The 63,171-nt window shown below is 47.7% G+C and overlaps 1 protein-coding gene and 1 long non-coding RNA gene across 2 annotated transcripts; one reads left to right on the top strand and one right to left on the bottom strand.

Moving 5' to 3' along the window:
* Positions 1–5,564: 5,564 nt before the first annotated feature.
* Positions 5,565–23,460, bottom strand: ADRA1D (adrenoceptor alpha 1D). The gene is made up of 2 exons (XM_084776868.1): positions 21,076–23,460; positions 5,565–7,320 (listed from the first exon to the last, which is right to left on the bottom strand). Exons 1-2 carry the CDS (start codon positions 22,166–22,168, stop codon positions 6,728–6,730), a joined length of 1,686 nt encoding a protein of 561 aa, XP_084632994.1. The 5' UTR covers positions 22,169–23,460; the 3' UTR covers positions 5,565–6,727.
* LOC311594829 lies at positions 9,688–34,336 on the top strand. Its single transcript, XR_014778227.1, has 6 exons — positions 9,688–9,742; positions 25,642–25,743; positions 25,847–25,970; positions 26,290–26,445; positions 32,933–33,038; positions 33,448–34,336. It is a non-coding gene; the product is annotated as an uncharacterized lncRNA (long non-coding RNA).
* Positions 34,337–63,171: the final 28,835 nt, after the last annotated feature.

The raw sequence follows: 63,171 nt of genomic DNA, 5'->3' as shown, positions 1-63,171 counted from the left end.
CAACAGATATTCACTCATGTGCCTCATCCCTTGGATCAGAGTGTGCTTTCCTGTCCCATTGACTGTTAGGTTGGCCACGTGGCTTGTTTTGGCTAAAGGAATGTTCACATATTTGATGTGATTTAAGGCATTTTTTTGTTCCTGAGGCAGGCAGCAGAATCGAATGTGTGCACTTGGTATGTGTGTACTTGGTTTGGATTTGTTGTATAGTTACCACTTGCCATAAGACGTGCATGCTCTCCAGCTGATGGTTCAAGGAGAGTATGGAAAAAATAGGAATTAATCTGAACCCATGAACATCTTGAGCCAAACCTGGGGCCTGAAGACAGACATAGAGAAGACAAAGAAATGTTTACAGTGGCCATCCATGAGTGTGGTGGGTTGTTTCACAGCATTACTGGGCAGTCACTCAGGGTTTAAGTGTGGTCCCATCTCAACAAGGGACCTGGAAGGACCAGGACACAGGGTTTGGACCCACAGAGGAGGCATTTCATAGTATAAAGGGTAGGTTGCTGCAGGCCATGTTGTTGCAGCCAATGAACACTCTTAATTCTGTCATACTCCTTCCCAGGGAGATCTACTCTTCTGAAGAACCTCATAGGGCTTGATCCAGCCACGCAGTTCTCCAGCAGATGAAACAGTGGGAAGGGCCCAATTTTACTCCGTTCTTTAATTCCCTTCTGACCCCCAAACCCAGTGAGCATGATGACAAGATAATCCAGGCACCATGAAGTCCTTGTGGGACACAGGAAGTCTCTTACGGGCCTAGAAATAGAAGCGCATAAGATTGCCTTTTGGCTGTTCCACACTGAAATGGACTCATGACATGATGTTGGAGTCACGCACTCAGCAAACTTAAAGGCACAGGACAAGAGGAAAGTGTTGGGAAGGAAATACGAGTCAGTCTCATAAAGGACTTAACATCCCTTTCAGATTGGAGAGGGATGGAGGAGGACACATTATGGGAGACAGAGAGCGAGCATCGAGGAGGATGGAGAGGAAGGGAGCATGTGGGCAGAGGCAGGATGGACTAGGAGGTAGATCGCTGGTGCAGGCCCATAACCACAGTCTCTGCCTTCAAGTTACTAAGTTGCTTTCAGGACACATTCAGGCATCTCATCCGGTTTGTTTACAGTTATGAGAATGTTGCCTTGTGTGATAGTTGGAGTTTACAAACTTCACTTCCCAGTGAGTGCAGTGATGGGAGCTGCTGCCTGCAGCTGTATCACTGAGATCTGGCATCTCGGCATAGGTGGCTGGTCACTTTCCAGCTTTCTCAAGTCTCTTTATAAATCCTACAAATTGTCCAGTCTGAGAAATATCCTTGAGGCAGATACATTGCAGAATACCTCCTTTGTCCCAGGGACTGGGGAGAGGGCTAATTCTTAGTTTATGTTGGCTGAAGATCAAGTAACCGGTCACTATGCACAATGAGTATACACCAAGAAAAAAGATTAAATAACCAAATACAAGTTTGAAATGTGTTGTGGGTGACTCGAGCTGCCTGCCTGATGTTTTCTGAGGCTTCTTGCTGGGCAGAACTCCATTCTGGTCCAGGTAGCAGCATTCCACTAGACAGCAATTAATGAGGTCAGTAGGCTTTTCCTGTAAACATCAAGGCAATAAACTTAGGTTTGTGAAGGAAGAGGCAAGAATTGAACATATTGAATGGGTAATGTTCACAAAACATTATGCCATTAAATGTTATTCTTTTGACTTTCCCCCATTTTTAGTTTGTGAGTGACTGAATCAGGTGGCAGGCTGAATTTGGCTGACAGAATTTTTGGACTCCTTTTCTAAACTAATCACACACCCTTTCCCAGTCTTTCATGCCAAGTCATGTGACCTATGTCTGGCCAATAAGGCCGTGTGTGACATCGGTAGGGGAGGTGTGGCTCTGGGTCAGCTAATGTGGGGTGACCAGAGGCTAACTTTGGAGCCTCTCCATCCTCAACCTTAAGCAACATGCCTTTGGTGACGGCAACAAAGAGGAAAAGCCCTCAGGGAAGACCCTGAAGCAGACAGCACAAGCTTGCAGTTCTAGCAACTGATTTACCCCTTGCCAGGGGGAGAAAAATGCCTTGGAATATGGACGTAATGATCAGCATCCTTAATGATCGCGGTCTCTTTAGCTGTTCCAGTGTGCTGAGAGATGTCGGTACACTCCATCCTGCTCCTCCCACTTTCTGAACACTTCCCTGCTCACATGCTGGTGCGCAGATGGCGTTTGTTCTCAGCGACCTTTCTATTCCCATCTGCCTCACCTGCTGTTAGATTTGACCCCATATTAGCCAATCTGTGAGCTGGCCAGTGACCCATGACTTCTTTAGCTTCACTCAAAGGATGAATGGGAACCAATCTGACTCATTCCCAGGTAAAGGAACTAATGGATGACACGATGGTTCAGTGGGAAAATGAGTTGATTTTGATTTCTGAAGCCCATGTAAGAGATGGAAGGAGAAAACTCCATAAAGTTAACTTCTGAAAGTACACACACACACACACACACACACACACACACACACACACACAGAGAGAGAGAGAGAGAGAGAGAGAGAGAGAGAGAGAGAGAGAGAGAGAGAGAGAGAGAGGCGGGAGGAGAGATCTATTTGGTCAAGGTATGTTATGAAAAGAACAGAAAAGGAGCTAGGATTTTTTCTTTGGTAGGCAGAGTAGGTAGAGTGAATATAAACCCTTGGGTGGAGCCAATGAATGGTGAAAGAAACTGTGCAAACAGGGCAGCTCAAGTGTGGCAGACGATTCCAATGTATGTTTACATCTGGCTCCCTTCTTTGAAAGTCCAGCTTGAGCTGGGGCGGTGGTGGCGTGGTGCACGCCTTTAATCCCAGCACTCAGGAGGCAGAGGCAGGTGGATCGCTGTGAGGCCAGCCTGGTCTACAAAGCAAGTCCAGGACAGCCAACACAGAGAAACCCTGTCTCAAACAAACAAACAAACAAACAAACAAACAACAACAAAACCCGTCCAGCTTGTGTGGCTTCATTTTCTAGACTCTTTGGTAGACCCTGCCCCCTGAAATTGGGGACTGAAGCCTTATGTACGAAAGACAAGCACTCTACCATTGTCATCCCACTGAGCTCCAGGTCTCATGTCTCCATCCCAACTGCATCCTGCAGCTTTCCTGTGGGATCTTTCAGGGCAGTCATTTTAGAATGTGGCACTCTGCCCTGGTCAGCATTCTCTTAGTTTTTTGTTTTTGTTTTTTTTTTTCTTCGTGAAATGAGGTCTGGATGGGGCAGGGATGGGGTGGGGTGGGGTGGGGTGGGGTGGGAGGCAGACAGGAAGCCGAGACCACCCAGAGGGCAGCACTAAGTTCCTTCTCAAAAGACCTACCCCGCTTCCCCCAGTGTCACCTGCCCCAGTGTGGTTCCCTGTGAGCTATTCCAGGCTGAGAGGCTGAAGACGGATTTAGCCTTGTCAAGCATCTGGATCTGTATGCCTCTGGAGCCATAAGAAGCAGGGAGGGAGGGGGGGCCAACTTAAAAAAAAACCCATCTTTCCAAGTGGACAGATGATGACCATGTGGTCCCCTGGGGGTATAAAAGGATGGGAATCATATCAGGACCAAGAGGGCTGTGAGGAGTCAGAACTGTGACACAAAGAAGGATGAGGGAGGTTTCAGACACTTCTCCATGGCCTGTCAGCAACTGGAACAGGAAGGACCTAGGGACTGGTAGACGATTGGAGCCTGAGGTGGGAGGAGATTGGTCGCCTGGAAGGTGGATGGTGTGTTACCATGGAAGTACAGGGCACGTCTACTCTTGGGGAACATAAGGACTCTAGATAGGCCGGGTGTGAGTGACCCGAGAGGCTGCAGTTTACACGGGGCCTTGTTCAGAGCTGGGAATCTGGGAGGGAGCTCCTAGAGAGATGCAAAGCCAAGAAGTTGGAGAGTGGAAGAGGCGGGGCCTGCTCAGGGGCGTTGTAGGAAGTTAGCGCGGAAGAGGCGGGGCCTGCTCAGGGGCGTTGTAGGAAGTTAGCGACCCTGAGGTGTGCCTGGGAGGTTGAACACACATCTGGAGCTCGAGAGAGTCCCTGGGAGTCATTTATGTGCAGCCATTGAGATGTGGAACAGATGAGATTATGTGCCTGGCAAGTTGAGAAGAGGAGTACAACCCCCCCCCCCCCGGAACATTTAAGGGTAGAGAGGGGAGCCTGTGAGGAAAGGAGGAGAAAGAGGAAGGGAGGCATGAAGGGACGCCAGTCAGCTCCAGCAGGCTTTGCACATCCAGAAAGAGGCAGCACCGGACTCGATGTCTTTAACATGGAGAAAGAGCCCAGGGAAACCGGAGGGCCATGGTGAGCTGCAAAAGTGTCCTAGGAAGAGGGTGAGAAGTAAGGAAAGGTGAGTCGTTAGATGGCAGCTAGGATCCTGGGGTGGGACACAAGGATGCGGCTTTCAAGGGACAGGGATTCGGACTCGGGACAAGCAGCAGTGTCCTTTAAAGTTTGTCTCAGTCTTTGTCACATCTCGAAGGACCATCCTTTCCCTAGTCACAGGCACCCTCAGACCTTACTGACCTTTAAGATCATGAGGACAAAGGCCTCCTGCCTTACATGTGCTTCAGGACAGTTTCTAGTCAGAAGTGTAGGATGGGCTGGGGGCTGAAACACCCGAGGACTCAGGAAATGGTGCACGCTCCCAGATTTTCCTGAAGTTGCTTGCAATCTCTCCCCATATCCCCAAGGGCATCACCATCCCAGGCTGTTCCTCTTGGCTGTGAGCCGGTCATAGCCCAGGAGTGAGGTCAGCAACAGCGCTTGAGTAGCTACAAAAACAAGAGCCCTGGAGGCCTCTGCTGAAGATGGCCCCGCTCTGGGCTCTGCAGCCTTCCTAACCTCATTTCACACTCGGGTCCTGGTGTGGGGAGCAGCAGTGTGCCCAGAGGACAGGGCTGATACATGGCCATGAGATGAGTGCCACACTTGGCATAAATACGGAGTGAGCTGTCAACCCTATCCACTCCCACCCCCACTTGGTAGGGACCCCAAAGACTCAAGCTTTTGAAGCAAATCTGCCTTGCTCCTACCCGAGAGGCCAATGCTAAGCCCTCAGCACTGGGGGCTACCTACTCACTGACTTCTGACTTGACCCATGGATCCCTCCTCTGTGAGAAGAGAGTAAAGGCTGTGTCCTAGCTTTAAGGAGGCCCGTAGGACAAAAGGGGCCCTTTGGTGTGTGTGTCTGTGTGTGTGTCTGTGTGTGTGTGTGTGTCTGTGTGTGTGTATCTCATATATGTGTAAATGTATATTCTCAGGACCTGGTGTAACTGCTCCTCTGTCATTGGGTGCTTAGGGGAGGGCAGTTCTGCAAAATCCAGACCCTAGATTTCTTTGTAAACCATTTCCTCCCAATCCCTGCTACCGTTTCCTTTTTGAACCTTGTAAAATTAGCTAGAAAGGCTTTGGACCGTGGTGATGCTTCAGGCCGACTACCCACCCGTGTTGGCGCCTGTAACTGGCTCTTCCATTTCCAGGACGCTGTTTAGCTAGCTGTCCTTCTAAGGGCCCATTGCTCACAGTCATCACTCCCATGCAGGCTGGGTAAGGGTGGCAGGAGCTTTCTTTTTAGAGACTAAATTGCTGATGATCCATGGGATGTATGCCTTTACTCAGAGCTAAGGAACAGGACTCCCAGGTGTGGGTTTTCTCAACATTCACACGCTTGTCTGCCCGGGTGTGTCTATCCTGTCATGTAATGTCTTACCAGTTGCTCTGGTGGACAGTATGTTTCATGAGGCCCCCAGAACATCACAGATGCATCTAGGGGGGTGACAAAAAGAAAGTTTGTGCTTATGTGACTTTCATAAGCCAACAAAACTCCAAAGTCCTTTAGTCTTGCTAAAAGATCCAAGGATGGTAGCGACCCCATGGACGAAGGAGAGGACCACCTCCCCAAATGTTTCTGACCTAGACACAAACCAGCAAGAGAGTCGTAAGACTACCCTGCGGCGGTCTAAGGCTCTCAGAAGGAGGAGGCTCTCTCTGAATTACAGGCCAAAGATGGACAGTTTGCACAGTCTGAACAAAATATAAGAACTCTTACCAATAAATAGGTTTCAAAACGAAAAAATAAGGCTCCCCTTGTCAGTAGCCTGGAATCCCAGTGAGAAGTGATGGGCACAGACAGGCACAGCGAGCTATGTACAGAGTGTAAACAGTAAGACCCCTGGGGGCAAATGGTGAGGGCTGGGTGAAGGGTACATACAGATCAGGGGTGTGGGGAAGGGGGCGGTGGGCCTAGGGTGAAAAACAACAGCTTGGTATGGCAGGCATCCACCAAGGCTCGTTGTCCTATGGTAGGACTTCCTGACTTCCTCCAGATGGCAGTAAGGAGTAGAAAGCGTCCACTGATCTTTTCCTTGGGAGCTGCAAAGCAAGAAGAGTCTGTACCTCTTCTCCCTCAAAGGCTTGTGGCCAAACCTAAAGTATCTTGCCTACGCTTCAGGACCCGCAGACTAAGGAGTTTCTCAGTCTGGATAAGAAGAGCGAATCCATGCAGCCTTTCTCTTCCAGGAAGAGCTCTGGACACCTATGTCCAGCAGTGGGCGCCGTAACCCACCGCCTTCGAAATGCTCCGACCCCAGGTCCAGCTCTGGTTGCTCTAGGGTGAGATAAAGCAGCCACCCCGTCCTGGACTCGAAGGCAGCATCACACAAAACACCTATCCTCGGGCCTCAGCACATTCCCTAGCCTGGGTTTCGGTCCTTAAATGTCAGTCTCCCGGAGGTTGTAATCGGCAGGCTCATAAGCCTGACAGATGACAGCCTCTGCACCACGTTGGGGAACGCTTAGGGACACTGCCTCTACCTCGGTACGCAGGGCGCACGCACCCTCCGCGCGCCGCACGCCCCCAGAGCGGATCTTGTGGGACAGGCTGGACACCTTTGCACGCAGCTGGGTCGTAGGTCTCTGCAGTGGCCCAAGCAGCCTCCACTCTCGGAGGGCGGAGGCTGCCTTTCGACGGCCTGAGACCGGAGCCTGCGCCTCGGGTGCGTCTGCGGAGCCCCGGTCTGGGTGTGCGGTGAGGGCCAAGGGGGCCCCAGGGGGCGCGACGCGAGGGCTGGGGGCGCAGTCGGAACGGGGGTCGCCGGTCGAGGCTCGCCAGTGGTGGCCGTAGACGCGCCAGAGGCGGCGACGGCGGCGGCGACACTGGCAGCGCAGGAGGCGGAGGAAGGCGCGCTTGAACTCGCGACTCGAGCAGGGGTAGATGAGCGGGTTCACACAGCTGTTGAAGTAGCCCAGCCAGAAGATGACCTTGAAGACGCCCTCTGATGGCTTCAGCTGCGGGAACAGAGAACCTGCAGGGAATAGAGACCCGGCTAGTTAACTAATGGTGATGGGAGGGTGGGGTGAGGTTAACAAAGGACTGCTGCCTACCTCAGAAGCTGAGAGTCACGGGGGTGGGGGGTGGGGAGCGGTAGGAGCTCAGGGGTGTGTGAGTGTGTGTCTCTGCGACTATAGATGAGGGGAAAAAAAAAAGAATCATTTTCCTATTTTCTGAGTCCGACCTGATAGAAAGCTATTTGGGCACCCGCAACAAATCCGGACCAGAAAGAGACCAAACCACACGAAACTGCTGTTTCTCTAGGAAACCTACTGTGCTTGTCTTTGCTATGGAGCCCAGTAACTGCCGACTGTGTGGAGGTCTTTTTAAGTTCCCCAGCTCTTTAGAGGGCAGTTTCTAGAAGACACCAGCTGGTCTTGTTCTATACGGCGATGTGGAAGCACAATTCTGCAACAATACCTTTTTTCAACAAAATGAGTTCATTTGCAACCTGTTGTACAGTGTTCTGTGGCACACAGTCTCTGCAGCGTCCCCTACTGCCTAAGCACAGAAAGAGCAAGAAGCCTGAGTTAAGGGGTGACCAAAGTTTATCCACTTCTGGGTACTCTGGAGGAGTCATGCTGGCTCTGGGTGACTGCCACTGAAGCACTGGGTTAAGGGCATGCGCAGTGATGGCTTCCAACCATCTCAGACGGGTTAGAAGCCCTGGGTCATTTTAAGCTGGTGAGAGAATATAGTCTAGAATTAAGCTTCAAAAGCACAATGCCCACGGCTGTCAAAACGCAGGCGGGCAGGGCTGTCCCAGGGAAATGGTGAGAAAGTTTCTGGGATGGCTTCGAGTCCAGGGACAGAACACCAGGCAGGTGGGCAGGCGCTAAGACCCGGTTTCCCACAAACCTCTCCTTTAGTATCCCCAGCAGGACTCTGAGGGAGCCACTCTCAGGGAAAGGGGACTGAATGCAGACACTCAGCCCAGAGGCCGCTTTCTCACCTGCCTTATCCTCCGCAGAAGCTGGGGGCCCAGATGCTTTATTCTAGCATGAGCCAGAGAGGGCCAGGAGTGGGATTCCTTGACAAATTACGGCCTTTTCTCTCAGCCGTTGATTTCCCCAAATAAGGGCAGTGTACCCCACTCCCTGGGGTAGAGAGGGGGAATTGGTGGGGGGTGGGGAGCAGAGACACTATGCTGCACGTGTTAACTGCCTTGCATATCACCTGCTACCCATGTGGAGAAACAGTTCCTGGTGCTTAGAGATGGTGGAAGGAGGAGAGGGCAGCACCCACCACTCAGCCCAGGCTTTTACAATCTTGCTCATGCTGCCCTCCCCTCTGCAAGCTACTGTGAAATGGAGACGACAGTGCTTCTCTGGATGGGATCTCATGCAGAGTCACCAATTTCGGGGCTCAGTGCTTAGCAGGATTTTAATCTAAACAGGTTGGGCTGAGAGTATAGATCAGTGCTAGAGAACTCATACTGCATTCCAGGGCCCTCGGTTCAATTCCCAGGACAGAAAGCAAACCAACCAACCATCCCTCACCTCTCCCCCCCTCCCCCCCCTCCACTCACCCCCCCTACCCCTGGTATCTACTCATCCCTTCCCTGGCTTTTCAGAGAGGGTACCACAGCCCTGGGAAGGGACCTACTGTTTATTTCTAGAGAGTGGTCAGAAACGGTAGCTGAAATACAGTGGGTTTGTGGGTACTGGGGCTCAGTAGGGCTGATTTCTCCCAGGAGACGGGTTAGGCAGTCCTTGCAAAATGCCAGAAGGACCTTGCCCTGCAGGAAGATAGCCCCCAAGAATAGCATCCCTCAACTGCAGGCGAAGTCAAGCCAAACGCTGGAAATAACACTCTGACTCAGACTACGGTCTTTTCTATTTAGCTGTGGGTGACAACATCAGTGGACTATGCTTCCCAGAGGTTCTTGCCAGCCTGGTTTTTATTCCGATTTGTGGACAACATGACATGTTTTAGTACTGCCCCAGGCTTACTGCAAACACTGATACTTTAATTTATGCACAACCGACCAACATGCGCAGAGTCTTCCTGGAACGGGGAATTCCTCACACACGAAGGGGCTGGGATTCAAAGGCAGCCTTCCAGCCCCAACAGTTACCTTCTGCTTCCCTTGAGGTCTGACTTACGTTGAGTTCTCCCAGAAGGCAGCTCTGGGACAGGGTTCAAGGGCAAGCCTTAAGCCTGGGGAGAAACACCATAGGTAGGTACAGACACAGGGACACAGGGGAGGGATGCCAGTAAATCAGATGCTAATGAGGGAGCCTGAAGCTTAGTCCCAGCAGCGGGGAGGGGTGTGGATATCTATCACTCTTCTCCACCATCTCCAGCTGCTTTCTTCAGCTATTGATCCCCCCCCCCCATTTTCCGCTTGCTTCATGGATGGACTGCAAGGGCGAGTATGTTAAGGACGCCCCTGGGTAAGTGATGCAAGCAGGCACGTTAGGAGTGGGGCCTGTGCAAGCTGAAGGTCTGAGAGACAAGGACCAGTCCCGCTGCCTTTGCTACAACTGGTTGTTACTCTTTTGCTGACCACAGTGTGTGCAGACCTATTGCTTAGAAAATCCGGGCATCTTTGCTGCAGGTTGCATTTCACGGCAAGTAGGTCCCAGGAGACAGATTCTGTGTGGTCTCAGAAGGCAGATGAGGACTTTGTGCTGCTTCTGCCTGGAGTGCTCCAGCCTCCCCCTCCCTCCCCCTCCCTCCCCTCCCTCTCCCTTCCCCCTCTGCTTGCCTACTCTCCATTACTTTCTCTGCAGCTCACACACCTTGCAAGCATCTCTGGGGTCTGAGGTGATGTTGGCACATCCCTCCAGTGTGCGATGGAGAACTGTTCCAAGACCCTTGCAGATGGGCACTTGCTGGGACAGTGCTGCAGGGGTATCGGTGGCGGCGGACAAATCCTTCTCAGCCAGTGCCATCCCCCTCTGGTCGGCCAGAGACAGCTGGTGGACCCACCAGCTGCTTTGCTTTCTCGTCCCTCCTCAGAGCAGCAGTTCCGTCACAGGTGCGGTGGAAGCTTGATCCGCAAATGTGTAACACGTGGGGCCCAATGGAAGGTAGGTCGGTTGTGGTGGCTCCGCTCTCGTGGATGGATTAACGCTGTCTGGTGGGAGTGGGCCAGGTCTTGTGAGGCTAGAATAGGTTCTCACAGCAGTGGGATATAAGCAAGACCACCTCGCGTACCTGTTCCTTCTATACACGGCCGTCCCTTCTTGCTTCTCTTCCTGGAGACACTGTGATGCTTCCATGAGCCTTTCCCAGACACTGATGCTGATGTGGTCTGGGCTTCCCAGCTACTAGAACCGTGAGGCAACTAAAGCTCCTTTTCTTTATAAGGCAACTATCCTCAGTTGTTTTGTTATAGTTACACAGTACAGATTAAGACTGGGAAAGTCTCAATGGGTGTGTGGGAGTCTTGGAGCCAAGGCTACTCTCGACACTAGGGTACCCTTCTCCTGGACTATAGTGGGCTTCCTCTCCCATCCTCAATATTATCCTCTGATTTCTTGCAGGCACCAAATCCCACAGGGTAAACTTACTTTAGAAGTTTTGTTTTGTTTTTCCTCCAAGGAGGCGACTGTGGGCTGTTCTGCTTTAGTCTCTGCCTTTCTCTTGTGCCCACCCCCTCCCCCCCCCCAATGCCACAGCCCTGCTCTAGCATTCTCTATCTGATGTGTGTTTTTGCATGGGCCCATGTGGCCACTCTGCCCTGCGGCTTCCTTCTCTTGCTTTGCTGTTATGCATAGCTGTCCCAGAATGCTCTTCCTACACCTTCCTACGTAGTGCCTTCCGCCCGTTCACATTTAGCCACAAGCAGGTCCTCCTACTTGGGTCCTCCCTCTAGCTCCTCCTCCCCACTGCTGCTCAGTTTCTATACAGCTGGTTTTGTTGCTCCCACCTGCCTTCCTGCAAATTCTGTTTGAGGGTTGTTAGCTTCAGGAAGACCCACGAGCTGAAGGTGTGTCCCTAGTCCACGCAGCTTCTGGGAGATGGTGGAACCTCTAGGGAGCAGGATTTTAGGTCACTGGGAGTCTGGCTCCTCTTCTGCTTCCCAGCCACTTGCTGCCGCCATGACGTGCTGCCTCACCACCTGCCCCCAAACAACGGGCCAACCAATCACAAACTACATCCTCCCAAACAGTGACCCAAAAGGAAGCTCTCTCTCTCCTTTTTCAGTTAACTGTCTCAGGATTTGTCACCAAGACTGCAATGCTAATGCTGGTTAATACTGATGCGGTGTAAGAGGTCTAGCTTAGTGTCCTGCAACTTTCACATTGCTGGTCAGAAAAGCACCTGCCTGGTCAGCAGGCAAAATATGTGCTGGCTGGCCCAGCCTGGCACACACTGGGGAAATGAAGGCAGGAGCTCCTTGCAGCCTGGTTTATGCCAGGTCAGTTCTGTCTCCCAAGGAGCAGAAAGGCAGGTTGAGGAGGAGCTGCTGGGATTTGGGGCAAGGCCGAGAGGGAGAAGAGCAAATAGGCCAAGCCTTGGAGATCGTGGGTATCTCTGAGGGCGAAGGGCAGGCTCTGTGATTAACAGCCTCTTCTGGCATCCCCAGAAAGGAACGTGTCCTTGGCAGGTTGTCAGAATTCACAGCCAGCCCCGAGCATAAGTTGTAGCTGGCCATGAGATAGCAAACTGTGTACCCCACCCCCTGCTTTTTTTTTTCCTTCCTCCACTAGTGATCTCTGTGGACAGCATGCTATTCCTCTGATTGAGAGATATAAGGAGGTAAAAATGCGCCATCTTCTGATAGTCATGTCTCTTCTCCCTAGTAGGATAGGGAGAGAAGAAATGCAAACCCCAGATGCCCTCTATCTCCTAGCTCCTGAGCTGGCCATTTGGTGGCTCTTACACACTGGTACACACAGTCCTTCCTCCTCAGGAGATTCTGGGCCTCTGTCCCTTATAGTCTGACAAACCTCTCTGATAGACTACTTGAACTGAGGACCTGTAAGGAGGACCTTATAAGGAGGGAGTTAGACATTCACCGTGGGAAATTTTAGGTAAAGGTATGAGCAGAGATCCTGAGGCAGCAAGAATACCTCACAGTTTGGAGAAACCGTCCAGGAAGTTCAGATGACTGCAGATGAGAGGGAAGGGAGGGAGAGAGTGAAAACCAAAACCAAACAGAACCAAACAAGTCCACTTAGAATTAGAAATAATCATGGAACTGCACGTGGGTGGTGCACGCCTTTAATTCCAGGACTTGGGTGGCAGAGGCAGGTGGATCGCTGTGAGTTCGAGGCCAGCCTGGTCTACAAAGTGAGTCCAGGACAGCCAGAGTGACACAGAGAAACCCCGTCTCAAAGAACAAACAACAAACAAACAAAAAACAAAGAGAAAGAAGTAATCATGGAAGGCTGTCAGGAGGAGGCGCCCTAAGTAAGAACCAGACCCCATACAGATTAAGAGGACATGGAGGGACACATTGAGGGCACTGCCAGTTTCCCATGGTGAAGGGTCACGTGACAAGAATCTTGTTTGAGATGGATCAGGAGTGGGTCAGATGTTTTTCTGGGCCACAGGATTGCCTGTTTCAGGACTGCCTGGGCTTCCTGGAGCTGGCAGAGACACTTGGCCTTGGCCTTCATTATGGGCTGAGGGACATAAGACGCGGTAGATCGGCCCTCAGAGTTCAGCAATGCTCCTCAGTCCTCTTCCTGTCTCTTTACTCTCCCATTCTCTTCCCTTTCTTCCCCCCTGTGTCACTTCCTTACTCATCTCCCCTGCTCCAATCTGTGGCCTCATAAAAGTTGTGTGGTAGGGGCTGCAAGTCTGTCCAGTGGCCCCTACTCAGCTAGGCTGGACTTAACTCCCAGTAGGACCCTCTTTGGACCACATTGGCAGTGCTCTTGGGTCTGTGCAGCATAGAAACTTCTACCTAGGACAGAAGGTTCCCCCTGGAAGTGGTCCCCATGGGTGGGAAGTCCCAGCACTGAGCAACCTGGACACTGACCAATCACAGCGTCAACATCTCTTCTAGTTCATCATGGGCAAACTGGGGAAGGCAAATCTTCCACTCACCCAGGGCTTAACTCAAGGACTATGGGGTTTCAGCTTTAGCCTGTCAGAGCCCAGGCCACTCAGGAAGAAGCCATGTCCTATGGCCATGCTCAGGTCTTCCTCATGACCAGCAGCGCAGTGCAGAAGGACATCTGGTCAATTTGTGCAGAGGGTTTCAGGGGCTGGGTGATGTTTAGTGCTGAAAATAGGCCTACAGACTGACAAGCAATAACAGGGACACTGGGGACAAAGTGCCTTGGTTCCAATGCTAGACCTTACACCAAGTGACCTGGGAACTTTTTTTCCCCCCAAGACAGGGTTTTTCTGTGTAGCCTTGGTTGGCCTGGCCTCGCTTTGTAGACCAGGCTGGCTTTGAGTGAGCTGGGAACTTTGGCCACATTATTCACCCTTCCTGTGTCAATTCTCTCTCTCATGTACAACAGAGATGCTGATAGCACTGGGCTGGTGGCAGTCAGGAGGGTCAGCTCCTGTGAGGAAGGTGACAGTAGCCAGCATAGGGAACATGTGTTATGCATTGGCTGATTTGCTTAGGCAGGGCATTAGGAATGAGGAAATGAGACAGGCTGAAGAGAGAGATGCTCAATAGGCTGAGTGGCTGGCTGGGGGGGTGGGGTGGGGGTGGGGTGAGGCTGATGCTCAGGCTGTGGGCACCAGAGGATACAGAGATGCCACTTGCCATGTGGGACAAAGGTTAAGTAGCTGGCTCAGGGGAGTGGAATGGCGAGCCCCAGAATGGAAGGTAGTGAGTGTTTCAGGGTGTTGGGGTGCAGCAGATGGAAGGAGGGCCCCCAGGATGTCCAGGCCTTCCATGGTGGATTTAGTTAAGTCATATTGGTACAAGGGTCCCCAGTCAGACGGCAGTGTGACGGTGGACACTACAGAACGTCATTCTTGCACAGAGGAGGGAACAAAGATGTCTCAGAGGTGGAGAAGGTCAGCAAACATCTTCCCCCTAGGTCCCCTAGGGAGACAGCCCTGCCAGGACCTTGATTTGAGGACTTTTGACCTTCCACCCCTGAAGATGACTCGTTTTAAGCCACTAAATCAATGATCATTCGTTACAGCAAGACAGGAAATTAATGCGCTCTGAGAGTCTGTACTATGGACCTGAACTTTAAGGGGGGTTAGAAGGGGGAAGAAAGGCCTCTGAGGAGGCTGCGGGTACCACCAGAGGAGTGTCCATGCAGGGTAAGGTCAGAGGGATGGCAAGAGTCCAAGATGGAAGGCTGACATACAAGAGGGGATAAAAGCGCCTGAGAGCACCCTGGAGTGTGCCTATTGCCTTGCCACTGGTGACAGTGCCAAAGGCAGATGTATGTGCCTTGGGGGAGAGAGGGCTATATGGCAAGAGTTACCCGGAGTGGGCTGAGGCATTGCTGGCCAATACCAGAATATTCTTTAAGAAGTAAGTGACAAGGGATGTTTCACAAATAGCTATCAGGGAGGAAACATAGAAGTGATGTGGTAGCATGAGTTAGGATAGGGCCAAGGAGGCCATCGTACTGAGGGGGGACATCTTAAGACGTCTCTAGGTAGGTCTTTGTGTAGGGCATATGAAGGAAGATGGAGGATAGCGAAGGCTGGCAATAACTGGTCGAAACAAATCCACCAGAAAGGAAAGAACTTAGAAGAATTAGAGCTAAAGGGAAGGTAGAAGAGCCCCCTAGGACACCCGAGGCTGCCCCTGGGCAGACGCCTATGTAGAGTTTGATATCTCTTTGGTATGCTCAGCCAAATGGCTTGTATTCGCGCTTGAGAGCTTAATTGTTCCATTTGCAGGAGTTTTATAAACGGAGTGGCTGTGTTTCTCAATGACATGACAATTGACTATGATGAGAATATTTACACCACAGGAATGGGCATCTGCCCACTTGTAGCATCTGTTACAAATCAGTCTCATCCCAGAGCCAATGAGAATGCATTTATCAACATACCACTGAACCGCATGGGAGAACGGTGGGCCCAGTTCTGGATTTGAGAGTCACAGGATTAAGAGACAGGAGGGAGTTAAGGTTCTCAGCGTGGTGCCTCACCTTTGACCATGTCCCCTGGAGGGGGAGACCTGGTGGCACTCAGAGGAAGGACAGCAGGTTACCAAGAAGAGACTTGATACCCTATGAACATATACAGGGGGCGGTAATCCCCCTCAGGAACAGTCATAGGGGAGGGGAATAAGGGGAAAATGGGAAGGAGGGGAGAATGGGAGGATACAAGGGATGGGATAACCATTGAGATGTAACAAGAATAAATTAATAAAGGAAAAAAAAAAGAATAGGAAAAAAAAATAAAAGGTTAAATCATGGGATTGGCTGCCTTGCAGGAATGGGAGGCAGATTTAGAGACAGGGAGGGAGGTTAGAACTAGATTGAGGCTGAGCTCAACATAATGGGAGCCAAGGATGGAAGACAGAACAGATGGGCTCAGACACATCCATCTGCTGAGACTGGACGGGGAGGGTCAAAGTGGGCGCAGGGGCTCAACCATGGCCCTAACGGGACAGAGGAGAAGGGATGTCAATCTAGTCTGGAGGGTGAGGTGCCACCATAGGCCTCGGTACAATGGTGACTAGACCAGGAGTGAAAGTGGGGGAGGCAGCTTGTGACCCTAACACTTAGGTGTAAGTATTTTAGGGTTCCCTAAAATTATTGAATTTCTTTGTCCTGAACTTGAACCTGAACCGGAGCTGATGACGAATTAGAAGACAGTGTTAGTCAGCAGCTGAGAGCTTGCAGTGCGGTCTGCTCACTGCCATCTCCCAATAAAACAGAAATAGTGAATGCCAGGCCTGGGGCTGCAAAAGTACAAGCTGAGCCTGACACTCTCAGTAGAGTAGAGAGTAAGGACACACTCGAATCCTGAAGGCTTCTCAGAGGTTTCTGAAGACAATTTGCGGTCAGGCACAAAACCTGTGAGGCATCACACAACAGCACAGATGCCTAAAAACTGTGGCATTATCACGGCACTAGAATGCTTCCAGAGAATGGATGTCCCTTTTGGGTCCTCAGTTTCCCAAACGGAGCTGTTAAAGCTTCAGCCTGGTAAGGTGATGACAAGTACTCAGGACCAGCTGGGCCACACTGTCCCTATAGTTAATAATGTGGGCACATCTACAATTTTAGTATAAAATAAATGACAAATGTCATAATGCTCCGATAAAATAAAACCCAGGACTGTTCTGTGCCACCCAGACCCTTGGCATACAGAGCTGCAAAGACATGGGCTCTGTCACTTTCCTGAGCTGCACGTTTGTTGGGCATCTACTCTGCATAAGGCCACAAAGCCACAGACCAAATTTTGGACTTGTATACACTAACGTAAGTGTGTGAGCCTTAAGTATATAACAAGATGCCGACATTTGCATCTGTCCCTGAGCAAGACACGGAACATCTTTAGCATCACAGAAAGTTCTAGCACTTGCTTCCAGTTGGCACTCATTGTCCCCACTCTTCCATGCACACAAGGGCAACCACTATTCTGATAAAACCACAAACAAACAAACATGGATTGGATTTGCCTATTTTTGAATGTGCACATATAAGCACATGAAACACTCTTTATGTTCCTGATCTGGTTTACTCTGCCTAGTAGACTGTTATTTTTCCTTGCTGTATAGTAGTCTAGTCTATGAATTAGTGGTTTATTTCTCTGTTCTCCCCATTGGGCTTCCTCCCTGGACCTGTTTTCTCATAGAACTACCCATTCCATGTCTGTCAAGGCTGGGTACCCCACCAACACAGCTACTCCTCTGTGCATCCGTGGTAAGACTCCTCAGCCCTCCCACTGTGACACACAAGGAATGCTGACAGCATAATGCATTGGAACAATCTATGAACTAAGTGTGAGGGTCAGACATATTCTCTTTACCACAGAGGCAGGCCAGCACTCTGAAAGAGACCCAGTTATGGCTCCTAGATGGCTGGAGTGGGGTGATGGGGGTTGGATAGATTGTGTGAACTTCTGTCACAGCCTCTTGAGACTGTTCTGGGTGGTGGTGGCATTCAGAGATCAGTGATGGGGCCCCGGGGTATAATTCAGTGGTGGAGGTGGAGGATATGGCTTGGACTTAGTTCTTATCACAGAAAAAAAAAAAAAAAAGAAAAAAAAAGTATGAGAGGTGTGTGTGAGGGCACTGTGGGCTGCTTAGTGGTACCCAGATAGTGGCTATATGGCTGTTTTCATTTCTATAGCCATGCCTTTGTGGATGCATATCAATCCTTCCCAGTGCATCTGTGTCTGCTGCTGGTCACAGCTGGTACACTCAAGTGCCCCTGGAGGCTTCCCACCTGGGTAGCTGTACCCTGTCTTCTTGCAGCTGCCTTTCTTGATGATGTCCTTTTGGTCCTCTCTAATCAGGTGCTGCCCTGGCTCCCATCCTTCTGATGTCTTCCTGGGAGACTACACCCCGCACTCCTGCAAGCATCCTCACCCAAAACCTCCCTGCCCAAATCCTCTATATATAGCCTTTATCCTAGCACCTCCGAGATAAGACACACTGGCCCCCTGAAGGCCAGCTCAGGATGTTTGTTCAAGGGCGCCTCTTTCCTCACAAGCCTCTGGAGTGTCGGTGACTCCTGGCCTCTTTCCTGACTCCACAGCCTCCCGGCTCTCGCTCCCACAGCAGCCTCTGCCCTCCTCTTTGCCCTCCAAACTACGCAGGGCAGAGTGGAATATTCTGTTTCCTTGCTTGGCATCTGTCCTGTTTGCTTATTATTGCCAACTCCTCAGGATTAAGCTCTGCCAGGAGTTTGAGCTGGCATGCACATCCTAAAACACACAACTTAATAGCGTTGCATATTCATACACCCATGCAATCCCTTCTCGGAGCCAGATATAGATACCTCTAAGGCTCCCATACCATGTGGGAGGAGCGGAAGAGATACAGGGACAGAGAAAGCAGTGCATGCCAACAAGGGGCAAGGGTCATGGACATTTGGGGATGATTTCCTGGAAGATGGGAACATGTGATCTGGACCTCAGTTCACAGTAGCAGTCTTTTGCTATGTTGATTTTAACCAGGGGGAAAAAAAAAGTGAGAAAAACCTAACATTCAGTAGGAGCCCAGATCAACACACCACACAGCGTTCTCAAATGCACTAATAATGGCCCTGCGCTGCCTGAATCTCAAGGACATTAATGTTGGATGAAAAAAATGCAGACTGAAGAATGATGTGCACAGCGGACAGCACTGGTACAGATTCTGAAGACGCACAGAACAACGCTGTGCTTCAATATAAATGCAGATGTGCACAGCGGGCAGCACTGGTACAGATTCTGAAGATGCACAGAACAAGGCTGTGCTTCCATGTGAATGCAGATGTTTGTGGTAAGGGTGTCAACAGATACATGGGGCATCCATCACCTCTGGGGTGGTGGAAGAGGAAGTGGGGCATTGAGTTCAGCAGGAGGAGGGATAGATGGCAGATATATCCAGGTCAGCATATGCTCATTGTGGGTGATCACAGGCCCTGGGTGCTTAGTAGATTAGTTTCCCTTCATAAAAAAGAAAAAAAGTAAAGAAAAGTAGAGAAAATGTAAAAAGGGAGGTAGCATTTCCTACCCAGGCTGAGCATTCCCTGTGGTGACTGAGGTGAGCTAAGACACACACACTGGTAGGAGAATGGGGTGCCTTTGAACAGGTTCCATAGGCAACACCAGAGCAGGGATGTAGTGGAAGGGCCTTGGACAGAGGCAGGGTGGGGTAGGGGCAGGGAGAGAGAGTTCGTACAATCGCAAAGGCCGGCACATCATCTTTCTCCTGGCTATTTGCCCCCTTCTCCAACTTTGTTGCTTTCACATTCCCCAATCCCAAAGCAGACTCTGGCTGGATGATTTTTTCAAGTGGGGCATATATTGCCCCCCTCCCCCACAGGTCAGTGTATGACGTTCACATATGCTTCAGTCACATTCATGCACAACACGCCACTGCCTCTCACAACACTTGCCGAGGTCAGAGTTATCACCCCATCACCATCCTCACTTAAAGATGAAGAAAGGAGGCCCAGAGGCTACAGAGTTAGTGAGGGGGCAGGGTTGGGATTTGAACTCAAGCTGCCTGACACCAGAGCCTGTGCCCCCCAATGAAGAGTATCGCTCCTTATATGCCAGGCACCGTTCTGGGTGCGACGGGTTCCTTAATGGTGCAGTGGAAAGGAAAAGCTGGAGAGCCAGTGAGGAGGTGAAACCCCAAGCCGAGGGGGGCACTTAAGCAGAGACCCACAGGCTGGGAGTTAGATAAGAGAGGTTGTGTGTGTGTCGGGGGGGGGGGGCAGTGCAGACTGAGGGAAGATCAAATGAGAAGACACAGGCTTGGCATGGAAGTAGCTCACTGAGAGGGTCAGGGCAGGACAAAGAGAGGCAGCCCTTCCTGGAACAGGCCCTTTCAGATGGGGACAGCATCTGTTGGGGATGCCTGCAGTTCGTGCCTGGGGTTCTTCTGTAAACAGTAATAGTGACCTGTTTTTGGTATGGGCAATTAATAAACTTGAAGGCTACCCTTCGTAGGCTAAGGATTTTGGTCCCAAGTAATCTAAAACACCCAGAAGAGTGACACAGCTGCGTTGTGCTATAGCAAAGTCACTGTGGCTGCTGTGTGGTTGACGATTTGCAGGGGAGCAGGAGGGAGGCCCTTGTTTCTTCCTGAGTGAGTCTCAAGAGAGCAGTCAGTCAGGTGGGGGAGGGGGCGGGGGAAGGGACGTGAGGCCTTGCTCCTGCCTGTCTGCCTGCGGAGGTTGCAGCTATGGGCAATGTGACTCAGAGCAAAGAGCCTTCGACATGCTAGTCCTTTCTCTTCTCTGTGCTGCTGCAGCAATAGCTGCTGGTGGGGGCTTAGACCCTTCTTCAGGGCCTTCAGAGAGGCTCAAGGGGTTGGAGAAATCCCCTGAGAACAGTTGTTACCCCCTACCCTCCCTCTCCCCACCCCCCACTGCAGGGCCCTTGTGAGGGAACTAGTTCACAGTAAATGACTATAAACAATAGTAACTGTCCACTTAACAGACTTCTCATCCTGTCCTCCCCACCCCACCCCCGGAAGTCCCCTCCTGCAACCCCTTCAAGAGGATTTTTCAGAAGGGAAAGCCCACAGGGCTCTCACAGATGCCAGTGGGGTGGACCGAAGGGATGCCTAGTCTGGTGCCTGCTGAGAATCAAGGTGGCTGGCCTGGGTTTGCTGCGAGTCAATGAATGGATGTTTGTGGGCTCACCCACTATGTATCTATTTCCAGAGTCGGGAGGGGGGGGCGCGGGGGCAAAGGTCACCTTCCTTGCTGACCACATACTACAGGGAGATGTTCGCCCAGATTTCCAAGGATCTAAAGTAAGGGCCAGGTTTGTTTGTTTGTTTGTTTGTTTGTTTAATTTTTTATTTTCTTGTGCATTGGTGTTTTGCCTGGACATACGTTTCTGTGAGGGTGTCAGGTCCCTTGAAACTGAGGTTACAGACAGCTGTGAGCCGCCATGTGGTTGCTGGGAATTGAACTCAGGTCTTCTGGAAGAGCAGGCAGTGCTCTTAACTGCTGAGCCATCTCTCCAGCCCCAAGGCCCACGTTTGTAATGACTACAAATGATAGGAGCCCGTAAAAGGAAACCTGAAAGTATCAAGACTCCCTTGCTCTCACCCAACAACAGCAAGCAACCAGGGAGTTCTAAACTTCCTTAGTCAGTCATCTAAGCCTTCCAAGGACTTGCCAAAAAGGAAGGAAGGGTCTAATGTGAGGGGACCACTCACCCAGTGGCAGGACGAAGAAGAAAGGGAACCAACACAGGACGAAGACACCCACGACGATGGCCAGCGTCTTGGCAGCCTTTTTCTCGCGGGAAAACTTAAGAAGCCTCACAGAGAGTGAGCTGCGCAAGGTGTGGCCCTTGCTACTCTGTGTCCCCTGGGTTCCTTTGGCGCTCGTGGCTGCACCGCGACAGTGGATCCTCAGAACCACCTCGGAGGCTTTGCCGGGCTCCCGCTTGATGCCTGCCTCGAGGCTCCGAGTGGTGCTGCGCGCTACCACGTACACGCGGCAGTACATGACCACAATCACTGCCATGGGCAGGTAGAAGGAGCACAAGGAAGAGAAGACTGCATAGCCCACCTCCTCAGTGATGCCGCAGAAACGCTCATCCGGGGGCACTGGCTCCTTCCAGCCTAGTAGCGGTCCCACGGACACCACCAGGGCCACCGCCCAAAGCAGAGCCAGAATGGCAGCGGCCTTGCGCTCTGTCATGATGGCTGGGTACTTGAGCGAGTGGCGCACGCCCACGTAACGGTCCACAGAGATGGTGCAGAGGCTAAGGATGGATGCGGTGCAGCATAGCACATCCACCGCGGCCCATACGTCGCAGAAGGTCCGTCCGAAGGCCCAGAAGCCAAGAACCTCCATAGTGGCCGAGAAAGGCAGCACAGCTGCACTCAATAGTAGGTCAGCCACCGCCAGGTTCACGATGAAATAGTTGGTGACCGTCTGCAGGTGGCGGTTGCAGGCTACCGAGAGGATAACCAGCAGGTTGCCCGCTACAGCCGTGAGTATGAAGGCGGCTAGGAAGACGCCCACTCCCACGCCCTGCGCACTCACCACCAGTCCCCCGACGGCCGCTGAGCCATTCACCTCGCCGCTGCTTGTGGCCCCCGGTTCTCCCGTGGAGCTCTGGTTATCTTCGCCGCTGCCGGTTCCCACCACAGCGCCGCCGCCAGTTGCCCCCGGCACGCTGCCTACCGCTGGACCCTCGGGGCTGGCCGTGCTAGCTCCACCGCCCGCGCCAGAGCCCCCAGTGCTACTGCTCGAGCGGGGTCCTTCGAAAGTGACGCTCAGGATGTCGCGGAAAGTCATCTCACGGCGTTGCCGTCGGGGCCCGAGACCAAGCGCAGGGCGAGCAAGTGCCTGGGAGGGAGCCCGCAGGCATCGCCGCAGCGCCGGAGCCAGCCGGGCGCGCTAGTCTGGTCTGTCCTGCCCAAGTTCCGGACGCAGAGGGGGCTGCAGGGGAGTGGTGCTGCAGGACGAGCCGGGCGGAGGCCACCGGGCCGTGAAGGTCCCAACCGGAGCCTTGATGAGAGGGAACCGGCTCTAGCGGTGACTGCGGAGTCGGGGGCGGGGTGAGGGCAAGGCTCCTTGATCCCTTCTCCAAGCGTGTCCGGGCGAGCAGAGGCTTCGGGAGCAGCGGTGCTGCCGGCGCCCTCTGCAGCGCTAGGAACTCTGCGCGGGGGCGGGACGGAGGAGGGGCGGCCAGGAGGGAGGAGGGGGCGGTCGGCGTTAGCTGAGGCTGTTGTCCAAGGCCAGAGAAGGGGCTCTGCGCGTCCAGTGGCTGCAGGGATTCCCGCCGGTGCTCATGACCGCCCTCTGCCCTAGCTGTCCCCTTGTCCTCCTTTCCTCCGTTTGCCTTCCCCCGGCTCTTTGCCCCAGCCGCGTCTCGCTGCCTCCCTTCCTCTCTCTAGACTTGCGGTCACTCTCTGCATGCCCTTTTGCTAGCGGAGCATACAAGGTGCCATCCGTGGGGGCTCCGGAGTCCGGGCTTCTGCCGCCAGAGAGCAGCAAGAGCCCGGGTTCTGTAGGTTCAGGGCTGCATGGTGAAACTGCCTCTTGAGATCGCCTGGATGTGTCTGATGTCCCTCCTCTTTTCTCTGTGGCTGCTGGCCAGCTCAGGATCTCAACAATCCCTATGGTGCGATGGCGGCCCTGAAGGGGTCAAGAGGTTGACGGTTGAGGTTGGGCGTGACTGATGTAGGACCAGATGGTGAGGCTACAGCCCTTAGGACCTTGCCTACAGGCTGAAAATACTTGTTACTTTACTCTGCATCAGAGGTCGGAATAAATCTTCCTGCTGCTACTCGAAGTACTCGGGACTCCCTCTGGGCAGAGAAGGTCAAGTTCTGGAGGGTGGGAAAGGTTACTGCAGGATAGTTAAGGGGTGGGGGAAAGAGTAGTCTGCCTCTGCTATCCAGGCCCCTCCCTTATTAGCTTTTGGTTCGCTTTGTGCCTCAGTTCTCCATGTGTGAAAATGAGAGAGTCCCTTACCTGTGTTAGCGCCACCTAAACAGTGCTCACACTTCTCAGAGGAGAGGAGATAGTAGAGCCACATCTGAACACGGAGAAGAGAGGGCAGAGGGGATGTGTCACAGCTGGGAAACAGGGGTGCAAGGGGAGGGGAGGGGATTGGAGGGGAGGAGGAGCTCCTATTGACTACCAGGACCAACAGGGAGAGGCAGAAGATCATTTCATGGTGCTGTGGGGGCTGTACCTGTGCACATGCCCCCCACATATATTTGAAGGGCTGAAGAGCCAGGATCTTGCACATGCTAGGCAAGCACTTTATCCTGGAGCTACATCTTCCGCCAAGCAAGTTAAAGCTCCCTGCAGGAAGCATCTAAAGATGATTAGAGCGGGCCAATCAGAAATCTATCTGGGATGTTTCTGAAGTCTGAGTCCCTGGACCAGGGGTTTTGGTGAGGGAATGCTCTAACCATTTTGGGGAGAGCGCGTTGCTCTGGACAGTGTCTACTCGGGTGCAAGACTGAAACACAAATATAATGTGAGTCATTTCGGGCACTCTGACATTTGTGTGTAACACAGGTAAACCTCAGGGCCATGTGTGTGGCCCAGACTCAGAGAAGCACCACGTTTAAAAAACAAGCACCTCATTATGTTTCCTGAAGTCACTTCCCAAACCAACTACTGGGACTACCACCATTATTGCCACTGCAATTATCTATCTATCTATCTATCTGTCTGTCTATATCTATCTATAGATATATCTATGTAGATAGATATAGACAGAGAGAGAGAGAGAGAGAGAGAGAGAGAGAGAGAGAGAGAAGAGAAGAGAAGAGAAGAGAAAAGCTACATGTCCAAGTGTGCTAGGGACTTACCCCCAAAGCAGAATCATACGTAGAGAGGCTAACATGATTGACAGGCAGGAGACATTACTGGGATGGAAATGAAGATTGGAGTGAGAGACGATCGGGGCCTGATCTCAGGTAGGTTTATAAACCCAAATCAGCAAAAATCATTCACAGAACTGGCTGGATTCGTAGGAGGGAGTTGGCCAGGAGAGGAACTTAGGATTCCAGCTATGGAAACTGGAAGGATGATGTTTTTGTATTCATAAGGAATCCATAAGGGTTGGGAATGTTGAGTTTAGAACACTAAAGTTGAAATGCCCGTGAGTGATCCAAGCAAAGATGTGGGTGTGAATGGCATGGCTGGGCTTTATCCCAGCCCCTCCACTGCTGTGACCTCCTTTCTGAGAGAGATGAGTCCTTTCTCTCTGCCCCTGCCACCCCTGCCCCTGCCTGGATTTGAGCATCAGGTAAGCTAGTACAGAAACCTGACAACTTTTTTTTTTTGGAGATGGGGTTTCTCTGTGTAACAGCTCTGGCTGTCCTGGAACTTGTTCTGTAGTCCAGGCTGGCCTTGAACTCATGGAGATCTGCCTACCTCTGCCTCCTAAGTGCTGGGATTAAAGGTGTGCGCCACCACCTGTCCTTCCTGTTCTTTTCCTCAAAGCTCTGGAACCTCCAGAACTCTTTTCGCGGATCAAGGCTGAAGGGGGAATGAGGCTGAGGTTCTTTGCTGCCTACTGGGGGGGGGGGGGCAGTGATGGTGGCCGGAGGGGGGAAGGGAGGTTGGGTGTGGGAGGGGTGGGAGGTGAGGGGGTGGGGGGTAGGGGCAGCTCTTATTTTCCTGCTATGACTTGAGCTACCTTTATCCTTCACCTAAGCAGTGGCTTCTGCTCCTTGCAGTCTCACCTTCCTGTCACCCCCTAGCGTCCAGAGTGATCTCTGCTCTTCCAGAGCACCCAGGTTCACTTCCCAGCACCTACTCCCAAGTGGCACTTGATCACATATAATTCCAGCTCCAGGGGATCTGATGTCTTCTTCTGGCCTCCTCAGGCAACACGTGGTGCACGTAAGCGCATGCAGGCACACAATATGGTATGCTTACAGGAGTGCAAGGTGCAAATCTTCAGAAAGATGTCCTTCATTCTTCAACAGTTCTCCCTTACTTGGCCTGTGGAAGCGAGACCATAGAAATGCTAGAGGATTTCATGAAAATGCCATGTGTATGGATGACCTCAGCACCCTGTTGCAGATGATGGAATAAGAACGGGCAGTAGCAATGCTAGCCTTAGTTGTGATGCTGTGACATGAACTTTCCTCCCATCCTGTCAATCATTCCTTGGGCTCTACCTATTAGAGCTGAGCCCTTGGCAGGGAAAGTGTGACTTATATATGCCCATCCTTCCTAGGGCAGTGGTTCTGACAGGAACTCCTCCTACCTGGGAAGCAAATACTGGACTTTTCTTACAGTATGATCTTCAGAGATTCTCTGGGACCATCGGCTTCTTTATAGCAACAGGGCAAATGGAATCAGACCAGAGGAGAGTAGAGCAATGGCATTCTGGTTTCAAGGTAAGGCTCTCCAGAAAACCAGCACAGATAAGTGCATGTTAGAAACGTGTTGGCTGGACTGGGGCAAAATCCTAAGTCTGATCCTCTGGTCCCCTCTTCCAAGCCTCCCCACTGGCTCTCAAAGCACCGTGAGCTCCAGGAGGCTTGTGGGCAAAGTGCTGGCTCTGTGAACCCTGGAGATCCCACTTTGTGGTTCAGCAGAATAGTGCCTCCTTTAAGACGGAAGAGTAAGTGCATGTTATGTCGGAAACAGATGTGCTTGTTGGATAATCAGTAAAATTACAAGCTATGGCATCCTAATTGATTGCAATTTGACAAACAATGCTGATTTTGCTTGATACCTGGCCATTGCCAGTCACTGGGTTACCCTGCCTCTCTCTTGGTGTATGTGCACATATGGGTGCATGTATAAGGATACTGGAGGTTGACATTGGAATAACTTTATTAGTAGCTTATTTTATTTATTTTAAAATATTTGTTTAATTAAGTTATTTTTATGTAAATGGATTTTTATATGTACATATGTATATTTTGTTATGCACTCAGTGTCCAGAGAAATCAGAAGAGGGTATTGGATGCACTGGAATTGGCGTTACTGATGGTTGTGGGGCAACATGTGGGGCTGAAAGTCAAACCTGGTCCTCTGAAGAGCAGCCAGGGCTCCTAACCACACACCCATCTCTCCAGCTTCTAATTTTCGAGGTAGGGATTCTCACTGCCCCTGGAGTCTTCTGATTGTCCAGACTAGCTGACAAGCTCTAAAATCTGCCAGTCGCTGTTGCTCCATGGTTAGGGTCTCAGGACAGACCACTACTTCCGCTATTATGAAGGCACTAGAGATCCGAAGCCAGCACCTTGTATTTGCACAGAACGCACTTTACCCACTGAACTATTTCCCCAGCCCCCAGCCACTGTTTCCTTTAGTCCAATCTTAATTATTAATATTCATTCTCAGATCGTGTTATTTTGCATTTTATATAATCGTGCTACTGAATGTCTATGAAAGGGTTAATTGAAGAGGCATCAGAGTTCAGAGAAGCTGTCCTGAAGTTGGAGGCAGAGAGCCTCTACAGCTGGAAGAGAAAAGTGTGTGGAGAAGCAGAAAAGAAGCCTTACAGGTGCAGGCACAGAGTGTACACTTCCGGTCCAATGGAAGCTTGCTGGCTGAATCTCAGGGGCAGGAGAAAGTTCTCTGGAGCTGAAGCCCAAGGTCAGAGGTGAGAGTGTGACAGGGTGACTAGTCAGCATGCTTGCTTCATTTCAGTCTTAGGGCATGCTTTCTTTTTTAGTTCCAGGTGAGAGAGTTATGTCTAATGTGATGGATAGGCTTGTGTGTCTGGGTTTCTGATATGCTTTGATATATTTTCAGGTGTCATTATTTATTAACATCAACAAATTGTTCTTTTGTGCCTCCAGGTATGTTGGCAGGTGGCTGTTGCCTCCTTGTGTAAACAAGACCTGGAGTCATTGCTAGTCATGCACAGTCAAAATGGGGTAACTCAGGCCAAGACTGTCCTGTTAATTCAAGGCTAAGCAGAACTAGAAAGCTGTTACTCCATGCACCATGCTGTTCCCCCAGAGCACACACACACTGCTCTCCTGAATCAGTAGTCATCTTTTTCTCTATTTTTAGATACCTTTAGAGTGATAGAAAACAAAAGGGAATGGCTAGATTCACCTTGGTATTACCATCAAAGTTGACAAATTTTGCACTCAGGTCCTCACTGAACAGACTTGAAAGAACTCTATAAGAAGTCACGTGGAGTGTGAGGTGTTATGGACCAGTGCCTCTCCTGTGAGGATGGCATAGATTGGTTGGCACTCTCAGAGTCACAGTGACAATGGCAGCAGTGTTGATAAAGAAGGCACCATTTGGTCAACCTCCATCATCAGCTCCAGGCTCCATTAGTTAATTCATTCAAGACTGGTTAACAGAGCATCAGTAACATGTTAAGCTCTGTCCTGAGCACTAGGGATACAATGTTGAGCAGAGCTGTGACGCTTAATCTTGGTTGTCGGGTCAATGGATCTGGAATCAACCAAAACCCCTGTATGCTCATTCCTGTAAGGGATTTTCTTATTAGATAATTTGAACCGAAAGACATATCCAGGATGGGGTGGTACCTTCTGGTGGCAGCCCAGATAGAAGCACGTGGAAAATGGAAACCTCACATTTTGCCTGCTTGCTCTAGGTCTCTTCTGCAAATTCATCTGTCCTGTTGCTGTGGCATCTGCCCATCAGTATTAGAATCAGCTTTTCTGGGATTTCTGCAAAGGCAGAATCCCAGCAGCTCTTTAGAAATCCTGTAGACATAAGCTTCAGATTGAGACTGCTGAGATGTCCAGCACTCTAGGGAGCATAAGTACTGGAAGCAGCCATTGTTGATCTACCTGGACCATGTCCTATAAGCCAACCTAATAAATCACACATGCAAACACATGCCACACACGCACACACAGACACACGAATTCACATATACACAGACACACACATGCACACACACACATACATGCATGCACATACACACACACAGAGACACACACATATGCACACATGCATGCCCCCCCCATCCTCTTCCTTTAGAGAACCTTGAGTCAAGATAAGAGTCAAACCCCTGCTACCCTGGAGCTTACACGCTAATAGCAGAACACGCTCCCAGGAATCAACCGGTGAGGCCAGGCAGGCTGGAATAACTCCATCCCTAATTATGGAGGATGAGAAAGCATCAGCTGAGGCATAAACACTCCAGTTAAGGAATGAGATGGCCTGAAACCATTTTCCATTTCCTTTTTTCCCTGAGCCAAGATTCAGTCTCTGGAGAAGTCAGTGAAGGAAGGAGGGCTTCCCTTGGTAATTATTCCTTGGAGAAAAGGAAGGATAAAGGGAGGGGGAAAAAAAACCCACCAAACCTCCAACTTCTTCAGGAAAAAAAAAAAGGGAGATAATAGTGGCTTGCACTGTGGATTAGTCAAATGTTTGCTTTGATGTTGCACGTACTCATTGTAAAATCACAATAAAATCCTGCTCAACAGTGGCATTGGAGCCAGGCGGTGGTGGCTCCACCATAATCCCAGGCAGGTGCATCTGAGGACAGCCTGATCTACAAAGTGAGTCCAGGACAGCCAAGACTAAACAAAGAAATCCTGTCTCAAAAAACAAAAACAAAAACAAAAACAAAAACAAAAAACAAAAAACCCAAACAAACAAAAAACCAAACAATCAAAACTAGTGGCATTGAGAATTTGAAAATCCCATTTGCCCCTCACCTCTTTGTGTTTCCATTATCTTTATTTATCTGTAAAATAATGCCTTGTGATTTAATTGTTTACCTGCCCTATCTAGAGATACTGGACTACGGCTTTTTTTTTTTTCTGGATTGTGACTTTTTTTTTTTTTTTTTGACACATTTGTCTTTTAACACTCTTGAATGTGCTTTGTCAGTGTCAGTTGCATCCATTGATGAAAACACAAGTCAACAAGTGAATTAACCATCTGAAAGTGGGAAGGTGTTCAGAGGTACACAAAGTCCCTCTGAGTGTCACTGAAGTGAACTGTATGTCCATGCTCCAGGAGGTCAGGCCTTCTGGAAGAGATGCCTGAGGAGAACCTGTGCAATCAGGAGCCTGATCTGCCTGTGACAGGGAAAACACTATTCTCCTAGTAAGAGCTCTCGGAGAGGTATGGACAGGGAGTTAGAACAGAGATTGCTTTATGTCCCTGACTCTAACCTGGGAGTGACTTCTTGAGGAAGCCATTTCTTGGAGGAAGGCCCCACCTCTATGTAGGTAGATCTGTCTGGGTATAGTGACAACACATACCATTGGAAGAAGCCCTGGAGCTCAATTAGCAGGCTCACTCAGGCCTCATGAGGGCTCCTAGACACAACCCATGGGCTGGATTCTATGTAGCAAACTGCATGTCTGCTTCAAGGAGAACAGGGCAGCATTTTGTCTAAGCAGTTATGAGAGGGGAAAGATTTGTCTGCATGCCTGTGAAGATTGAATTATTGGTCAGCAAGCTTCACTGACATTGTGGCAGGATGAGTAAATGCCTCTGCCTCTTGTCATTGTTTTGGCTCATGGGATGTTAGCAGAGTGATGCAAACAGAGGGTTGATATGTGCTTGTGTGGTTTGTGCCCTGGTCCTTTCACTATCACCAAGAGAGCCGCGCATTGAAGTGGTTGTTGTGTCTTTGCTCTAGGCGCCAGAACGGGACACCTGGCGTGAAACTATACTCACCAACCAGTAGAGATGCCAGAGTGAGAAGTAAATATTTCTCTCTTACATGCCATCGAGACTTTTGTGGTAGCTTGTTGTATAGTGGGAACTGACTGACACAGGAGAAGCGGGCCATTCTGATTTCAGGATTGTTGATATTGGCGCTTGGGGGAAATTATTCTCTGCAAAGCAACCCACGGCACAACACTTACTATGTACATAGCATGCGACCTAGAAATGCAGGCTCCTTTTCCAGCGCACGTGCACCAAATGGTCACAGTAGCTCCATTTGTAATATCGGAAGCTGGAAAAGAACTCAAATGATCTTCACCTTGATGCAGGCGGTTGAGAATAGCTTGCGAATGAGAACGTAGACTGGGATTTGTTGGGGGGATAAAAGATACGGAAAGAACAGCATCTGTAAGCAATTGGAGGGTGGTGATGGGGGGGGAGGGGGGGAGGGGCTGGACCAGGGTTGAATGTTTTATAAGCCTGAGGAGGGACAGTGGCAGGAGACAGAAGCGGGAAGCTCAGGAGTAGCATGCCAGGCTCTGCATAGTCAGCAGGAACAGGGATTCAAAGCTGTAAGAATTTTCTCCCTGGAGAATGTCTGTCCCCAAAGCAATGTCTGTCCCCTATTAAGGTCCGAGGGACAAACCAAAGTTTCACTCCACCAACGTCTGCCTTGGGCATTGATGAATTTATTGGGCTTACTTACAGATCATGTGCGGTGATCCTGAAGGAGCCACACTAGGTCTGGCCTCTGTGTAGATGGTGGATTTCACTGTGGCTGTGCAGGTGGAGCCCTCCTATCCCAGGCTTCTCCAGGCTATACATACTAGCTCCTCCCCAGCACCCCCAGACCATATGCAATCAGTCATATGAGGGTCCAGGAGAGGAGAAAAACTGGAGAAACTACTGCTTTCTAAGATCTAGAAGCTTCCATATGGGATTCAAGAAATGGAAAGATTGGTCTGTTCTGTGGCTGGGGCTTTATGGTGTAGGGAAGATCGGGGGGCCAGGAATTTTGTGGGAGAGATGCACAGCTGGGCAACGTGCCTCCCCTTTCTGTGTAGTATTAGAGAAAAGAATATATATCGTAAACATTCAGTTGTTAATAAGCACCTACTGAAGTCTTGCTGCTGCCGGGCACTGTCACAGCTTACAACTTTCACAACAACACAATGAGTCAAGTTGTACTAAGTTTTGCTCTTTGCTCCTGCCTGCTTTGGCTGAATCTTTCCTCTGATCTTGGGAGAAGCAAATGCCTGGAAATCTACCTTAAGAAATGGTCGACACAGGTGTCTGGTTAGGCATCAAAACACTGTTTCCTAAAGCAAGAACATCCTAACGGCTCCCAGCAATGCCCATGCCTGCAGACACGCTCCGACTGCAGTGGACACTTCCTGTCTGTGGTCACAGGTCCCAGAGAACACCCTCAGACTGCCGGAGAGTTCAAGAGTTCAACACAGTTGCTCAGACTATTATCACTGTAAGAAGCTACAGGAAGGGGCTGGTCTTGGCAGAGAGCGTCAGCTCAGTGCACTGCCTGCTAAGGCTGCACGAATAAAGCTGAGTTCTCCAACTCTACGAATACTTCATGGTTTCTCAAAATCTGGATTTCCAGAACACTCCAAGGATATGGATGCCTTCAAATCTTGTGGCTTGCAGTTGCCCACTCATGACTTACGGCCCAGATGACCCAACATAAAACCATAAATTTACTTAAAACATGATTTTTGATAGGATTCTTTTTTTGTACCTCGATTACATAGTTCTTGACTGTGAACCCGTCAGATGACAAAGCCATGTTGCAGAAGGTTGGACACAATTTTAAAAAAGATTTATTTATTATGTATACAGATTTTGTTATAGATGGTTGTGAGCCAACATGTGGTTGCTGGGAATTGAACTCATGACCTTTGGAAGAGCAGTCAGTGCTTTTACCCTCTGAGCTATCTCTCCAGCCCCATTGGACACATTTTTGAGGGTCTGAGAAGTCACATAAGGAAGGTAGGTGAGGCCATGGAGGCCTCCTTGCTTTGCTCCAGAAGAGCAGCTCAACTATTAATCTTTTTAAGTAAACCAAATTTCCCCACCAAAAAAATCAGTTTATCAAAACATAATTCACACACAATTAAGCTACTAAATGAAAGTGTGAAATTTGACTAGTTTCAGTTTATCAAGGGCAAGTTTTTGTGTATATACCTGTGAAGCTATTAACACACTTATGATAACCAGCATATATACATTACTCTCTGAATCACCCTCCATTTTCCTTTGTAATCTTTTATCCATCTGCTTCTTTTTTTTTTTTACTATGAACAAATTTTTATTTTTAAAAAAAATTTTGTACAAATGAGATTATGTAGTATGCATGCAGTCCTTTAATTTACAGCTTCATTCAGCATCAGTCTTGTTCCTGCATCGAAAATTCATCTTTTGTTCTGGAGTGTATCACGATGTATGTGTGTGTGTGCATGCACGCATGTGTGTGTGTATGTGTGTGCTACAACATGTGTACTCATTTTGTTATATAAGTATGAGCACATGATCTCATGTCTTTTCACTGGATAAATATCTAGGACCAGATGATTGGGTCATCAGTGGTATTTGCTTAATATCTGAAGAACATGTCATACTGTTTCCCGAATGGCTTATTTTTATTGGTTAAATTATTTATTTACTTTATATCCTGATCACAGCTTTTCCTCCCTCCTCTCCTCCCAGTCCCTCCCCTTTTCCTAAAAAAAAAAAAAAAAAAAGGAGGTCTCCAGTGGATATCAACCAACCTTGACATGTCAAGTTGTAGTAAGACTAGGCACATCTTCTGTTGAGACTAGACAAGGCAGCCCAGTTAGGGGAAAGGGGCCCAAAGGCAGGCAATGTAGTCAGAGACAGCCCCTGCTCCCAGGCCATAAGAGGGATCCCACCTCTGACACTAATAATGATACTCTGCTGTACTTGCAGACAGGTACCTAGCATAATTGTCATCAGTGAGGCTTCACCCAGCAACTGATGGAAACCAATGCAGAGACCCACAGCCAGACATTAAGAGGAGTCTGAGAATCCTGTGGTGAGGGGCAGGGGCAAGGACTGAAGGAGCCAGAGGGGTCAAGGGCATCACACACACACACACACACAAAAAAACCTATAACATCAACTAACCTGGGTCCATAGGGGCTCATAGAGACTGAACTGGGAACCAGAGAGCATGTATGGGACAGACATAGGCCTCCGCACATATAAACAGTTATGCAGCCATGTCTCCATGTGCATGTGGGATTCCAAATGGCTTTTTTTTTTAAGCATCTAAGATTTTTAATGAAGATCTGCTTAACAGAAGGGAATTCGTGTCTGGTGCTGTAAACCTAGCCAGGTCCCTGTGGCTGCTGAGGTCACGGACCCTAGAGGAGAGCCTAGTGCTCCACTTTGCTAAGTGTAATTTCTTACTGCATCCTAAATAGTTATCCTTATACCCACAGAGGGAGTGGTTCTCACTCTGCACGAAAGAAACTTCTTTCTTCAGACAGAAATCCATAAGTGGTCAAAATACAGAGAAGAACTGACTGTGGGGGTGTTCGGCCTCAGCTGACACATCTACAGCAGAGTCCTACAAAGGCTCAGGAAACATCATGGAAGAGGGGGCAGAGAGATTATAGGAGCCACTGACTGCCTTGAGATTGTGTCCACCATACAGGATGGGAATGCTGCGCCCAAGGGATCTCTGCACAATGTTAACACTGGTTAGCACATCAACACGGATGGGGAAACATCACCATGCCTCATCAAGGGATGAAGAGCTACAGGCAATTAATGGCCACAGAAAGGGTGACTCAGTCTTCTCCAGGGAAGTGCTCCCTGATAGGTTGTCCAATCTCAAGTGGTCAGCCCTAACCACATAAAAGCAACCCAACTGAGTAGACTAGGCAGAATAACATATCTACACATAAGTAATAGTTAAAGAAGAAGTCGTGACCCTGGACCTTGCCAGCTGCTGTCCCGGGTGAGCTAGCCAGGGCAGTGCTGGAGAGCTTGCCCTGGTGGTGCTGGCTCAGGAGAGCTGGCAGGCTGACCAGCTCAGCTACCCCTCAGACCCAGATTCAGGGCTTTGAGTTGGCCCACCTCAACATCTACTCCATGTGTGATCTACTAGAGCATGTGAAAGGGCTGGTCCTGCAGATCCAAAGCTGCAGGGTCTCCTCGACACAGGGCAATGACAACAGGCTATCTGAGAGGAGTCCCCGTGAGGATCATGTATTGATAGTGTTCATTGCAATGAATGTTGGCAAATAAAGATATTTGTTTCCACTGTTAGTTATCTTGTCTGTTTCATTTTGGATAGTTCTCATTCATATTTATTCCTGTTACTAATCTCCCTTTCCCTAATACCTAATCTGTGGCTAATCCCCTCTATCTGATGTTATATAAGGAAAAAAAAAAACCCCTTGGATATTTTAGTTTTCCTTTCTGTAAGTGATTCAAGTCTGTGCTGAGACTTTTAAATATTTCCTGTGTGTTTATTTAGCTTTTTGAATAGATAGGCCACAATGATAATAGTTTTTTTTTGAGGCAGGGTTTCTCTGTGTAGCCTGGGCTATCCTGGACTCACTTTGTAGACCATCTCAAACTCACAGCAATCCTCCTGCCTCTGCTTCCCCAAGTGCTGGGATTAAAGGTGTGTGCCACCACGCCTGGCTGATAATAACAACTTTGAGGTATTGGCTTTATCTCTTATTAAGGACTATATTTCTCTACTTCTTGAAATGCATGTAAGTTATATTTGGACACCAGAGATTATGCCTTTTATTTTTACAATGCTAGTTAGTTTTGTATAATAATAGTGTAAACTTTGTCCTGAGATTCAGTGAAGTTACATGAAAACAGTTTGATCATTTTGTTTTGGTCTGTTTTGTTACCCATGTTTTGTGAAGTAGGAGCAGGGAAAATGCTTTTCCAGGGTTGATTTTTGACTGGCTGCTAAGCCAAGGTCACTGTAAGCATTTCATCTAGTGTCCAGTCTGGTGGATGCAACGGGTAGCATTCAGGGTGTGGGTGAGGGTCAGAAGCGTGCATTGCATCCTCCTCAGTATGATATTTGCTTTTGCTTTGCACGCATCCTGCATGCCTTCTAGATGAGAGTTCTGCACATTTACAGAGCTGTCCCTTCTTGCTTTCTCATGTTGGAGACTCAGCAGGATTGCTTGCGTCAGAGGTCGTGCCCTGATGGGAATGAGTCTTACCTTAGCCATCCAGCCTCCTTGGGTCCTGTGTGTCTTGTCTCTGGAAACCCAACTAGGGGCTGCAAGGGAATGAAGAGACAACAGGCACACATACAGAAAATCTGGGCTCAGGTGGGCTCTACATGCCTTGATAGAGCTGGAATTACTACCACAGCAACCAGGAATCTTAGTGCATTTATTATGTACTGAACAGGGGGAGGCGTTAGTCTCCAGGGGAGTCTCTGTTGGGGAGCAGCAGTCTTAGGCTATAAACATCCAGAAGGAAGAAGCTGCAGTTGCCAGTTTTTACACACACTAGTCAAAACACTCATATGTATATGCACTGTGCGCATTCCTAGTACTCAGTGCCCACTGCCGCAAAAGTCGTTAACTATAACTTTTGGCCAGTTTTTTGTTGCTTACCATGGGAGATAAAGGTCTGGGTCTGATTAAGGCGGAGAGTAGAATTCTACTAATACTGACCTGAAGAAAAGCTTCTGTTTATCCTGAGCTCCTGGAGGCAGATCCTAAGAGGAGGACCCCTGCACAGAAGAAACTTTTGTCTCTAGAAAGATCAGCATCTGAATTTTGGACAAACCTCCTAAAAGATGTCCCTGGCATCAGAGAACGCAAGTCAGCATCGCTGGCGGTGAGGCTAAGGAGTCGCTTTCAGAGCCTCACAGGTGCACAGGGGATCCTTGACTTCAGTAGAAAACAGTTTTAGGGGGCTGGAGAGATGGCTCATGGGAAAAAGAACACCCATTAACTCTCGCTCTAAATCTTCAGGACTCTACAGGTGCAGGTGCACACACATGCGCAGACGCGCAGATGTACACATGCACACACATACACATCATTAAAAAAAGCAATTTAGGGAAAAGCAAATAAAGCAGGGTCTCAGTGCACTGTTTGGGAGCAAAGACAGACATCTGAGGAGAGCTGAGCCGGGCGAGCACACCTGGCTGCTCAGCAGCACCTGAGCAATCCACCCGGGAGCTCCACAGGCACACCGTTTGAAGGAGGTGATTAAAACTGAGGATGGGGGAGAGAAGAAAAATGTGCCCGTCTCCCCATTTTTTTAATAAGTGAAAGTTTGCGTGGTTTCTTATTATGGAATTGGTCAGGCTTGCAAATGAGGAAGGAACGTAATAATGTAACTAATAAAAATTAGGGATAAAACTTTTATGAATTGAGGTCATTTTGCTATACTTGGTCACAAAGAGTTGTCAAGACACATGCTTTTGTCCTGACCATGGCTCATTGGCCACCTTAATAGACATACTTGTGATATTTTGAAGAAAGGAGTTTAATTTTTAGATTTTTTGAGAATTCTCCACTCTGATTTCCAAGGTGGCTGCAGCAGTTCCCAATCCAGCAACGGAAACAATGAATCCTGTGCAGTGGAAGCCCACGGAGTGGTAAGTAATCTTTGCCAGCTGCACATGTGACAGACGATTAATATCCAGGGCTCAAACTGCAGAACTAAAAAAACCCAATGATCTAATTAACGCATGGTCTATGGATCTGAACAGAGTTGTCAAAAGAAAGGAGTAAAAATAGCTAAGAAATGTCTCAAAAAATTCTCAAAGTCCTTAGCCATTAGGGAAATGTAAATTAAAACTACTTTGATTTTTTTTTAAAAATCTTATTCTAGTTGGAATGGTGAAGAAAACAGCTGATAACAAATTTTGGTGAGTACGTTAGGAAAGGGACCTTCATTCACTGTTGGGATCAGAAACTGCTGCAGCCACCCTGGAAATCAGAGTGGAGAATTCTCAAAAATCTAAAAATTAAACTCCCATATAGCTCAGCTGTATCATTCCCTGGTGTATGCCCAAAGGACTCATCGTACTTTGTAAATACTTGCTCAGCCATGCTCAGTGCTGCTCTATTCACAATAGCTAGGGTACGGAAACAAGCTAAATGTCTTTCAGCTGATGAGTGGACATTGAAAACGTGGCACATATACATTATGGAACACTACTCAGCTGTAGCGGGAAACAAAATCATGAGGTTTGCAGGAGAAGTGATGGAACTGGATGGTACTATATTGAGTGAGGTAACTCAGACCAAGAAAGATAAATGCTCTATGTTCTCTCCTATGTTTTAGCTCTGAATGTTTAGGTTGAATATATAGCCCAGAGTAACTGCTTAAAACAGAAATGAAATGAGGACTGGGGTTGGGGTGGGGGTTGGGGGTGGAGGTGGTAGAAAAAAAAAGCTGTAGAGAGATAGTAGGCCACAGGTGAAGGGGGAAATGAAAAAATGGTGGGGGGGGCTCTAGCTGGGGAGATAGAGGGAGGAAGGAGGGATAGTTAATACTAAGGATGCTTGAAAAACCATAGGGAAACATAAATTATCTTATATTTACCTTATTATATTATATATGTGTGTGTTTGCATGCATACATACATATTTACATACGATTTCAATGAAGTTATACCAGTAGGACTAACAATCCTCCCTCCAAATATAGACTGTATAACAAAACCCTAGTCCCAGGCATGAGAAATCTCATTGTTGGTCAGGGAAATCCAAGGGTCTGCCACCCAGCTATTGGTGCTGACCTTGGTTGCTCCCCCAGAATTTGGAGGTGAATCCCTATTGATGAAACCTGGTAGAGACAATATATACATGAATAAATATTTTAAATGAAAAAACATATATGATTAACATAAATTTCTTTTATAAAACACTTCCAAGTCACCATAAGAACACATAGAAATCTATGTGTTGGACCCAGTACTTAAAGGAATTGAGGTGGAACTGACCTGGAAGACCCGGAAGACTCCTCTATGAATGCAAAGTGCTATGCAAACTGCCGAGGGAGAAAATCAATAGTCCTACCAGCTCTAAGACCCATGAGCCATGATAGTCAGTAAGGCAAGATATTCCCATGAGCACAATAATGCCACTTACAGCTTTGGGTAACCAACAGCTGTCTAATTGGACTTAAACCCTGCTCAACAGGAGGGAATCCACGCCTGGTACTGGAAACCCAGCCAACTATCTGTATCTGTTGAGGCTATGTGACCTATAAGAAAAGCTTTTCTAGCCAGGCGTGGTGGCGCATGCCTTTAATCCCAGCACTCGGGAGGCAGAGGCAGGCGGATCGATGTGAGTTCGAGGCTAGCCTGGTCTACAAAGTGAGTCCAGGACAGACAACGCTACACAGGGAAACCCTGTCTCGAAAAACCAAGAAAGAAAGAAAAGCTTTTCTAAACCAGCATAATTTCCTAACATCACATCAAAAAAATCTTTTTTTTTTTTAAACAGAAGATGGAGACAATTACAGAAAACTGGTAAAATTACTGGTCAAAATGTAGAAAGTAACTGATTGTGGGGTGTTCAGACCCAGTTGATATAACTACAACACAACCCCTACACTTAAGGTTCAAGGTTATGGACATGAAGAGACTGAAGGAGCCAGAAAAGATCAGGATGTCTGCTGAGAAGCTGTGTCTTCTATACAGGACAGGGAAGCAGCATCTGTGAAGTGTCAACAATACGGCTGTCCAAACAAAACTGGTACAGTGATGACTCCAGGAGACATGCCAGTGAGGATGGGAGAAAGAAAGTCACAAGGCCTCACCCCTAGATGAAGAGCTACAAGCGATTAATGACTGCTGTGAAGAGCCCCTTAATTGGTTATTCAATACCAAGCCCTAAAAACTTATACATGTGAGCAACACTAAGTGGATCTATCCAGTTGTATTTATATGTATATGTAAATGTTGCAATATAATTAAAGTAAAAAGAAAACAGTAGAGATAATGCATGAAAGAAGAATGAAGCCTTGGAGGTAGAAGAAGGTGAACAGATGAAGATGGAGTAAGGTATGGTAATGGGATATTAAAGATGATCAAATATTTTATAGACATGCATTTATGCACATGTATAAAATGCCATCATGAAACTCACTGTTTTGTACAGTTAACGATTAATAATGCTAATAAAAAAACCCCCTGGGCTCAGCAGAAATGTAAGTCATCTCCAAGAGGGTGAACAACTCTTCACCTCTCCCATGTCCTCCAACCTTTCCCTATATTTCTGTCTGGTCTTATGATGAGATATTGATGTCCTGCTCTAGAAAGTTCCCATTCTGGAAAAAGGAAACGAGAAGTACATGCAAGGACAGGACTGCTTGTGACTGGGACTAAGGGTTTAGCCATGGGTGGAGTGAGGTTTAGGCTGTACTTAGATGAAACGTTGGACCTCATGGCAGTGAGTGGTCGGAGGGGGTTGACCAGAAGGCTCTTTCTGAACTGAGCCTTCAATGTAGGGCTGACTCTTTGATACTGGCTCAATCAGGCCCACTTCCAACGAGCTCTGATTTAAGGTCATAATCTTCCCACTTTTCAAACATTCTCTTTGGTATTGACTCTTGCCCTAGCTTTACCTGGTCCCTTGCTGGTGTACGTTAGGCCTATTTTAAGTTATAGGGAGGATGTGGCATGACTTTAATAACTGGGATCCAGAGTGAAATTATATCTCGTAGGTTCTCCCTGCTGTGTGATAAGAGCGTCATCCCACCCGCACAGGAAGACATGCTGAGCTTCGCTTCCTCCAACAGGCCAGAACCGCCTCTTGGCATTGTATTAAGAAACAAGATGTTACAGTGTCACAGACCTCCCAGGTAGTCAGAGGTGTGAGAAGGGGGCAATAATGACCAGGTCTTTGCTCTTTCCATTGTGTTGTGGAGTGTATGTCCTTCTCCATGGAAGGTTGACTGTAGAAGTAGCTGCAGTCCATAATTTCTTTTTTTTTATTCTTTCATTTTATTTTATTTTATTTTTTATTACATTTTTATTAATTTATTCATATTACATCTAGATTGTTAGCCCTTCCCCTGTTTCCTCCCATTCTTCCCTCCCTCCCACTTCCCCCCTTCTCCCCTCCCCTATGTCTGTGATTAAGGGAAATGGACAAATTTCTTGACCGATTCCATTTGCCAAAACTGAACCAAGACCAGATAAACAAATTAAATAGCCCTATTTCGCCTATAGAAAGAGAAGCAACCATTGATAGTCTCCCAACCAAAAAAAAAAAAAAAAAAAAAAAAAAAAAGCCCAGGGCCAGATGGTTTCAGCGCAGAATTCTATCAGTCCTTCAAAGAGGAGCTAATACCCATACTATTCAGTCTGTAATTTCCAGTCACTCCGGGCCTACCCTCTCTGCTTAAGGGGAGGAGGTGAACACAGCAAGGGAGTTGCCTTTCTTATGGTTACTGGAAGCAAATAGACATGATAAATGAGATGGAAAAACCCACACTGGGCTCATGCGCTGTAGAAGCAGCTTCTCTAGATGCATAGTTAGGTCAATGAGTTGAGAGGACGCACAATGGGACCAGCCGTGCGTTAGTGAACGGCTGTGGTACTGGGTTACTCATTTGGATTTGGCACGGTCTTCTGGTTCATCCTTTATACATTACCACAGATGTTTATTGTAGCTATGAACTGTGTCTTGAATCCTGGTCAGTGGGGGCTGAAAGGCTGAGTAGGAGAAGCCTTGATTTTCATGGATCTTCTTGTCTGGAGACGGATGGTGAGATAAACCTGGTGCAACCAGGAGCACACCCAGGAACTAGGGCAACATAGTGGAGGCCACCGCGGAATTTAGGTGAACTCGTGAGGGAACACCTTCTTACAACAGCGACATTAGCTGAGTGAGAGTCTGAGGAAACGTGTGGGAAGAGTAGACAAGCACACATCAGGCACAAGGAAATTGTGTAGGAGAGTCTTGGCATTCCGGGTGGCAAACAAAGGCTGGCAGCAGGGAGTGTGAGGCCTTGAGGTGTAGCTCTCGGGGGAATAAAGATCATGTGGAAAGGTGTCTTTTGAATTCCAAATATATAGTAAGAGGGCCGTGAATGAAATTTTGATGGCAATATTATACGATGATGATATTTAAATTCAAAGCTCATAGAGATTTAAGTTGGATATTTATTCTTGAAGTACTTTTGTTTTCTAAAAAGGTAATTACTTTTGTCTTTATAAAAATGATCCTTGTCAAAGCTATGGAGATAGCTCAGTTTGTATAGAGCTTGCTGTGCCCTCGGTTTGAGGCCCAGAACCCAGGTTAAAACCAAACCAAACCAAACCAAAACAAAACAAAAACCAATATGGTTGTACATACTTTTTTTAAAATTTAAATTAATTTAAAAAAATTTATTCACGTTACATCCCAATCATAGCCCCCTCCCTCATTTCCTTCCAGTCCTACCCCCCCTTCCTCTTCCCCCTCCCCTCCCCTAGTCCTTAGAAAGGGGGAACACTTCTTCCCTACCAACTGACCCCAGCCTATCAAGTCTCGTCAGGACTGCCTGTATCCACTTCTTCTGTGGCCTGGCAAGGCCACCCTGCCATGGAAAGTGATCTAAGAGCAAGCAACAGAGTCCATGCGGAGACAGCCCCTGCTCTCCTTCCTAAGAGACTCACATGGAGACTGAGCTGCCTATTGGTTACACCTGAGCCAGGGCCTACATCCTTTCCATACATGGTCCTTGGATGGTGCGTCAATCTCCGAAGGCCCTTTTGGGCCCAGATTTGTTGACTCTGTTGATCTCCTTGTGGAGATTTTGTCCCCTCAGGGGCCTTCTATCTCTCCAGTCTTCCCTAAGACTCCCTGTGCTCTGCCCAAACTTTGGCTGAGAGTCTCAGCATCTGCTTCAATCCCCTGCTGGATGGAGTCTTTCAGAGGACACTATGGTAGGCTCCTGTCCTCTTCCCTCTATTCGACTGCTTCCAATGTCTACTCTATTTGCCTTTCTGAATGAGAATTAAACATCCACCCTAGGGTCTTCCTTGTTACTTATCTTCTTTAGGTCTGTGGATTGTAGTGTAGTTATCCTGTATTATGTGGCTAATATCTGCTTATAAGTGAGTACATACCATGTGTGTCTTTCTGGGTCTGGGTTACCTCACTGAGGATGGTCGTTAATAGTTCCATCCATCTGCCTGCAAATTTCTAGATTTCTTTGTTTTTAATGGCTGAGTAGTATTCCATTGTGTAAACGTACCACAGTTTCTTTATCCATTCTTCGGATGAGGGACATCTGGGTTGTTTCCAGTTTCTGACTATTATGAATAACACCACTCTGAACATAATTGAGTAAATGTCCTTGCTGTATGGTGGAGCATCTTTTGCACAGGAGTGGTATAGCTGGGTCCTAAGGTAGAGGCTGTTCCCAATTTTCTGAGAAAGCACCAGGTTGATTTTCGCCATGGTTGTGCCAAGTTTGCACTCACACCAATGGAGGAGTGTTCCCCTTTCTCCATCCTCACCAGCATGTGTTGTCACTTGAGTTTTTGATCTTAGCCATTCTGATGGGTGTAACATGGAATCTCAGAGTCATTTTGATTTGCATTTCCCTGATGACTAAGGACGTTGAGCATTTCTTTAAGTGCTTTTTGGCCATTTGATATTCCTGTGTTGATAATTCTCTGTTTATCTCTGTACCTCATTTTAAATTGGATTATTTAGTTTGTTGGTGTTTGATTTCTTGAATATATATTGGAAATTTGCCCTCTATCAGATGTAGGGTTGGTGTATATCTTTTCCCCCTCTGTAGGCTGTGTTTTGCTCTATTTAGAGTGTCCTTTGCCTTACAGAAGCTTTTCAATTTCATGAGGTTTTATTTATTAATTGTTGATCTTAGTGCCTGGGCTGTTGGTGTTCTGTTCAGGAAGTTGTCTCCTGTGCCAATGAATTCAAGGCTCTTCTCCACTTTTTCTCATAATAGATTCAGTGTGTCTGGTTTTATGAAAGATCTAATCCCAACACTGGAATGGAAACAGATGAATGCTTGGGGCTTGCTAGCCAGCCAGAATATCCTGTTTAAGTAGCTCTAGGTCAGTCACAGTTGTTGTCTCAAAATAATAAGGTGGACATCTCTGGGGAAGACTGCCAAGGTTGATTTCTGTCCTCTACATACAAGCACATGTGCACACCTGCACACACACATGTAGTCACACAAACACATACTATCCCATAGATACACACAAAATAATATTAACAATGTCAATAATCACGAATGATCCTTCTTCAGTCTGTGTGTTTCATACATTAGGAAACAGCATCCATAGAGGAGGATGCACATGTTGATACCTTATTTTGACCCATTACTTTGGGTCTGGCTGAGAATGGCAAGGCCAAAGGTAGAAACATACTCATTAGTCAGTGTCTTAAGATTTCTATTGCTGTGAAGAGATTCCTTGACCTCAGCAACTCTTATAAAGAAAAAGCATTTAATTGGGGCTGGCTTACAGGTTCAGAGGTTTAGTTCATTATTGTCATGGCAGGGAGCATGGGGGCACACAAGCAGGCATGGTGCTGGAGAAATAGCTGAGAACTCTACACCTGGCTCAGAGGGCAGCTGAAAGAGAGAGGGACACTGGGCCTGGCTTGAGCACCTAAAACCTCAAAGCCTATCTCCTGTGGCACACTTCCTCCAACAAAGCCATACCTCCTCCATCAAGGCCACACCTAACTAGTGCCAGTCCCTATGAGCCTAGGGGGGACATTTCATTTAAACCACCACAATCATTAAGCAAAATATCTGTGAAACACCCACTATGTTACACTCCTCTCACCTGTGTAAGGATGTGGCAGCAGCATAGGGCTAGGAAAGAGAGGCATAAAGATTAACATATGGAACAAACAAACAAAAGGCTGGATCTTTTCTCTAACCAGGGACCACAGGTAAGTGTCAGAGCAGCTGGAGAAAAGCCCCATCTACAAACATGGAAGGAGGTGGGTGCTATTTAAGTGACCCACAGAGGGCCACCACTTCTGTGGCCTGGGGCCTTTGAGCTTCTAATCTTCCCTAGCAAACTGCCTACTTCTATTCTCAGAAGTGGTCTCTTAAACTATGTCAATTTCTGCTATAGTCTGTATATCACTGAGCCAATTCTTTGTTATGGGACATGAGCACCTGGAAATCCCAGCTGATGTCCTCTAGATTCGGATCCATGTATGCCTCGTTGCATTGTGGTAGGCAACAGAGGAATGGACATAGCAGAGAAGGTTCCAGTGTTTATGGACAGATGAATAAGTAAGTGAGCAAAACTGTTTAGCTAATGATGAGTCAGAAGACCACCCCCACCCCACCCCAGGCCAAGGTATCATGGAGACACCTTCTTGAGATTTATAGATAGAAAGTGGGGACAAAAAGGAGGCAAGAAAAGCAAAGGTTGTGAAGCCAGGGCTCTCATGGCTGCTGGAAAGGGAGAAAAACCATGGTTAAGAGTCTGAGATATGATGGCAAAATCAAGGCAAAGCTGTGCACATCCAGACAGGAGCTGCTAGCAACTTTGAGAGGCAGACAAGCATGTACGTTTGAACATGTTTTTTTAGAGACAATCTGAGGAGGCTCCTACGTTTAACGTGGAAGGGATTTTGGGTGGCAGGGATGGATCACAAGTTTCTGAGTTGTAAAACTGGCCGGTGGGTGTAGTTTAGTGACATGGGGTGAGGAGTAGTATCTTGGATGCAGCAGGTTGGACATGATCGGAGAAGTCCAGGAAGAGGTGCTGAGGAGGGAGGCACTTTGATATCCAGGTTGGAGTCCTGAGAAGGAGAGTGAGGACATTAGCCTGGGTAAAGATAACACCCAGAGGATGGAGACAAGAAATGCCATCAAGTCACAAGACTAAGGAGGATCTGGCAAGGCCACGGGAGAGGGGTTGCTGGGGAGGGGCTGGGACTGGCGAGTGCTTTGGTTGTTTAGTTGTTTTTTATTGTTCCCTGGGTTGAACCAAGGCCAGTACAAACAGACTTGCAGGAAGATCTTCTCTAGAGTTGCCAGACAGGAGAGACAGCTGGGTTCCTTAGGCCTGAGGGTTAGGTTCCTTTCCTTGTGGGGATTGCAGCTGTTCCTTTTGCCTGCGGGCACAGAGACTGTCGAAGCCTGGAGAGGCAGATGACGGGGGCGGGGGTGGGGGAGGGAAACACCACAGAACTCAATGTTCTTGATGACATTCACTCCCGTTCTTGAATAAATACTATATGATTAATATAAACTCTGGGTAAATTTCAGAGTCCTGAAAAAGTTGCCAATTTCCTCATTATTGTTATGTGTGAGAATTTTCAGAGGTCTGTTTGTACTCTGTGGCTTTGCTAATGCACCTCCTTTTTGTTATTTTTAGTTTTGATTGCTTTTCTTATTTTTTTTTTAAATTTTTTTTGTGGTGCTAGGGATTGAATCTGTGGCTTCACACACCAATAAGTCCCCCCCCCCCCGGAGCTGCAGCTGTGGGGGAGGAGAGTGAGTAAAGTCTGAAATGGGTGAATGTGCAGTATTGACATGGGCACAGCCATGTCAAGGACCCCAGTGCCTTACACCCATCAGAGATGGCAAAGCCTTTCTTTTGATCCATGTGTAGTTTTTGACAGTATGTGGGGGGTGGGGGGGGAAACCCACACAAACTAAAAAACCTAGTAACTGCAGCTTCCCTGCTAGGATTCTGCTACAGAGACCTCATGCCAAAACTAGCCAAGATGCCTCCTTGTGCTGTACATGATAAGTTATGAGTTTCCAGGTTGCCTAGTATCCTCCACCACAGCAAGCACAGCCTTCCGGATCCCCGCTTTTCTGTATGTGTGCCTGCCACTTCTTCAGTGTCTCTTGCATCTTCTTTCCAGTGTCACCTAAGGAGGGCTTCCAGGACCACACTCTGTTGGATGTAGCCCTATGGTGACATAAAACTAGCCAGGACATATATGTAAAGAGATAGGTGTGTGTGTGTGTGTGTGTGTGTGTGTGTGTGTGTGTGTGTGTGTGAGCAAGTGTAGATACTGTACACACTGAACTTCTAGAAAGGGCCCAGGAAACTGGTGATCCTGGGGAGAAATAGTCCAGGGGCAGGACTGCAGGTCAGAACTGCTTGAATTTTTTTCTTGTTTGAGTTTTTCCCTCTTGAACTTTGCATCTTGCACACACGATTTATTCAAACATAAATGCAATATCAGAGTTAAATACATGTTGGAAAGGAGAGGCAAAGATAAGGATGTTTCCTACGATGCAATGGGGTCACAGTGGAGAGCGAGGACTCCTGAAGAGACAGGACACTGCTGAGAACTCAGCAGTGTGCAGAAGCTTTCATAGTTCGGTACAAGGAAAGAGACCAGCTGGTGTAGTGGCCCATGTCTTTAATCCCAGCACTTGGGAGGCCGAGGCAGGTGGATTGCTGTGAGTTTGAGGTCAGCCTAGTCTACAAAGCGAGTCTAGGACAGCCAAGATAACACAGAGAAACCCTGTCTCAAAAAAGAAGAAGAAGAAGAAGAAGAAGAAGAAGAAGAAGAAGGAAGAAAGAAAAAGAAGAAGAAGAAAAAAAAGAAGAAGAAAGAAAAAGAGGAAGAAGAAAGAAGGAAGAAGAAGAAGAAGAAGAAGAAGAAGAAGAAGAAGAAGAAGAAGAAGAAGAAGAAGAAGAAGAAGAAGAAAGAAACCAGTTTGTGATCCCGGCACTTGGAAGGCTGAGACAGAGGATGTCAAGTTTAAGGCCAATCTGAGGTACACAGTGCAACCTTGTCTGAAAGAGCGGAAGGGCCAGTGCTGTCTTGGCTGGCTCCCTGATTGGGAAGGTGGGGTAATTGCTGGTACAACACCTTTAAGCAGATTAGCACACAACGTTAGTTTGGGAGAGTGTAAAAGACAGACTCCAAACCAAAGAGTTCCTGATCAAATGTGGAAGTGCTGCAGACTCCGCACTTGCTTTGGAGATCTATAAAGCCCATCAGTTTAGTTTGTGTTACAGTATTTTGTATCCTTAGGCCTACAAAGTAAATAACTGACCCAGGGACACAGAAATGTACTTTAAAGCTGCCAGCACTTTGCTTGGCAGAGTCTGAACTGATTCTAATCTACTCATAAACGAAACAAACTACTCTAAACCTTATAACATACATATATTTCAAGCACTTGCCACTATGAAGTCCCCACCGACCTTCTCCAACCTTCAAAAAAACCAGTCTCCCTCCAACCATCCAACTTTCTCTCCCCTTTCCAGGAAGTCCCGCCCCCCTCTTCCTGTTCTTCTGCCCAGATGATTGGCTGACCAGCGCTTTATTGACAGTTGATACATTCACTCAGCATTCTTCCACAAGTTTGTAAAAGTTTACCTTCATGTACTGGCTAGTGTATGTCAACCTGACACAAGTTAAAAGTCCTTTATGAGGAGGAAATCTCAGTTAAGAAAATGACTCCATAAGATCTGCTGTAGACAGTCCTATGGGGGCATTTTCTTAATTAGCGATTGAGGGGGGGTGGGGGAGGGCCCAGCCCATTGTGGGTAGTACTACCCCTGGGCTGGTGGTTCCAGGTTCTATAAGAAATCAGGCTGAGCAAGTGACGGGAAACGAGCCAGTAAGCCACACCATTAAATGGCCTCTGCACCAGCTCCTGCCTCCAGGTTCCTGCCGTGTTTGAGTTCCTGCCCTCAGTGGCTTTGATGATTAACTGTTCTATGTAAACTGTGACTGAAGTAAACCCTTTTCTCCTCAGCTTACTTTGGTCATGGTCTTTTCTTACAGCAATAGCAACCCTAACTAAGACACTTTGTTACTTATGTTTTTCAACAACAAAGGTTATGCCTGTATTAATTTTCATAGGCGGGTTTTCAAGTTACTGGAGAGTAAGCGGCAGAACTCCACACTTCTGACCTAATGCTAGGTGGCTCTAGGTAACAGGAGTGTACAGCTTGGCATACAAATCTTAGAGGATGTATTAGCTCCTTCAGTAATGTTGGCTTGTGGTCTTAGTGCTAATTTAGTTTGTGGGGGATTATTTAGTGAGGGAACGAGTGAAGGCAGAGCACTGCCCTAGGACCCAGCAACTCCTGGTGGGCTCTTTAATAGTTATATGAGCTTTAGTTGTCTAATTTTTGGTGTTTCAGTTCCACCATGTGAAACAGGAAAATAATGTCTGCTCTCGTAGCCTCAAACCATAAGAAGTGACCCTCAAAGGGGATAATAAAAATAAATGTTTTGCCCCAATTTGCATTTTCTAAGAAGCAGACCCTTGAGATGAAGGTTTAAATACACGCGGTTTATTTGCATGTGGTTGCATGACTTAAGAACAGGAGGGAGAGACAAGGGGAGGGGTGGAGGCGGTTAACAAAAGTATTTCCAAAGCGGTTGCCTTATGGAGGCTGCGGTTAAGCCCCTGGAGGATTCTGGGATTTGGTAGAGAGTATACACCTCAGGGTTTCCTTCCTGTTGGGTGAGGAGGGTGGGGTATATCCACACCATTGCTGTCAGTCATAACTGCACTGCTGTGGTGGGCGTGAATCTCCTGTCCTTGTTAGTCTCACTTTCTCATTCATAGACGGTTCCAGTAGCCTGATGGAGCAATCCCAGGGACGTAGCGGCAGGTGCCGGAGACAAGAAGCGTGAAAAAGGATGGTCCTGTGGGTGCATGGAGGTGGATGCAGTCCTCACGCACTCACCCTTCCAGGCTCAGCACAATCATCTTCATGGTGGTTATCACCAAAATTAATGTTTGGATACAGAGGCTTTTGGTACTTAACACGGTCTCTTTTCTAATCACTATCTCAGAGTCTGGATAGCTCCAGCCCACCCTCCACTCTGGGTGCTCATGGCTGAGTTGTTGGTCTCAACTCTTCTCCACCTGCCACTGTTCCATTGAAGAGCTAGGGAACACATCCATGCCTGGGGAAGGGGTTAAATTCAGGATGAGGCATGGGTTACTTCTCATATGCATCTGTATTTGGATCTAGAAGTTTCATTTCAGAGCCAGACTCATTCTGAGGAGAGTGATGTGTGAGGGAGGCCTGTGGAAATAAAACCCTCTTAAAGATTAGGACCCATTTTCTTTCCTCCAGCAAAATGCTTAATGGGACTATCCATATGGAGAAAATTTAACTGGCTTTCACAGCAACTTTAGAGCAACTGTCTTGGGACAGTATGGTTTTTTTGCAAGGACCCTCTTAGAACCTTTCTCCCCAGATTCCAGCCCCTCTAGCATGGTCCCACCTTGTGGATGCTGCCCCGTGTGGTGGGCAGGGCTCCTGTAGCACTTGCTGGTTTTGCACACGGAGACCTGCCAAAGCGGCTTCTTAGCTGGCCAGATGGACTTCCCATTGGAAGAGAGACCCTGGCCTAAACTAGCTGTGAGTGAGGATCAAGAGAGATGGGCAGTCCCGTAAGAATTTCTGTCTTCCATTCCTGCCTCTAAGTCTGGTGTGTTGAGGTGGTACTTGCTCCTGGGAAACAACTAAGGCCCTTGATTATTTTCCCCATTGTTACCATTTTCTGGTTCACAGGAGGTGAAAGCCCTCAGAAAAGTCAAAACAGTGCCTGGAACAGCCCATTGCCTGATCTCAAAAACACCAGGGAATCTGCCCTTGGCTTTATTTTTTTGATAATATAAAAGTGCTTTCTGCATTTTTCCCACTCTTTGAGTGACTTTTTGATGGATTTGACTGGTTGTTTTGGCATCACATAGGCACAAACTTGAGCTGGGGCTCCACAGAGGCGGCAAAATCAGACATGAATAATAATCACAATAAACCTTCCCAACACTGAAGTTCCCAAAGAACGTTTTTTAGAGTCACCTTGTGTTGCCCTAATGTAACCCATGGCAGCGAAGGCACCGTGGCTCTCTTTGTTCTAATGGAGGGTGGAGAGGCCCTGGGAGGGTATTGGCTCGTCACGGGCTCTGACCCTGATCAAACCTAGGATTCTTATCCAGAAACACAGACACAGACACACACACACACACACACACACTCATACACACACAACCCACAACCACAAAACAGATACACACTAACACATAAACACACACACATTCACACACACACACACACACACACACACACACACACACACAGAAACCCACACAGGAACATGCACACAAACAAACACACAGTTTGTCCTAGATAGTTTATGTCAACTTGACACAAGCTAAAGTCATCTGAGAGGAGGAAACCTCAATTAAGAAAACGACTCCGTAAGATAAGCCTGGTGGTGGCTCATGCCTGTAATTCCAGCACTTGGGAGGCAGAGGCAGGCAGGTCTCGGGGTTTGAGGCCAGTCTGATCTATAGAGTGAGTTCTAGGACAGCCAGGCTACACAGAGAAACCCTGTCTTGAAACATGCTTTCTCCCTCCCAAGAAAGATTGGGTTGTAGGTAGGGCCTTTTCTTAACCAGTGATTTCTGGGGGAGTGGGAGGGTCTAGCCGGTTATGGTACCATCTGTGGGCAGGTGGTCCTGGGTTCTATAAGAAAGCACGCCGAGCAAGCCATGGAGAAGCCAGTAAGCAGCACTCCTCCATTGCATCAACTCTTGCCTCCAGGTTCCTGTCCTGTTTGAGTTTCTGTTCTGACTTCCTTCCATGATGAACAGTGATATGGAAGCATCAGCCAAATACCAAATAAACCCTTTCCTCCCCAACTTGCTTTTTTGTCCTGGTGTTTCATCACAGCAATAGAAACCCTACACACACACACACACACACACACACACACACACACACATATGACAGTGTAAACTATGGCTGACTACATTAATGACACAGTTACCATTTTGATGGTCGAAGTAGAAACTACAAGTGACCACCAGAGTGACCACTTAGAGTGATCAGTATGGCTGACAATAACAATGACCACCACAGTGACCACTATGACTGAGCATCACAGTGAACACTATAACTGATCACCACAGTGACTGTGACAGTGACCACTATGGCTGACCAAATCAATGAAAACCACAATGACCACTTTGACTGACAATCACAGAGAACACTAGAGTGAACATGATAGTGACCAATATAGTTGACAACATCATTGACTTCCATAGTGACCACTATGACTGACCATCACAGTGAACACTACATTGATCACTGCAGTAACAACTAAGGTGACCACTATGGCTCACCAGCCAATGACAACCACATTGGCCACTGTGGCTGACAACCACAGTGAACCTTATGAACCCACAGTGAATACTACAAATGACCTTTAGAGTGGCCACTATGGATGACCACATCAATGACCACTACAGTGACCACTAGGGATGACCAGCACAGTGAGCACTACAACTGACTACCAAAGTGCCCATGACAGTGACCACTATGATTGGACACATCACTAACCACCACAGTGACCACTATGACTGACCATCACAGTGGGCACTGTAACTGAACATCATAGTGAACACTGCAACTGCCAACCACAGTGACTGCCGACTGACAATCACAGTGACCACAACTGACCACCAGAGTGAATATGGCAGTAACCACTATGGTTTTTCACACTAATGACCACCACAGTGACCACCATGACTGCCAGCACAGTGTACACTAAAACTGACCATGACACTGAACATGATGATTGACCACACCACCATGGTGGACTCTACTACCAACCATGAAAGTGACCACAATGCCTGACCATCACAGTGTATGCTACAACTAACCAACTCAGTGGCCACTAGAGTGACAAATATGGCAGACCACATTAATGATGACCACAGTGACCATTACTACTGACCATCAAAGAAGATGTTACCACTGACCACCACCATGGCCACAATGGCTGACTGTCAGAGTGGACACTACAACTGAATACAATTGTGACTGTGGCTAATCACATTGATGACCACCACAGTGGCCATCACTGACCATCAGAGTGTACACTAAAACTGACCACCACAATGATGACTACAGTTGACCACATCAATGACCACCACAGTGTCCACTATGACTGGCCAGCACAGTGAACACTAAAAGTGACCACAATACTGACCACTATGACTGATCATTATAGTGGAAACTACAACTGATGATGAAAGTCACTCTACTATTGGTCATTGTGGTGGTTATTGGTGTGGTCAGTCATAGTGAACATTTTTGTTGGTATTGTGGTGGTCAGTTGCAGTGTCCATTGTGATAGTTAGTCATAGTGGTCACCACTGTGATGGTTAGTCATAGTGGTCACTATGGTGGTCATTGATGTGGTCAGCCTTGGTGGCCACTGTGGTAGTAATTGACTAGGTCAGCCATTATAATCATATTGTGTTCACTCTGGTGGTCAGTTGTAGTGACCACTGTTATGGTCAGCCATAGTGGTCACAGTCATGGTCAGTGTTGTGGTCACTTTTAATTTTTGCTGATTGTCAGTCATACTGGTCACTGTGATGTTCACTTTTAGTGTCACTCTGATGCTCAGGTATGTAGTAAACCCTACTGGTCACTTTCATGGTCATGTTGGTAGTCAGTATAGTGTCTACTCTGATGGTCAGTATAGTTGTCTCCATGGTGGATAGTTGTAGCATACATTCTGATGGTCAGTCATAGTGGTCACTGTAGTAGTCAGTTATAGCGCTTACTGTGATAATCAGTTATAATGGTCTCTGTGATGGTCATTGAAGTGGTCAGCTGTACTGATCATTCTAGTGGTCACTGGTGGTGAGTTGCAGTATACACTGTGATGGTCAATCATAGTGGCCACTGTGTTGGTCAGGTGCTGTGTCCACTTAGATGGTCAGCTATAGTGGTCACTGTCATAGTCACTATGGTGTTCAGTCATAGTGGCCGCTGTGGTGGTCAGTTGAGTGTCAACTCTGATGGCCAATCATAGTGCTCACTGTGATGATTATTGATGTAGTCAGCAATAGTGATCACTTTTGTAGTTACTGTGGTAGTCAATTGTAGTGGCCACTGTGATGGTGGTTAGCTATAGTAGTCATTGTCACGTTCATGCTGGTGGTCAGTTGTGGTGTCCACTTTGATGGCCAGTTATAATGTTCACTGTGGTATTCATTGATGTAGTCTAGTAATAGGGGTTACTTTAGCTATCTCTATAGTGGTCAGTTGTACTGTATACTGTGATGGTCAGTCGTAGCGGTCACTGTGTTTGCCAGTTGTTGTGTCCACTTAGATGGTCATACATAGTGGTCACTGTAGTGATAACTTTCGTAGTCAGTATTATTCACTGTTATGATCACTCATAACTGTGGTGATCAATTGTAGTGCCCGATCAGATGAGCAGTTAGTTGTGTTGGTCATTGTTGTGGTAATTGATGTGGTCAGCCATAGTGGTCACTGTAATGATCATTTTGGTGGTCAGTTATATTGTTCACTGTGATGGTCAGGCATAGTGGTCACTGTGATGGTCAGCCATTGTCTTCACTGTTGTGGCCACTGTAGTGGTAATTGTAGTGTTTCTACTCTGATTGTTAGTCACAGAGGTCTTTGTGGAGGTCAGTTACAGTGTCCACTGTAATGTTCTGTTACAGTGGTCACTTTGGTGGTCAGCCATAGTGGTCACTCTAATGTTCACTCTGTTAGTCAGTTGTAGTCTTCACTGTGATGGGTCAATCACTGTGGCAACTCATGTACACACACACACACACACATACACACACACACACACACTTACATACAACCATACACACACAAGCACATACACAGCCATACACAGAAGAACACACAAACACACAGAGAAACACATGTAGATAAACACATACACACACTCACACACAATCATATAAAAATAAGCACACACATAAGCAAACCCACACACCCATACACAGAACCACACAAACACACAGAGAAACACTTGTAGACAAACACACACACAGAAATGCTCACACATGAACACATTTACACAAGCACATAGGCACATAGAACCCTTCCACAAACACAAAACACACACACAAACACATACATACAAAGACACATACAGAACCTCCCCACAAAGACACACACAAACACATTCACACAAAGACGTGTACATAAAGAACCCCCCCCCCACAAACACACACAAATATACACACAAACACACAGACACGGGATAGAGTGAGAGCGAGAGCGGGAGAGATTGAGCCATCCTGGTAAGGAGGACTCCATGCTGTAGGTCCTGGATAAATGGACTGAGGGCCGGCCAGCAGGGGTTCTTCTAAGGAGAGTGCCCCAGTCAGTGAGTGGAGGCCACAGAGAGATTCCCAATCCACTGTGCCACGCCACCCTCAGGGACTTCCCCCTCTCTCCTTGGTTTGCTTTATGCTGTCGTGATGAAACACCGTGACCAAAAGCAACTTGGGTTTATTTAGCTTACGCATGTCCATTTAACCCACTGTGAAGTCAGGGTATAAACTAAAGGCAGGAATCTGCAGGCAGAAATTGAAGCTGAGACCATGGAGGGTGCTGCCTACTGGCTTGCTCTCTATGGCTTGCTCAGCCTGCTTTCTTATAGAATCCAGGACCATGTGTCCAAGGGTGGCATCACCCACCATGACCTGGGCCATCCTATATCAGCTGTTAATCAAGAAAGTGTCCCACAGACTTGCCTAAAGGCCAAGCTGATGGTGGCATTTTCTCAAGTAAGCTGAAGTCAAGTTGCCTAAGCACCTCACCGGGACACTCTCCGTTCTTCTGCCCTCTTCTTCAGAGGAAATGCGAAGTTATTCACCATCTGCCAACAAGGCGCTCACATAGTTTTACTTCATGATAGAGGATCAGAATTATTCAGTTGACCAAATGACTGTTTCCCCAAACATAATCACAAAAATCTCTGTGACTTGTCTCTGTCACCATTATCTTGTATGCTAGTTCACTCACAAGTTGTATTCAAGTGAGGCCTCTCTGGATTTCCCTCTCCTATACCAGCCTTGCCAGGCTGCTGGAGACAATTACACATTTGTAGGGATTTCTCCACCAGAAATATCTGGACCCGAGCTCTTGGGGTTTTTGTTTTTTTATTTTTATTTTTTTGTTTTTCAAGACAGGGTTTCTATGTATAGCCTTGGCTGCCCTGGACTCACATTGTAGATCAGGCTGGCCTCGAACTCACAAAGATCTGCTTGCCTCTGCCTCCTGAGTGTTGGGATTAAAAGTGTGTGCCACCACTGCCCAGCAGGATCAAGCTCTTTTAGCACCTTCTATTTCTTTGGTGCTTTTTCCCCTCTCCCCTTGCCTACATGTGCTGATCACATGGTCATTGTGGATCTCCAGGGTCTTCATGGTCTCCACTGTTCTTATCCCGAACCTAGGCAGCTGATACACATCTCTTTCTCTAGAGTCTCCTGGGGGAATGGGATGGGATGGGGTGCTCATGGAGGGTCCTTGTCCTCTGGGGAAGATTTTGGTGAAGTGGTAAGTCTATCTGGAAGCTTCTGAAGTTACCCAGAAGAGAGAAGGGCCAGGGTTTGGGATATTTGCACTGCACTGACTACCTTTATATTTATATTTTAATTAATTAACTAATTATATTTCTACAGATCTTGTCTCTGATCCCTATATAATCACATCAGACAAAGAGTTCCCACCTTCTCAGAGAGTGTGGTGGTGTGAATAATGCCCTCCGTAGGCTATTATATTTGAATGCTTAGTCACCAGGGAGTGGCACTATTTGAAAGGATTAGGAGGTGTGGCCTTGTTGGAGGATGTGTGTCACTTTGAGTTTTCAAAAGCCCACCCCAGGCTCAGTATCCTTCTCTCTGTGTGCTTAGTATGTAGAACTCTCAGCTACTTCTTCAGCACCATGCCCCACCCCCACCCCGTATGCTACCGTGATGATAACAGACTAATCCCTAAAACTGCAAGCAAGCCCCACTCCCCTTGATGAAATATTTACTTTTATAAGAGTTGCCTTGGCTGTTGTGTCTCTTCACAGCAATAGAACAGTTACTAAGACAGGGGACCATCACACTGATGGGATGCTGTGCACTCTGGCGTGCAGTACAGACGGAGCAGATGAGGCAGAGTGCAGCTGTTGCTGCTGCTGGTGCCACCTTCCCAGATGGCAGACATCCTTCATGCCTTGGCCTCAGCTCCCAAGCTTCAGGAGATACAAGCAGCTAGCATGGGGTTGACCCTGAACAGCTACTAGTGCTGGCTACTGTACTCGATGTAGGGCATAGGCTCTAGGTTGCCCCAGGATGTGATCTTGTTCCTCTGGGGACCATTGGGGCACCCCCACCCTTCTCTAGTTACCATTTGAAGGGCCCCTGTCCCTGCTCCACTGTGGCAAATGTGAATCACATTTCATTTTATGGCATTTTCTTTCAGTGAAAAACACATAGTTTGCCTCTTTTAGACTAAGCCCCTGACTGAACTGCAAGTGACTGGAAAGGACGTCCTGTCCCTAAGGGTGTCTGCCCCTCTTGCTCCTGTTTTCTTTTCCTTGGTCACGGTTCAGATTTAGAGGGAGTGAATTGTGGCCACTCTGGGCTCTGGATGACTGTTGGAATCCAGATCCCAGCAGTCCAGATCAGGCCTGAGAGATAAAGGAAAGAAAGAAACCCCCTTCATCTGCTGGAGTGGGCTGGGTCCACTGGACTCAGAGGAGTCTTGCGGTAGTGCCAGAAAGAAGGGCCTGGTGTGGAAAGATAGGGCGGAGTGGGCACGAGGGACCGGGGGCGCCTCGGACTCTGGACCTGCCTCAGGCCCATGCTAAGCCTGGTGGGATGAAGAGCTATGGATGCAAGCAAGGAATGTCAGGACAGTTGCTCCAGGCAGTCACTGGGCGGAGGGGGAGGGGCGTGTGTGTGTGACACACACACACACACACACAGGAGAAGACAAGCTAGGTGTGACAATGCAGTGAAGACAGCAGATGGGTTTCTATGGAAGTCACTCTGGGGACTTCAGAATCTTTGAGCAGGGACAGGACGTCCTGTGTGAGCAGAGGGTAAGCACCAGAAGCGTGTGCATTCTTACTGCCAAGGGGACCCTGCTTTCACCCCCCACCCCCCCCACCCCCCAAGGCTTGGAAGATTGGGAGAAAGTGAGCTGTAGGAGAGCGGCAGAAAGGAATTCAGGTGCGTTTGGGAGACATCTGTGTACCTGGCATGGTTTCAGGCCGTTCCTACATGCCTCATTCCATTTTACTGAGAGCCCATTTGCCTATTTGTGTACTTGATTTGTCAACAAACATTACTAAGCAAAAGAGCTGGAGCATGCCTGTAATCTCAGCACTTGGGAGGCTGAGGCAGGAGGATGGAGAGTTTGAAGCCAGCCTGGGCTGCTATAATGAAACTCTGTCTCAAGGAGACACAAACCTAAGTACACATTTCTTAAGAGCCTCTTGTTTACGTGACATGTTTCTAGGTTCCAGGGTTAGAAGTCAAATGACTAATGTTTCTCTTCCAAGAGTTTACAGTCCAGAGGGGGGGCACACATGGGCCCTGTGGGCTGGCTGCTCACAAGTGCCTTCTGGAAGAGGAAGCCTCTAAGTTGTGTTTGAGGCATGGCCTAAAACCTTTTATGAGGCCTCACCTTGTACAGGTTCTGCCATGTTCTAGTAGTGCCATGGCCTGAGAATCAGGCCTGTGACGTAGACTCTTTTGGGGAAACTTCAAGAGCCAAACTGTAACAGCTTCCCTAAAGCAGAGAGAGTCCAGAAAACGTGAAAACCTAAGAATTCACGACATGCCTGCCCAGCCTTGTGTGGGATGACAATGTCCTTGGTGCTACTCAGTTGCTTAGGGATGACAGAACTCCCTCTGAGCCTGTCAGCACTGTGAACAAAGTCACATAGCTGGCCCCTAAAGGATGGTTCCTGGCCTCCTTAATGAAAAAGACCTGGTCCAAGTTAAGAAAAACAAAAAAACAACAAATTTTAAAAACATAAAATAGATTATTGATATATTTCTGGCCCCATTTGGCCTGACTTTGGGAATGATCTGGGAGCTTGAAGCAGACACTGTCCCCAGCTTCTCTCATGACAGATTCACTAAATTGTCCTGTCTGGAGTTACCAACCTGATTCACCACTTTCATTAGCTCTCAATAAAGCTGCCAGATGGCTAGAGCTCTAGGCTGCTTGATGAGTTCAGCCTTTCATCTGAAACACTGTTACAAGGCTCAAATTAATTTACTGATACTCTAACAAAAGATGGGGTATATAACACCCAGAAAATTCCCAGCTGAGAAGTTTGTTTAGCACGGCAATGTGTAGCCTCTGACCCCAGACCATGATAGTATAGCTAGTGTTGTGTTTTCTAGAAATCCTCGCAACTAGATGATGGTCACGTGACACAATTCTGGCTAGTGAGATGTAAGAGACAAGATGGGAAGAAGGCTCTCTGGCGTTAAACATTCTGTCTTCTTCCTGTCTTGAGTGTGGATGTGGTGCCTAGCACAGGAAGTGTCTGCCCAGTTCTTTACTTTTAGCAAGCACATTGCATTACATGATGGCAGACACACCTCAGTTTCCTGCCTGCTTCCATATTGGTGGAAGATGAGATTGCTTTTAGTGGTTATTTTAGTTACCTTCTGTTGCTACGCCAAAACACCAAGGCACCTTGTAAGAGAAAACATTCAATTTAGGCTCCTAGTTGCAGAAGGTTGGACTATGGTCATCATGGCAAGGACTGTGGCGGCAGCAGGCAGGCATGGTACTGGAGCAGTAGCTGAGCACCCACATCTGGAGACACAACCATTAGGTAGAAAAAGCTAACTGGGAATGGTGTGGGTTTTAAAAACATCAAAGCCCACACCCAGTGACATACCTCCTCCAACAAGACCACACCTCCCAATCCTTCCCAAACAGTTCCACCAACTGGGGACCAAGCATTCAAACATATCCTTAGGAGTCCATCAACGCACACTCACTAGCAAAGTACAAACATCTGTTTCCTCAACAGAGCCTCCATGCTCCTCCTGACAGTACAGTCAGTTTCAAAGACACCTTAGCATTCAAATTTGCATTTGTTTATTGTTCAAGTGGTACATTTTCTCTTATCTATACGAGGCATTTACAATTTTTCCATAAAATGTTTTCATTATATTTTCCATTTTTTCCCTATGGGGCTACTAGGCCCTTTTTGATTCTTGTGGGCACACATGTGTGTTTGGATACTTTGGCATACATTTTCACTACATTATCTGTAGCTTATCTTTTTTTTTTTTAAATGTGGTGTTTCATCCTTAAATGCTTTTGATTTGGAAGTACTTGTGTGCATGAGTCATCTCTTTTGTGGATTTTGGGTTTTTAACTTATTAGAGGAGGCTTTAAACTCTAGGATTACTTACACATTTACCATTTTTTCCCTTCTAATACTTTCAATATTTTGCTATAAGGAATAATATACAGATTAACTTTTTCCAACCAGGGCTCTGTGCTGCTGAGAGTAGCCTCGAATGTGAGGCCTGGATAACTCATGATTGTCTTGCCATTTCTGTCCCTCGGTGTGAAGATACCAGGCAGTGTTGCTACACAAGAAAATGATACCAGGGAGGCTGTAGCACACGGCAGGTGGGACAGCGAGGAGTGGGGTGGGAGCATAACGGGAATCTATTTTGATGCACTTAAGAGTCCTGGGGCTTAGGTTGGAAGATCTCTGAGGATTTTCTTCTCACCAGGGTGGAGCTGTTAACCAGAAAACACCAGGCAACCTCTAGGGGCTTTTCCAGCCTTTCTGGGGGGCAGGTGGCAGATGGCCAGCCACCACCTGCCTTTGCTTCTGTTGTCCTGTAGTAAGTTATCCACTAGTCCTGAGGCTTCCCAGGGCCCTTTGCAGGACCAGTCCAACTTGATTTCAGCATCATCAAAGGTGTGGAGTAACAGACCTCAGGTACTTCCTGTGGGCTCACATGGTTACTTTTTACAAGCACACTGGAGGAAAGATCTATTATGTCTGTAGATCTATACCTTAGGGTGTATGCAACAACGTCACTCTTTGGAATATATATATGAATGATAGAATTTGTGCCCTTAGAAAATATATAGTATATAGTGGAGAGAGTATATTGGACGTGTTGGTTGTGGTTTCAGAACTCAGGAGCTGAGGCAGGAGGATCACAAGTTGAAAGTGAGCTGGAGTTACATAATAAGTTTGAGAGAAGTTTGGGCTATATAGCAAGGCCCTGTTTCAAAGCCACCCAACCCTCCCTTACCAAACAACCAACAAAACAAGCAAAAAGAAAAGGAAAAGAGCAACTTAAAAATGTTATGCCCTGGCGATGTTGAGAGCAGTAGTATTTGCACTAATGGAAACCAGTCAAGTGCCTTATCAATAAGAGAAAGAACAAGTCTGTGTAGAGTGGAATACGACACAGCAATAAAAAAGAATAAGCTGGACTTGGTGATGGTGTTGCCTCCCCTGGGTCTTGAGTTGCAGAAGGCAGGAACCATTTGTTACTTCATTCATAGTTAAGAGCACTGGTTTCTCTCCCAGAGGATTTCGGTTCGGTTCCCAGCACTCACATGGCGGCTCACAATTGTCTACAACTCCAGTTCCAGGGAATCCCAACACCTTCTTCTGACCTCCACAGGCACCAGGCATGTATATGGTGGTGTACATACATATATGCAGGCAAAACACTAATACACATTTAATAAAACAAAACAAACAAACAAACAAACAAACAAACAAAAAACCCCCAAATGAAACAAAAGACTCCATGACTGCTTAGTGGCAAATCAACATGCCAGCACATAGCACATAGGTAAGCGCACACACATGTAGTGAATAAGTAAATCTTTGTGAAAATCACTGGTTGAGCCACACATAGGGGTGTAATTCCAGGACTTGGGGTATAGAGGCAGGAAGGTCAAGGCCAGCCTTAGCTATACAGCCCACGGGATGCAAGGCTAGGCTGTGCGCAACCCTGTTTCAAAAAAGCAAAGCAACGACAAATCAGCAGAAAAAGAGTAGTTTGTTTTGTATGTCTGGATCAAACAGTCCACTTGAATTCAGATGAATGTAAACAAATAAAAATGGGGGGGGGGAGGCCAAGGGGAGAGCCAATTGACATTATGTATCTATTACAGGATGAGCTGTGGCCTCCTCCTTCCAATTCATATGCCAGTGCCATCAGAACATGACTACGTAGAAATATGGTCTTCAAGGAGACAATAGCAGAGGTAGTCTCTACTCTCCACATTAAGGGACCCACAAAGAGACTGTGCTGCCTAGCTACTACATCAGAGCAGAGGGTCTAGGTCCTCACCAGGCATGGCCCTTGGTTGATGCATCAGTCTCTGCAACAACCCCCTCCTCTACCCGGATGTGTTGCTTCCACTGGTCTCCTTGTGGAGCTCCTGTACCCTCCGGGTCCTTCTATGCCTGAACTCTTCCACAAGACTCCCTGAACCCCAACCCCAAGTTTGGCTGTGAGTCTCAGCATCTGCTTTGATCCCCCGCTGGGTGGAATCTTTCAGAGGACATCTATGGTCCTGCTCCTTCTCTTCAACTGCTTTGTGTCTATTCTATTTGCCCTTCTGATTGAGAATTAAGCAGCCTCCCTAGGGTTCTCCTTGTTATTTAGCTTCTTTAGGTCTGTGTATTGTAGTGTGGTTATCCTATCCTGTATCAAGTGGCTAATATCCACTTATGAGTGAGTATATACCATGTGTGTCTTCCTGAGTCTGGGTTACCTCACTGAGGATGATCATCTCTAGTTCCATCCATTTGCGTGCAAATTTCAATATTTCCTTGTTTTTAATAGATGAATAGTGTTCCATTGTGTAAATGTATCACAGTTCCTTTATCCATTCTCAGTCATCTAGGACATCTGGGTCATTTCTAGATTCTGGCTATTACAAACAAAGCTGCTATGAACACAGCTGAGCAAATGTCCTTTTTGTAAGGTGGAGGATCTCTCAGGTGTACACCTAGAAGTGGAATAGCTGGGTCTTGAAGTAGAGCTATTCCCAATTTTCTGAGAAAGCACCGGATTGATTTCCAAAGTGGTTGTACAAGTTTGTACTCCCACCAGCCTTGGAGGAGTGTTCGCCTTTCTCCACATCCTCGCCAGCATGTGCTGTCACTTGAGTTTTTGATCTTAGCCATTCTGATGGGTATAAGGTGGAATCTCAGAGCCATTTTGATTTGCATTTCCCTGATGACTAGGGATGTTGAACATTTCTTTAAGTGTTTCTTGGCTATTCGATATTCCTCTGTGGGGAATTCTCTGTTTAGTTCAAAATGATGAGAAAACAGATTGCTGCTTGTTTAAGCCACGCTCTCTGCAACACTTGGTTATAGCATCTTGAGCAAGCTGGTAGAACACAGGATAATGTGACAAGTCTCAAAGCCACGAGGTGTGGATGGAGCTGTAGTGGAGACACACACACTGCACAGCAGCTCCTTTTTGTGTGAACCTAATCTAGTCAGCTCTGAGGGGATGCATATTGTCTGGGAAGGGGTACAAGGTAGCTCTCTGGGGTGTTGGAAATGGTTTGTGTCTTGGATCGGGCAGGAGTCTTATGCTTATCCACACACTGTGCACATAAGGCTCTTACAATATGTGCATTTCAGTGTTTGGAAGCTATACCTAGCAAAAGAGTAGAAATAGGAATCTGGAGCAGAGACGTGAGTGCTGCGGGTCAGCGTCACCTCTGTGTGGCTCATTCTGTGGCCTTTACAAACAAAGTGGTGGGAATCCGGGCCAAGCCAGCACTGTCCAAGTCAGAGGCAAAAATAACCATGCCTCAAGTATGTTCTTTCCTTTTTTTCTCTCTCTCTTCTAAATGGGAAAGGCACAAGCTTTTTTCAGATTCCCAGTGAGAGGGAATCTTTCTCAAACTTTCCATAGAGATTTTCTTTCAGGCAGACACCAAACATGGATATTTTCTACCAGGGAACAGAAAAATCTGGGCTTACGGACATTCAAAGGGGGGAAATAGTGGCAGGTCTGTTCTCCTGCTGGGCTTTTCCTAGCTCTGGGGAGCCAGGCTGAGGGCTCTTTTGTGTTTCTCCCCAGGAAGACAAAGGGCTGTGATGTTATCCTGAGGATGCTGAGGACAAAGGTGGGGGTAGTGGACTGAGCTGAGCAGCCAGGCTGTGTCTGTGGAAAAGGTCTGGATTTCCCAGCCCCATACCAGAGGAAGGGAATCATAGAGATCCGAAACCCAAACATAAGGAATGCGCTGTGGTGTGGCCAGTAACGGAGTGTGCTCTTCTGTTTGGCTCTGTCCTTCTGTCCAACATGGAAAGAACCCCGATCCCTCAGCATCCCCCATCCCATCCCTAGGCTCCCTTTCTCCTGCTTAGCTTCTTCAAGTGTCCTACTCACTTCCT

Source organism: Acomys minous, assembly GCF_964271855.1.
Source record: "Acomys minous genome assembly, chromosome: 3".
Lineage (NCBI taxonomy): Eukaryota > Metazoa > Chordata > Mammalia > Rodentia > Muridae > Acomys > Acomys minous.
The sequence above is the reverse complement of the archived record's forward strand: the minus strand, read 5'-3'. Positions and strand labels throughout refer to the sequence as shown.

Excerpts from the sequence above, each read along its gene's own strand:
- ADRA1D (XM_084776868.1), bottom strand. The coding sequence starts at position 22,168 with ATGACTTTCCGCGACATCCTGAGCGTCACTTTCGAAGGACCCCGCTCG. Across the intron at positions 7,321-21,075 it reads CTTCTTCGTCCTGCCACTGG|GTTCTCTGTTCCCGCAGCTG; the intron begins GTGAGTGGTCCC and ends TATTCCCTGCAG.